The 72,089-nt window shown below is 41.6% G+C and overlaps 1 protein-coding gene and 1 long non-coding RNA gene across 2 annotated transcripts; both read right to left on the reverse strand.

Annotated features, from left to right (window-relative positions):
• Nucleotides 1-23,507: 23,507 nt before the first annotated feature.
• On the reverse strand, nt 23,508-27,758 carry LOC143851898 (uncharacterized). Its single transcript, XR_013236548.1, has 2 exons — nt 27,191-27,758; nt 23,508-24,007 (listed from the first exon to the last, which is right to left on the reverse strand). It is a non-coding gene; the product is annotated as an uncharacterized LOC143851898 (long non-coding RNA).
• Nucleotides 27,759-43,110: 15,352 nt separating this feature from the next.
• LOC143850334 (uncharacterized) lies at nt 43,111-48,639 on the reverse strand. The gene is made up of 3 exons (XM_077359592.1): nt 48,428-48,639; nt 43,453-44,445; nt 43,111-43,118 (listed from the first exon to the last, which is right to left on the reverse strand). Exons 2-3 carry the CDS (start codon nt 44,372-44,374, stop codon nt 43,111-43,113), a joined length of 930 nt encoding a protein of 309 aa, XP_077215707.1. The 5' UTR covers nt 44,375-44,445; nt 48,428-48,639.
• Between the last annotated feature and the right edge of the window lie 23,450 nt (nt 48,640-72,089).

Here is a 72,089-nt window from a genome sequence, read left to right on the forward strand (position 1 = left end):
CTATTTTTAAAACACGATTTTCGAGAAAATTACGATTCCGAAAAACGTCCTCTAACCTTGTTCTGATGTGATGAATACAAGAAAATTTTAAAATTCCAAAAAATAGATCATCCTGAGATGGCTATTTTTTCGAATTTCGTAATTTCTCAGCCAATATTTTAAATAAAATTCTACTCTTCGCTCAAATTCTAAAAAACCGTTGATCCAATGTCCGATCCGATCCAATAGTTATTTTACTCTATTTAAGTAGAACATCGTATTAAATTTTGGGAGGAAACGGATTTCAAACACTCATGCAGATCATGATTTTTAGTTCACACGTTCAATATTGAATTAAATTTAATTAAATGCTAAAAACCATGCAAAATTCATAAAATATACCAAATAATCCTGGAAAAATCCGAAAATCGAGCACCTACCTGTGATCGAAATCTTTGTCGAATTTGAGAGCCGAAAAAAAATCCGAAAATATCCCGCCGATGTGCGATCCGCTCCGCCTTTCTTCCTCTTTATTTTTGTTTTTTCTTCTTTGCTCTCCTCACTGTGAATGGGGAGAAAGAGAGAGACAGAGAGAGAGAGATCGACAGAGAGGGAGTGGGATTGGCAGAGAGAGAGAGAGAGATAGAGATAGAGATGAACAGAACGAGAGGGAGTGGTAGGGTGACCGAAAGAGTGAGAGGGTGGGAGAGTGAGGGAGTGAGACAGAGAGTGGGAGAGTGAGGGAGTGAGACAGAGGGAGAGTGAGAGGGATATAGAGAGAGTGAGAGAATGAGAGAGTGAGAAGCTCGAGAAACCGAATGGGAAAGATGGAGAGATGAGAGGGAGAGTGCAAACAGAAGTTGAGAAGAGATTTGTAAAAAAAACAAGGGGTGGAGTGGGAAGAAAAACAGAGCGTGGAGAGTGTGTGAGAGAGAGAGAGAGAGAGAGAGAGAGAGAGAGAGGGAGAGGGAGAGAGAGAGAGAGAGATAGAGATAGAGAGGAAGAGAGAGACAATAAACGTGGAAACAAAAAAAACAGAGCATGCGATGCTCTGTTTTTTTGTTTCACGTTTTTTTTTTCTTTTTTTTTTAAAAAAAAAACTGCTGTTGGGGAGTCGTAGATGAAGGAGAGTGAGGGAGAAGAGTTAGAGGGGTGGAGAGGTAGAGAGAGATCTGTGGAGAGTGGGAGAAATGGAGGGAGCCGTCCCTCACTCCTTTCTTACCAGAACTGCCGTTCTTGAGAGCAAAAAAAGTCGAGTTTTTTTTCTTTCTTTTTTTTCCCAGCAGAGAGCCTCGAGAGAGAGCTTCGATCGAAAAAGTTTCTAATCCTCTCTGTTTTCTCCTTTTTCTTTCCTCCCATGGGGAGAAAGATCGTTGCTTGCCAAAAGCCTCTCCAGATTCTTTCCTCTTTTTTTTTCTTTAACAGCCAATACATTCTATTGCCAGCTCTTGCCCAAAATTTTACTCTTCTAAAATAAGAACCTTGCTGTTTATTTCCATGCATATACATGCATGTTTTTTTCTTGCTTATTATGCAAAGAGAGAAAAGCAACAAATTTCAGTATATTCACTTTCTAATAATCCAAAGTGGGCTGACCGATTATGCATGGGGCCCATTTGGAATGATCCAAACCATCCATTGCCGGGCCTTCATGCAAGGTGATCTCGATCATCCATTTTACGAGCCACTAAGCGAGTAGGTGGCCCCTCAAGGCCATTTTCATGGGAAGATCTAAACCGTTCAATCTTGTGGGCCAAAAAAATGTAAATTGGTCGCGCTCATTAAATCCATTCCATGGGATGATCCAAATGGTTCATTTGGTGGACCACGATATAAATTGGATGCTGCCCTCCTTAAGTGAGATAATTCGAACGATCCACTTGATGGGCTTTGACATGAATTGGCTGCATCTGGTAAAACATCTCCATAGGCTGATTGAACCCGTTCACTTTGTTAGGCCACTATATAACTGGGTAATCTTATAGATCATTTACAGGATGATCCAAACCATCCATTTCAATGGGCCGCCATATAAAGGATTCACGCTCCTCTAATTCATTGTCATAAGCTGATCTCGGTCGTCCAGTTGATAGGCTGCAATGTGGATATGTTACACCATCTCTTAAATTACTCCCTATGGTTTAATTGGTGGCCCACAAATCTTTTCCGTTAGATTTAAATACGGACCCCGAAGAATAAGATTGAATTGCCTCGAGTGAGCCCCACGCATATTTAGTTGGCCACTCCATTTTAAATCCCTCAACCAAATGCAGCCTACTCCTTGGCTGAATTTTCCATGAACTCCATTCATCAAAAGTAGGCTGGTCCGCTTGTTTCAACCTAGTGAACCCCACTCCATGTTGGGCACACTTATTCCTCTTATAAAATTTGATCGTTAATATCCATGATAAACTCCGCAGATAACTTGAATATTTCTTACATAGGCTAACTTCTCGATCCAAGTTTAATCCAAATGCTCAATGTGGGCCCATCAAACGGGTCCAAATTTCAATAAATGCTCAATGCGGGCTCACCGAATGGGTCCGAATTCTCCCCTAGCTTGGAATCTTCTGCATAACCATTCTCAACACTTAGCGAAGAGAAAAATACGGAACATTGCGGAAATGATCGGAAGATCGAGAAAACATACGAGGCGGACACGGGAATAGAAAACACTGAAAAACCGACAGCGGAACACTAACTTCTTTGTTGATCACAGCAGAGCAAAATGGGGTGTCTACAAGAACCTTGTGAAATCTTCACTGATCATAAGAGTCTGAATTATATCTTTACTCGGAAAGAATTGAACATGAGGCAGAGGCGTTGGCTAGAACTGTTGAAGGACTACGACTTAACCATAAGCTATCACCCCCTGGAAAGGCTAACGTGGTAGTTGATGCTCTAAGTCGGAAGTCGTCTGTGAATTTGGCAACTTTGATTACTTCTCAGAAGTATATTTTAGAAGACCTCCAAAGATCAGAAATAGAAATTTGTGGTCCAGACTTTGGCGTACTGATGGCAGCACTTCAAGTACGGCCTACATTGCAAGAAAGAATAAGAATAGCTCAGGAATCCGACCCAGAACTTTGTAAAATCAGAAATAAGTTAGAATAATGATCTGAATCTGAATTCCGAACTCACAATGACGGTACCTTGATGTTTGGTAACCGAATTTGTGTTCCGAATGACTCTGTTCTGAAAAATGAAATTTTGAAGGAAGCGCACAGTTCGCGTTATTCTGTACACCCTGGGGGTACTAAAATGTATAAGGACTTGAAAGGAAATTTCTGGTAGAATAACATGAAAAGCGAAATAGCTCAGTATGTATCTCAGTGCCTCACTTGTCAGGTGATTAAGGCAGAACATCAGAGACCACCCGGAACAATGCAACCACTTCCTATCTCAGAATGGAAGTGGGAGGAGATTACGATGGACTTTGTATCGGCTCTACCTCGTACTCCTTCAGGCAATGATTCCGCGTGGGTAATTGTGGATAGATTGACTAAGTCAGCTCATTTCATAGCCATTAGAACCGGCTTGACACCTGAAAAGTTGGCCAGATTGTATGTTGACCAGTTAGTTAAGTATCATGGTGTGCCTAAAGTCATTGTATCTGATAGGGACACCTGCTTCATATCCTAGTTTTGGAACAGCTTACATTCAGCAATGGGATCTTCCCTTAAATTCAGTACTACTTTTTCATCCTCAGACAGATGGACAATCTGAAAGGACTATTCAAAATTTTAGAAGATATGCTCAGAGCTTGCGTTATGGATCTGAAAGGATCTTGGGATGACCACCTTCCTTTGATTGAATTCTCCTACAATAACAGTTATCAGGCCAGTATTAAGATGGCACCTTTTTTAAGCTCTTTATGGGAGGAGATGTAGATCACCCATATGCTGGGATGATGTGGGTGAAAGAAAATTCTTAGGCCCGGATTTGGTTCGGCAAGCAGTGGAGAAAATCCATTTGATTAGAGAGCATCTTCGCACGGCACAGAGCCGGCAGAAGAGCTATGCAGATGTCAGACGAAGAGAATTAGAATTTTAGAATGGAGATAAGGTACTTTTGAAGGTATCACCCACCAAGGGAGTATGCGGTTTGAGGTTAGAGGAAAACTCAGCCCAAGATTTGTGGGACCATATGAAATATTAGAAAAGATTGGCAAAATGGCTCATCGATTTGTGGGACCATATGAAATATTAGAAAGAGTTCCAAACCAAACCCTAGATTCTCATTACTCAACACAAGATCGGTAAAAACCCTATATTCTCATAGTTCCATAAAGAAACAACAAAATCTCAGGATTAAATATATATTAAAATCTCAGAAAACAACATCAAGAGTACAAGTTGAAATCAATTTTAGTGCAGGAACAGAAAAATAACAAAAAAAACTAGGAAGGAAGGATCTCGAACTATATGCTAAAACAATGCAGAAATTAAAATTTTAATAAGAAAAAGTTCCAAACCAAACCCTAGATTCTCATTATTCAACATAAAATCGGTAAAAACCCTAGATTCCCATTGCTCCATGTTGAAACAACAAAATCACAGGAAGAAATATAATTAAAATCTCTGAAAACAACATCAAGACTACAAGTTGAAATCAATTGCAGTGCAGTAACAGAAAAATAACAAAAAAAACTTGAAATGAAGGATCTCAAACTATAGGCTAAAACAACGTAGAAATTAAAATTTTAACAACAAAAAGTTTCAAACCAAACCCTAGATTCTCATTATTCAACACAAGATTCTCATTATTCAACACAAGATCGGTAAAAACCCTAGATTCTCATAGTTCCATACAGAAACAACAAAATCATAAGAAGAAATATAATTAAAATCTCATTAAACAACATCAAGACTTCAAGTTGAAATCAATTTCAGTGCAGGAACAGAAAATTAAAAAAACAAAACTTTGAAAGAAGGATCTCGACCTATAGGCTAAAATAATGTAGAAATTAAAATTTCAATAAGAAAAAGTTCGAAACCAAACCCTAGATTCTCATTATTCAACACAAGATCGGTAAAGTTCCATACAGAAACAACAAATCACAGAAAGAAATATAATTAAAATCTGAGAAAACAACATCAAGACTACAAGTTGAAATAAATTTCAGTGAAAGAACAAAAAAATAACAAAAAAAACATAGAAGGAAGGATCTCGAACTATATGCTAAAACAATGCAGAAATTAAAATTTTAACAAGAAGAAGTTCCAAACCAAACCCTAGATTCTCATAGTTTCATACAAAAACAACAAAATCACAAGAATAAATATAATTAAAATTTCAGAAAACAATATCAAGACTGCAAGTTGAAATAAATTTCAGTTAAGGAACAGAAAAGTAGCAAAAAAAACTTAGAATGACAGATCTCGAACTATAATCTAAAACAATGCTGAATTTAAAATTTTAACAAGAAAAAGTTCTAAACTAAACCCTAGATTCACATTATTCAACACATGATCGGTAAAAACCCTAGATTCTTATAGTTCCATACAGAAACAACAAAATCAAAGGAAAAAATATAATTTAAATCTCAGAAAACAACATCAAGAGTACAAGTTAAAATAAATTTCAGTGCAGGAATAGAAAAATAACAAAAAAAACTTGGAATGAAGGATCTCGAACTATAGGCTAAAATAATTCAGAAATTAAAATTTTAACAAGAAAAAGTTCCAAACCAAACCCTAGTTTCTCATTATTCAACTCAAGATCGGTAAAAACCCTAAATTCTCATAGTTCCATACAGAAACAACAAAATCACAGGAACAAATATAATTAAAATCTCAAAAAACAACATCAAGACTACAAGTTGAAATCAATTGCAGTGCAGTAACAGAAAAATAACAAAAAAAACTTGAAATGAAGGATCTCAAACTATAGGCTAAAACAACGTAGAAATTAAAATTTTAACAACAAAAAGTTTCAAACCAAACCCTAGATTCTCATTATTCAACACAAGATTCTCATTATTCAACACAAGATCGGTAAAAACCCTAGATTCTCATAGTTCCATACAGAAACAACAAAATCATAAGAAGAAATATAATTAAAATCTCATTAAACAACATCAAGACTTCAAGTTGAAATCAATTTCAGTGCAGGAACAGAAAAATAAAAAAACAAAACTTTGAAGGAAGGATCTCGACCTATAGGCTAAAATAATGTAGAAATTAAAATTTCAATAAGAAAAAGTTCCAAACCAAACCCTAGAATCTCATTATTCAACACAAGATCGGTAAAGTTCCATACAGAAACAACAAATCACAGAAAGAAATATAATTAAAATCTGAGAAAACAACATCAAGACTACAAGTTGAAATAAATTTCAGTGAAAGAACAGAAAAATAACAAAAAAAACATAGAAGGAAGGATCTCGAACTATATGCTAAAACAATGCAGAAATTAAAATTTTAACAAGAAGAAGTTCCAAACCAAACCCTAGATTCTCATAGTTTCATACAAAAACAACAAAATCACAAGAATAAATATAATTAAAATTTCAGAAAACAATATCAAGACTGCAAGTTGAAATAAATTTCAGTTAAGGAACAGAAAAGTAGCAAAAAAAACTTAGAATGACAGATCTCGAACTATAATCTAAAACAATGCTGAATTTAAAATTTTAACAAGAAAAAGTTCTAAACTAAACCCTAGATTCACATTATTCAACACATGATCGGTAAAAACCCTAGATTCTTATAGTTCCATACAGAAACAACAAAATCAAAGGAAAAAATATAATTTAAATCTCAGAAAACAACATCAAGAGTACAAGTTAAAATAAATTTCAGTGCAGGAATAGAAAAATAACAAAAAAAACTTGGAATGAAGGATCTCGAACTATAGGCTAAAATAATTCAGAAATTAAAATTTTAACAAGAAAAAGTTCCAAACCAAACCCTAGTTTCTCATTATTCAACTCAAGATCGGTAAAAACCCTAAATTCTCATAGTTCCATACAGAAACAACAAAATCACAGGAACAAATATAATTAAAATCTCAAAAAACAACATCAAGACTACAAGTTGAAATCAATTGCAGTGCAGTAACAGAAAAATAACAAAAAAAACTTGAAATGAAGGATCTCAAACTATAGGCTAAAACAACGTAGAAATTAAAATTTTAACAACAAAAAGTTTCAAACCAAACCCTAGATTCTCATTATTCAACACAAGATTCTCATTATTCAACACAAGATCGGTAAAAACCCTAGATTCTCATAGTTCCATACAGAAACAACAAAATCATAAGAAGAAATATAATTAAAATCTCATTAAACAACATCAAGACTTCAAGTTGAAATCAATTTCAGTGCAGGAACAGAAAAATAAAAAAACAAAACTTTGAAGGAAGGATCTCGACCTATAGGCTAAAATAATGTAGAAATTAAAATTTCAATAAGAAAAAGTTCCAAACCAAACCCTAGATTCTCATTATTCAACACAAGATCGGTAAAGTTCCATACAGAAACAACAAATCACAGAAAGAAATATAATTAAAATCTGAGAAAACAACATCAAGACTACAAGTTGAAATAAATTTCAGTGAAAGAACAGAAAAATAACAAAAAAAACATAGAAGGAAGAATCTCGAACTATATGCTAAAACAATGCAGAAATTAAAATTTTAACAAGAAGAAGTTCCAAACCAAACCCTAGATTCTCATAGTTTCATACAAAAACAACAAAATCACAAGAATAAATATAATTAAAATTTCAGAAAACAATATCAAGACTGCAAGTTGAAATAAATTTCAGTTAAGGAACAGAAAAGTAGCAAAAAAAACTTAGAATGACAGATCTCGAACTATAATCTAAAACAATGCTGAATTTAAAATTTTAACAAGAAAAAGTTCTAAACTAAACCCTAGATTCACATTATTCAACACATGATCGGTAAAAACCCTAGATTCTTATAGTTCCATACAGAAACAACAAAATCAAAGGAAAAAATATAATTTAAATCTCAGAAAACAACATCAAGAGTACAAGTTAAAATAAATTTCAGTGCAGGAATAGAAAAATAACAAAAAAAACTTGGAATGAAGGATCTCGAACTATAGGCTAAAATAATTCAGAAATTAAAATTTTAACAAGAAAAAGTTCCAAACCAAACCCTAGTTTCTCATTATTCAACTCAAGATCGGTAAAAACCCTAAATTCTCATAGTTCCATACAGAAACAACAAAATCACAGGAACAAATATAATTAAAATCTCAAAAAACAACATCAAGACTACAAGTTGAAATCAATTGCAGTGCAGTAACAGAAAAATAACAAAAAAAACTTGAAATGAAGGATCTCAAACTATAGGCTAAAACAACGTAGAAATTAAAATTTTAACAACAAAAAGTTTCAAACCAAACCCTAGATTCTCATTATTCAACACAAGATTCTCATTATTCAACACAAGATCGGTAAAAACCCTAGATTCTCATAGTTCCATACAGAAACAACAAAATCATAAGAAGAAATATAATTAAAATCTCATTAAACAACATCAAGACTTCAAGTTGAAATCAATTTCAGTGCAGGAACAGAAAAATAAAAAAACAAAACTTTGAAGGAAGGATCTCGACCTATAGGCTAAAATAATGTAGAAATTAAAATTTCAATAAGAAAAAGTTCCAAACCAAACCCTAGATTCTCATTATTCAACACAAGATCGGTAAAGTTCCATACAGAAACAACAAATCACAGAAAGAAATATAATTAAAATCTGAGAAAACAACATCAAGACTACAAGTTGAAATAAATTTCAGTGAAAGAACAGAAAAATAACAAAAAAAACATAGAAGGAAGGATCTCGAACTATATGCTAAAACAATGCAGAAATTAAAATTTTAACAAGAAGAAGTTCCAAACCAAACCCTAGATTCTCATAGTTTCATACAAAAACAACAAAATCACAAGAATAAATATAATTAAAATTTCAGAAAACAATATCAAGACTGCAAGTTGAAATAAATTTCAGTTAAGGAACAGAAAAGTAGCAAAAAAAACTTAGAATGACAGATCTCGAACTATAATCTAAAACAATGCTGAATTTAAAATTTTAACAAGAAAAAGTTCTAAACTAAACCCTAGATTCACATTATTCAACACATGATCGGTAAAAACCCTAGATTCTTATAGTTCCATACAGAAACAACAAAATCAAAGGAAAAAATATAATTTAAATCTCAGAAAACAACATCAAGAGTACAAGTTAAAATAAATTTCAGTGCAGGAATAGAAAAATAACAAAAAAAACTTGGAATGAAGGATCTCGAACTATAGGCTAAAATAATTCAGAAATTAAAATTTTAACAAGAAAAAGTTCCAAACCAAACCCTAGTTTCTCATTATTCAACTCAAGATCGGTAAAAACCCTAAATTCTCATAGTTCCATACAGAAACAACAAAATCACAGGAACAAATATAATTAAAATCTCAAAAAACAACATCAAGACTACAAGTTGAAATCAATTGCAGTGCAGTAACAGAAAAATAACAAAAAAAACTTGAAATGAAGGATCTCAAACTATAGGCTAAAACAACGTAGAAATTAAAATTTTAACAACAAAAAGTTTCAAACCAAACCCTAGATTCTCATTATTCAACACAAGATTCTCATTATTCAACACAAGATCGGTAAAAACCCTAGATTCTCATAGTTCCATACAGAAACAACAAAATCATAAGAAGAAATATAATTAAAATCTCATTAAACAACATCAAGACTTCAAGTTGAAATCAATTTCAGTGCAGGAACAGAAAAATAAAAAAACAAAACTTTGAAGGAAGGATCTCGACCTATAGGCTAAAATAATGTAGAAATTAAAATTTCAATAAGAAAAAGTTCCAAACCAAACCCTAGATTCTCATTATTCAACACAAGATCGGTAAAGTTCCATACAGAAACAACAAATCACAGAAAGAAATATAATTAAAATCTGAGAAAACAACATCAAGACTACAAGTTGAAATAAATTTCAGTGAAAGAACAGAAAAATAACAAAAAAAACATAGAAGGAAGGATCTCGAACTATATGCTAAAACAATGCAGAAATTAAAATTTTAACAAGAAGAAGTTCCAAACCAAACCCTAGATTCTCATAGTTTCATACAAAAACAACAAAATCACAAGAATAAATATAATTAAAATTTCAGAAAACAATATCAAGACTGCAAGTTGAAATAAATTTCAGCTAAGGAACAGAAAAGTAGCAAAAAAAACTTAGAATGACAGATCTCGAACTATAATCTAAAACAATGCTGAATTTAAAATTTTAACAAGAAAAAGTTCTAAACTAAACCCTAGATTCACATTATTCAACACATGATCGGTAAAAACCCTAGATTCTTATAGTTCCATACAGAAACAACAAAATCAAAGGAAAAAATATAATTTAAATCTCAGAAAACAACATCAAGAGTACAAGTTAAAATAAATTTCAGTGCAGGAATAGAAAAATAACAAAAAAAACTTGGAATGAAGGATCTCGAACTATAGGCTAAAATAATTCAGAAATTAAAATTTTAACAAGAAAAAGTTCCAAACCAAACCCTAGTTTCCCATTATTCAACTCAAGATCGGTAAAAACCCTAAATTCTCATAGTTTCATACAGTAACAACAAAATCACAGGAACAAATATAATTAAAATCTCAAAAAACATCATCAAGACTACAAGTTGAAATCAATTGCAGTGCAGTAACAGAAAAATAACAAAAAAAACTTGAAATGAAGGATCTCAAACTATAGGCTAAAAGAACGTAGAAATTAAAATTTTAACAACAAAAAGTTTCAAACCAAACCCTAGATTCTCATTATTCAACACAAGATTCTCATTATTCAACACAAGATTGGTAAAAACCCTAGATTCTCATAGTTCCATACAGAAACAACAAAATCATAAGAAGAAATATAATTAAAATCTCATTAAACAACATCAAGACTTCAAGTTGAAATCAATTTCAGTGCAGGAACAGAAAAATAAAAAAACAAAACTTTGAAGGAAGGATCTCGACCTATAGGCTAAAATAATGTAGAAATTAAAATTTCAATAAGAAAAAGTTCCAAACCAAACCCTAGATTCTCATTATTCAACACAAGATCGGTAAAGTTCCATACAGAAACAACAAATCACAGAAAGAAATATAATTAAAATCTGAGAAAACAACATCAAGACTACAAGTTGAAATAAATTTCAGTGAAAGAACAGAAAAATAACAAAAAAAACATAGAAGGAAGGATCTCGAACTATATGCTAAAACAATGCAGAAATTAAAATTTTAACAAGAAGAAGTTCCAAACCAAACCCTAGATTCTCATAGTTTCATACAAAAACAACAAAATCACAAGAATAAATATAATTAAAATTTCAGAAAACAATATCAAGACTGCAAGTTGAAATAAATTTCAGTTAAGGAACAGAAAAGTAGCAAAAAAAACTTAGAATGACAGATCTCGAACTATAATCTAAAACAATGTTGAATTTAAAATTTTAACAAGAAAAAGTTCTAAACTAAACCCTAGATTCACATTATTCAACACATGATCGGTAAAAACCCTAGATTCTTATAGTTCCATACAGAAACAACAAAATCAAAGGAAAAAATATAATTTAAATCTCAGAAAACAACATCAAGAGTACAAGTTAAAATAAATTTCAGTGCAGGAATAGAAAAATAACAAAAAAAACTTGGAATGAAGGATCTCGAACTATAGGCTAAAATAATTCAGAAATTAAAATTTTAACAAGAAAAAGTTCCAAACCAAACCCTAGTTTCTCATTATTCAACTCAAGATCGGTAAAAACCCTAAATTCTCATAGTTCCATACAGAAACAACAAAATCACAGGAACAAATATAATTAAAATCTCAAAAAACAACATCAAGACTACAAGTTGAAATCAATTGCAGTGCAGTAACAGAAAAATAACAAAAAAAACTTGAAATGAAGGATCTCAAACTATAGGCTAAAACAACGTAGAAATTAAAATTTTAACAACAAAAAGTTTCAAACCAAACCCTAGATTCTCATTATTCAACACAAGATTCTCATTATTCAACACAAGATCGGTAAAAACCCTAGATTCTCATAGTTCCATACAGAAACAACAAAATCAAAGGAAAAAATATAATTAAAATCTCAGAAAACAACATCAAGAGTACAAGTTAAAATAAATTTCAGTGTAGGAATAGAAAAATAACAAAAAAAACTTGGAATGAAGGATCTCGAACTATAGGCTAAAATAATTCAGAAATTAAAATTTTAACAAGAAAAAGTTCCAAACCAAACCCTAGTTTCTCATTATTCAACTCAAGATCGGTAAAAACCCTAAATTCTCATAGTTCCATACAGAAACAACAAAATCACAGGAACAAATATAATTAAAATCTCAAAAAACAACATCAAGACTACAAGTTCAAATCAATTTCAGTGCAGGAACAAAAAAATAACAAAAAAACTTGAAATGAAGCACCTCGAACTATAGGCTAAAACAATGTAGAAATAAAAATTTTAACGAGAAAAAGTTCCAAACAAAACCCTAGATTCTCAACATTCAACAGAAGATCGGTAAAAACCCTAGATTCTCCTAGTTACATACAGAAACAACAAAATCACGGGAAGAAATATAATTAAAATCTCAGAAAACAACATTAAGACAACAAGTTGAAATAAATTTCACTGTAGGTACAGAAAAATAACAAAAAATTTTGGAAAGAAGGACTCGAACTATAAGCTAAAACAATGCAGAAATTAAAATTTTAACAAGAAAAAGTTCCAAATCAAACCCTAGATTCTCATTTTTCAACACAAGATCGGTAAAACCCTAGATTCTCCTAGTTCCATACAGAAACAACAAAATCATAAGAAGAAATATAATTAAAATCTCAGAAAACAACATCAAGACTACAAGTTGAAATAAATTTCAGTGAAGGAACAGAAAAACAAGAAAAAAAACTTAGAAAGAAGGATCTCGAACTATAGTGTAAAACAATGCAGAAATTAAAATTTTTACAAGAAAAAGTTCCGAACCAAACCCTAGATTCTCATTACTCAACACAAGATCGGTAAAAAACTAAGATTCTCATAGTTCAATACAGAAACAACAAAATCATAGGAAGAAATATAATTAACATCTCAGAAAACAACATCAAGACTAAATGTTAAAATCAATTTCAGTTGAGTAAAAGAAAAATAACAAAAAAAACATGGAAGGAAGGATCTCGAACTATAGGCTAAAATAATGTAGAAATTAAAATTTTAACAACAAAAAGTTTCAAACTAAACACCTGAATCTCATTATTCAACACAAGATCAGTAAAAACCAACGATTCTAATAGTTACATACAAAAAAAATCACAAGAAGAAATATAATTAAAATCAAAGAAAACAACATCAAGACTATAAGTTGAAATACATTTCAGTGAATGAACAGAAAAATAACCAAAAAAACTTCGATGGAAGGATCTCGAACTATAGGCTAAAACAAGGCAGAAATTACAATTTTAACAAGAAAAAAATTCCAAACCAAGATTCAACACAAGATCGGTAAAAACCCAAGATTCTCATAGTTCCATACAGAAACAATAAAATCACAGGAAGAAATATAATTAAAATCACATAAAACAACATCAAGACTTCAAGTTGGAATCAATTTCAGCGCATGAACAGAAAAATAACACAAAAAACTTGGAAGGAAGGATCTCGCACTATAAGCTAAAACAAAGCAGAAATTAAAATTTTAATAAGAAAAAGTTCCAAACCAAACCCAAGATTCTCATTATTCAACACAAGATCGGTAAAGATCAATACAGAAACAACAAAATCACAGAAAGAAATATAATTAAAATCTCAGAAAACAACATCAAGACTAGTAGTTGAAATAAATTTTAGTGCAGGTACAGAAAATAACAAAAAAACTTGGAATGAAGGATCTCGAACTATATGCTAAAACAATGCCGAAATTAAAATTTTAAGAAGAAAAAGTTCCAGACCAAACCATAGACTCTCAATATTCAACACAAGATCGGTAAAAACCCTAGATTCTCATAGTTCCATAAAAAAACAACAAAATCACAGGAAGAAATATAATTAAAATCTCAAAAAACAACATCAAGACTACAAGTTGAAATAATTTTCGATAGAGTAACAGAAAAATAACAAAAAAAACTTGGAAGGAAGGATCTGGAAGTATAGGCTAAAATAATGAAGAAATTCAAATTTTAACAAGAAAAAATTCCAAACCAAACCCTAGATTCTCATTATTCAAACCCTGGTGTCTTGTTGTGGCTCTTAGTCGATCTACTTCTTTCCTTTGCGGTAGGGTTTTTTTTGTATATTTTCCGGTAACATGTCTGGCTCTTCTTCACGGGTTAGGGGCAAGACCTAGTTCCTCCAGGAGTCGTCGAGCGACCCTGACTTGTCCTCCGATCCGGGGGAGGATCTCGTGGCTCGTCGGAAGAAGGCTAAGGGGGGGCCGGGCGCTTCGTCGGGCTTCCCCCCCCCTTCGCCTTTCTTCCCTGCCTAAGAAGGACAGATTGTCCAGGTCCCGCGTTGCCCGAGAGTGGTCGTTTTTCTCTCGAATCTATCGTCAGGGAACGGAACTGCGTGGGCGTGTTTCGAAGATGGGTCGGGAGATCGAGGACTTGAAGCGGGAAAATGAGGTTCTTCAGAAGAAAGTTCATCTTCTCAACGAGCAGCTGTTGGAATATGAGGTGGACCCCTTGCTGGAGATCTCTTGGGAGGAGGAGGGGAGCTCTTCTGGGGAGGAGTCGTTCTCCGAATAAGCTTTGGCTTTCTATGTTTTTGTGGGTGTCTATCCTTCTCTGGCGGGGATCTCTGAGGCCTGCGTACCCTGTGCTGTTTTTTGGTTTCTCTTTATTTTGTAGGCCTATGGGCCAGGAGGATGTTAATGGGTAGCTTATGTGTATTTGGGCCATATCTCTTAATGTTATTGTTGGCTTGTGATGGAGAATCTCTGTATTTGCAAGAATTTGCGGTGCTCCGACCTTTCCGGGCGCTATCTCTATTTTTATTTTTATTTTTATGAAGGTTAGCGACCTTTCCGACCTTTCCGGGCCCGAACCTGCGTGGGGTCGGGATAGCGAGGCGTGTCGAATTCGTGTGATTTAGCCATTTACCCTCTACTCCCTTTATGAAGGTTAGGCTTTATGTAGATCTGGGGGCGCCACGTGGCGTGCTCCAGTGATAGCGCCATCTTTGCATGTTATCGTGATGCGACCTTTAGTCCATGGATTGGCCTCGGGGAGCGGGCCCGTTGGCATAGTTAAAGGATAATGTGGTGAAGGCGTTTATGGGAGCATTGGGGTGCGAGCGGATATTCTGCTCCGTCCGGCGGCTCCTGCCCGAGGCGCCGCTTGGTTGTTCAGTGGGAAACGGACACGCGGGTAGTAAGTGCTTCATTTCTCCTCACCGGGTGTCCTATAAGGGTTCTATAAAGGGGTGAGCTTTCTTGAAGTCAGGAATATCGCCCTTTGTCTCTTGTTTGCCTCTTTGATATCTTCTGGCCTTTCTTTAGGCTTTGTCCGAGATGTCGTCGCCTTTCCAGGGTCCTTTTGTGGGCGGCGATCGCAGGTGTGATCGCGACGGGAGTCGTCCGAATAACCCCGAGGCAAATTCTGGCGGGTTGGGGCCTCAGCGAGGGGTTCCGGAGGGGGACGTGGATCATCCTCCTTCCCTGCACGAGAGGGAGTCTCATGAAGCGTTTATTCACCGCAACCGTTCCTTCTTTTCGTGCGTCCATCGTAGGGGAATGGAGGTTTTTAGCCGGATGAGGGACATGGATCGAGAGATCGCTGCTTTGCACGCGGAGAACGATCTGCTGAGGAACCGGGTGCGTTGGTTAAATGACCAGGCCTGTTTGGCTGGGAATCGGCGTTGGGGAAGCTCTTCGGACGGGGAACAGAGTGGTAGGGAGATTTCTGATGCGGAGAACTCTTTCAGCGGCCAGTCCTTCTGAGCTGATTGCGGTGGGAGTTCGGGATGTTTGGAGGAAGCCTCTTGTCTTTGCGCTTTCTCCTTTTTTATCTTTTTGTCTTAGGGATCTTGGGGGCTTCGGGCCTGCGTGCCTATTGTCCTCACTTCCCTTTTTGTAGGCCTTTGGGCCAGGAGGAAGTGGTTTATGAATGGCGCCTTTCTTTTTCCTGTTTCTTATGTGTGTTTTCTCCTTTCGTGTTCGCTTTTCTTTTACATGCTTGCTTTCTTGTGCATTTCTGAGCCCTTGCCGCTGTGTTCGTCATTTTTGGCCCGGTGGTATTTTGTATGGGATATCTAGTTATACCTTTTTTCATCTTGTGGAAGGGTATGTCGGGCCCTTGTGACGGGGTCCGAGCCCTTTCTTTACGAACGCAGTTGTGTCCATCTGGTGGAGGTGTGTGGGTACCTTTTTTCATCTTGTGGAAGGGTATGTTGGGCCCTTGTGACGGGGTCCGAGCCCGCAGTTTTGTCCAACCGGTGGGGGTGTGTGGATGGCTTGCTGGGGAAGTTATGTCGTGGGTAGGGGTAGAGACGTCCTTTCCGTATGGCGGTTGCCTTGGGTTGCCCAATTGTGGGACATGATCCCGCGAGAGGGGCGTGGGGCGTGAGCCGCCGCGCGCTCTCTCTAGGTCTCTCGTACCCACGCGATTGGCGTGTGCTCTTTTATTATTGATTTTAATTCATCTTTTATGTGAACTTGGGATCACTGAGGCAATCCGAATTCCACACAAAAGAGACTGACAGAGTCGCCACCTAGATGTGGGATCTAGGACCCATAATTAACCAGAAATCTAGACTCGCTACCTGGTTACGAGAATGGAAGGTATGGGGAGTTATCCACCACATGCACCATTCCTGTCCGATAATCGGTCTTCGATTCCAAAAGTTAACTCTTTTGAATTTCTTTTAAATGGCTCATTCAACTCTATGTTAATGTGCAAACTAAGTGACATGCATCCTACGATCTAATTTCAATGTGAATCCTAGATGTGTATCTTGATTTATTAATTTGTCTGGATTCAATCTAAGTGAAAGTTCTCCTAGAATTCTAATTTCATGGAAAGTCCTAAGTGATTTGATTAAGCATTTACAAGAAAATTAATATACAAAACACCACAATTTGTTGTGGTGCCGACTCGCGGGTGGTATGCCATCAGACATCCAAGCTGCCTACGTACCCAAGCCTCACTGGGATCAGAGTCGACGTAGTTCGGTGCACCTAAGCTAAGTTACATATGCCTAACTCAACTAAGACACCGACCTAGACGGGATTGACTGTTTCAACAGTTTTAAGAGAAGTTATTTAATTCAAGTTGAGGATTTTATTATCTTAGGATTTCATCGAAGATGCTATATGATTCTTATCTAAATGCAAGTTGTCCCTTAGACTAATGCAGGTTAGCCTACATCCTAGTTTACTAGGCTTGTCCTATGGAAAAGATCGGGTGACTAGTGTAACTAAACCTATGGCACGGTTGCTATACATAGCAAACGTCCGTGATGAGGCTGGACTCCTGACTCTAGGACTCCCTAAAACCTAAGACTCCCTAAAACTTAGGACACGACACGACACGACACCAGTGTTCCTAAATTGGGCTCTAAGGGTTCCTAAAGGAATTTTGAATCCACCGGCTCTTGGGAATCTCGAATTCTTTTGGGTTTGTGGAAACTTTTAGAGTTTTCTTGAAGCTTTTATTATCTGAAGGTATTTAGTGTGTTTGGTAGCTTTTAAAGTTGTTTATTTAGAAGGTTTTAGTTTCATTTGAAATTTTTAGTGGTCTTTTGGTTAATGGCTTTTAACGGATTTTTATCAGTGGATTTTAAATGGGTGAATTTTAGTTTTGTTAATTTTAGGTTGGATGTACTTTAGATTAATGTCTTTCGATTTTGGTTTGGAAAATGACGTTAACACAACCAAGTTTTGACAATTGCACAAATTCGACAAACCATTGACCATTAAAAGATCTGACAAATGCAGCCCACTAAAACTGTCGTAACTCTTTAACCGCTTGGCCAAATTCAACGTACAAACATGCGTTGGAAAGATCTTTTATAGGGCTACAACTTTGTAGTTCTCCATTGTTTGTAAATCTGTGATTTAGAGGTTCGAGTTTGTGTTGCAAACAAAAGGACAGCAACATTAAACTGGAAATGCCTAAAGGTGTGCCGCAACCATTTTGGACTTAACTTTTTAACCGCTCGCTGTCTGATCTAGCACGAATACTCGTTGGAAACGGCACGAAAATATCTACGACTTTGTAGTTAACCATTTCCCACGATTCTGTTGTTTAGAGGTCGAAAAATCTGTTTAAAGTCTAACAGCTAGCACTATGACGGGAATGATATTGGCACCCCCATGTTTTCTTTTGATAGTTCTTATTTTTTTAGTGATTAAAAGACGGTGAATATGAAAAATGGCTTGAATGGGCCTGAGATTAGATTCGAATGGGATGTTTGAAAAAGGGGTTGTTTTTATCTACTTGGCAAGGTGGGGTATGGATATTGGGTTCTTGAGATTGAGTGGGGGCTGTTGTTATCAAATTGGAGTGGGGGCTGTTGTTATCAATTGAAAGATTGAGGTTTTGTAAGCCAAATTAAATGGGTTTTGATAATTCATGTAAAATTCAAGTTTTCTTTCTTGTAAATGTTCAAAATTTTTAATGAATTGTTTTCCCAAAAGAAATCTAAATTCCCTAACAAGCCAATGATTTCAACATCCCATTGCAAATAGGTTCTAATGACCCTAACACATTAATCATATTTAGCATAAGTGAGAACATGACCAAGGCCAAACTAGTACAAAATTAAACATGACATCAACCAAAATATACGCAAAACAACACTCAATCCTACAAATATAGAAAAGAAAATAAAATTCCAAAAGACATACCTTTTTGTAGACGATATTCCATGCAAACTTATGGAGAAGAGGGATTTGGTCTAGAGAGAGGGCTTGAATTTTCTAAGAGAGGGGTTCTCTCCTCTTTTCTTTTTTTTTCTTTTTTTCTTTGGTGAGATGAGAGGGTATTTATAGGAGAATGGGATAGGAGGTTAGGTGAGGTTAGGTGAGGTTAGGTAAGGTTAGGTGAGGTTAGGTGATGTTAGGTGAGGTTAGGTGAGGTTAGGTGAGGTTTGGATGGTTATGATGGGAGGAGAGGTTAGGTGAGGTTAGGTGAGGTTTGAATGGTTAGGATGAGAGGAGAGGTTAGGTGGTTTTGGATGGTTAGACCTAGGTCATGATCTGCCATTGATCTAACGATTTACGGAAATCGGGTCTCGGAATGGAATCAGGGTCCGGGCTATGAAGTGACCCTAGCTTATTTTGTCCCGATTGATGATCCGTAAAGTCAGATCAAGATATTAATGACCTAAAACATATAAATCAATGATAGAGGGGGTTCTCACATGGATTTAACACACTAATTTATTTGTTGATTAAAACAAAACAAAATGGGGTGTCTACAGATGCCCCTCTTTGGTAGAGATGACGTAGTCATTGAATACCAAAGTTAAAAATGACAGAACCATTTTGCGTAGTTTTAATCGACAAAGGACTCTCTAGACACAACGCACCTTAACATAATGCAAAACCTTAGATGAAACCCTAGAACTTGAATAATAATAAAAAATCCTGATGCGGTGCCGTTCACAAACGGGCAACGAGAGAATGAGATACCAGTTTCGAATGGATTCCGAAGAGAAAGAACAAAGATCGTTCTCAAGCGGTTTTTTAAAGAAAATGAGACATCTTTCACAAGCGGGCTCAAGGAGGATAAGAGACCATTCACAAATGGACTCAGAAAATGAGGTACCGTTTACAAACGGGCTCAAAGAGAACACGGGACCATTCACAAATGGACTCGAGAAACGAGGCACCGTTCACAAACGGGCTCAAGGAGAACATGAGACCATTCACAAATGGACTCAGAAAATGAGGTACCGTTCACAAACGGGCTTAAGGAGAGGACGAGACCATTCACAAATGGACTCGAGAAACGAGGCACTGTTCACAAACGTGCTCAAGGAGAACATGAGACCATTCACAAATAGACTCAGAAAATGAGGTACCGTTCACAAACGGGCTCAAAGAGAAGACGAGACCATTCACAAATGGACTCGAGAAACGAGGCACCGTTCACAAACGGGTTTAAGGAGAAGACGAGACCATTCACAAATGGACTCGAGAAACGAGGCACCGTTCACAAACGGGCTCAAGGAGAATAAGAGACCATTCACAAATGGACTCAGAAAATGAGGTACCGTTCACAAACGGGCTCAAGGAGAAGACGAGACCATTCACAAATGGACTCGAGAAACGAGGCACCGTTCACAAACGGGCTTAAGGAGAAGACGAGACCATTCACAAATGGACTCGAGAAACGAGGCACCGTTCACAAACGGGCTCAAGGAGAACATGAGACCATTCATAAATGGACTCGAGAAATGAGGCACCGTTCACAAACGGGCTCAAAGAAACAAGATAGCTTCAACAACGAAGAATTTAGAGATTTTTCATAAACTTGAATTTGACGTAGGATTGGATTTGATGAATTTTTGATTTTTCAGAAATAAGGCACCGTCCACAAACGGGCTCAAGGAGGACATGAGATCATTCACAAATGGACTCAGAAAAATGAGACACCGTTCACAAACGGGTTCAAGGAGAAGACGGGACCATTCACAAATGGACTCGAGAAACGAGGCACCGTTCACAAACGGGCTCAAAGAAACAAGATAGCTTTGATTGATGAATTCAACAATGAAGAATTTAGAGTTTTTTCATGAACTTGAATTTGACATAGGATTGGATTTGATGAATTTTTGATTTTTCAGAAATAAGGCACCGTCCACAAACGGGCTCAAGGAGGACATGAGACCATAAATGGACTCAGAAAAATGATACACCGTTCACAAACGGGTTCAAGGAGAAGATGAGACCATTTAGAAATGGACTCGAGAAAAGAGGCACCGTTCACAAACAGGCTCAAAGAAACAAGATAGCTTTGATTGATGAATTCAACAACGAAGAATTTAGAGATTTTTCATGAACTTGAATTTGACATAGGATTGGATTTGATGAATTTTTGATTTTTTTGAACTTAATGAAATCGAGGATGTTATAGATCGTGCCTGACAAAGATATCGGAAACTAGGACTTTGACGAATGATGAAACGGCAAACCGAAGAACCATTACTAACAAGAATGGATTAGAAACACTTTTATGAAACTTCAACAAGATTTTTCTCAAAGAGACTGCTGGTCTTGTCTTTGGGGATTTGGATGACTGAAACCTTGAACAAGACACTTGAAATTGGTAATCTAGAACAGCGGCTCTCTTGGATATAATCATGGAAAAGTGGGACTTGCCTCTTGATAGGTGTTTAGATAAACATTTCTTGACCAGGAAAGTATTTAACTAACTGGAAGGAAATTCTGAATTTTAACGGTTCATCTTTCTGAGAAATTGGCTCGACCATCATTGCATCTGAGGCTCTTCCAAGTTTAAGATGCCTTTTTGAGGTATGATCTTTTTACGGAAGCTGGGCTTTCTGATGTTTCCACTTCTGAATTTTTCTGAGCTGATCTTTTTTGAAATGAAGTTGTTTGACTAAATTCTCGAGCTCTTTCAGGTACAATTGAAGGGAGCTGCCTAGGCCGGGCCTCCTTCACCAAGACAGTTACATCATTTGGACATAGGAACGACGATTGACTCTTTCTAAAGAGAAAACTTAGATAAAAGACACTACTCAAAGGATTGAGGAGCTCTGAAGGAATGAACATAGAATAACAACGATTGATTAACTACACTGACAGACACAGTAATGCTTCTAACTTAGTTAACGTTTTATTTGGTAAGTCTATCCTTTCAAAGAATATTTTTTTTTTTTTTAATTGGTAAACACTGGACTTTTTCCTTAAAATAGTAATGCCTCAATGATTTAATTACAACTCCTAGGATTGCTTAGCTCCAATGCCCCCAGTTTTGAGGATGTCACTTGAATTTGCTTGAACTTCAGTTGATCTTCAGTCCTGATACCGGCTGTAGCCTTCTTACAATGATTCTCTTACCATGACCAAGTCACCTCTTCAGGGTTTTTAACTTGGCGGACCGTGGTGGCCTTAACTTTTGCCTGAACCGCCCTTCTAGGTTTTCGATTCAGCAGGCTATCCCCTTAGCTTTTGCCTAAGCCGCCCTTTCGGGTTTTCAACTTAGCAGGGGAACGATCTTAAATTTTGCCTAGACCGCCCTTTCAGGTTTTCAGTCTAGCAGATCTTCAAACTCCGTTCCTTTTTTTTTTTTCACTTTTTGTGTTTTCGGTACCTAGATCAATAATTCTGAACACTGGAAGGACTTTATAGGTAGGATAGGGTTTTTCAAAGAATGGCTTAAGGCTCGACAAAGATTTCGACCGAACCTATGAATAGGTTGCATACATATCCCAAGATAGGAATCAGGTCGTGTGTAGTTCAGGGCGAATGCCCCTAGTTTGAAGATAAATTGTTTGAAGGTTAATTGATTTTTTCCTTTTTTTCTTTCTTTCTGGAATGATTGACCTCTCTTCTTTTGGAACTGGTCCCTCTTTTTTTTTTTTTTTTTTTGGAACGATTACATTTCTTTTCCTTTTTTCTTTTTTTTTGAATCGACCGAACTCGGTTTAACCGAGCTGCCTACGTACCCCAGTGTAGGGATCATGTCTCGCGTAGTTCGGGGCGAATGCCCCAAGTTTGATGGGTTTTCAAGAAAATTTGATTTAGGCTCGAAGGGTTTGCAAATCGGTATTCTTTTGACATTGGGTTTTGATTTTGGGATTTAATCGGCCAAAGGAGGCCTTTCGATGTTCAGATTGGGAATCGATCTAGGTTACTAGAGTCCCTCTGGTACTGATTATTTTTTTTTTCTCTTTTGTTTTTTTTTTTTCGCGGAGTTTGACGGCATTTCCAGGTAAGAGATAATGGATCTTCTTCTTTCAAGATTCTAATACGTGCTTTTGACTTTCATAGAGCGAAACTTGTTCTTTGACATCCTCCATCTATGGATTCGTACTCTCGATATCTGATGATCACTTTTCATTGTTTGCTTTTGAACTTTTCATCTTGAATTTGTTGGCTTTATGAATTTGAGAACCAAGGTCATTGATTGGAAATATGAAAGTTGTTTCCACTCTATGCCCCTTGTATAGCATATATCTTCTCACTTTCTTCATTTTCTTTGAGCTTTCCATCTATGTCTTGCCCCTGGTATCGGTTGTAGCTTTTCTAGACAATCTTCTTATTCTTGAAATAATTTTATCAATTCTTCACACTCTTTAGAGGGTAATGTATTTTCAATCGGCATTCACTGAATCAAAGTTTCAGTGCCAGTGTTTATCATTTCAATTTCATCTTTGAAAGGTTGGGATTGGCGCTCCTCCTCTCGTTCAAGTAATTGCTGTGACTCAAGTGGAGTTTCGTCAATTTTGTCCTCATTTGAGGAGGGAGTCTTATTTTAAGATCAGAAGCACACTTAAGAACAGACACAAGTGAACTTTTTGGAACTGACTGAAATTTTATTTAAAGAAAAGCTATTACATCAGACGACCTATCCTGAACATGCTCACGATTCACAACTCTAAATAAGAAAGGGAAACAGAAGATAACTTGCCTGGACTAGGCATTGACCTTTAACTGTAAGACCGGACTCAACAATTATACTGACCATGATGACTGACTCAACATAAAATAGTAAGTGACTAAAACTTTAACTGCTGCAACTGTTTGGCGTTGAAGGCTCGGCGAAGGCTGGTTCGTTCTGAACATCATCATGGCTGATACTTTCAATTTTGGACAATGATGACTGATTCGCATAGGGAAATGCCCCTAGCTCAAGGATTCTGAGAGTGAACTCTGAAGGACTTAGCAAAATAATCTTGAAAAAGGTAGCCCCTAGAGGAGGAACAGACCAGGGGTACAAGCAAGATTGGATTATCTGGACCAGGCATGATCAGATCATGAGAACGCATAATCGAAAGATTGTGAGATTCTGCATCTGCCAGTTAGGGGATGGCATGAAGATACGATCGAATCGTATGACAGAAGAACGAAAGGCGCACGATCAAAAGATTAGATGAGATAGCATAAGATTGCTTTCAACGGATAGATCATGAATGACTAATCCTATGAGATCTTTGGAAATGATGGGATTTATATCCTAACCCAAAGGGAATTTTTTTTTTCACATTTTATCAGTGTTACCTGAAGGCATCAACCTTAATCCTAATCTATCGGAGTGGAGAGAGAATCTCGACTCATGACTTTGTTCGTGTATATAAGGACCGATCGTGACCATTGGAAGATGGACCACGGCCTAATCTAGACACCAATGGGTAGGATATCCTAAACTAGGCTCACACACGTGATGCACATGTGTTCGTATACTACATGCATGTGTAGGTTAATCTAGGGGTAAGGCCAAGAGTTCCCTTAGCGCGAATCCCTGCTCGATATACTGTACCAGTGTCCGGCGTATCAGTACGTGAACAAGAGATCCGTTTACGTACCATAAAGGTACCAGGCTAAGGGTGGAATGCTTCTCTAGCACAGAGGCACCAGGTGATGAAATCCCAGTCAACCATGCTAGATAACACTCCGGGTTCCTAAAATAGGACGTGTGTGCACGTGAGATGCAAGAGTTTAGATGCAAGTGATGTAAGTGTGTGCAATATGTTTGCGCAATCTACGATGCCTTCAGGTTTTGTTAGATTAAGTTCAAGTAAAATGTGATGAGAAAATAAAACAAGACAAAGTAATCTATCAAGTATAGAGTTTTTATGAGCCAGTTAAATTAAATTCAAATGAATTATCTTTTGAAATTTTAATGAAGTTAGGTGATCCCCAGCAGAGTCGCCAGACTGTGGGACATGATCCCGCGAGAGGGGCGTGGGGCGTGAACCGCCGCGCGCTCTCTCTAGGTCTCTCGTACCCACGCGATTGGCGTGTGCTCTTTTATTATTGATTTTAATTCATCTTTTATGTGAACTTGGGATCACTGAGGCAATCCGAATTCCACACAAAAGAGACTGACAGAGTCGCCACCTAGATGTGGGATCTAGGACCCATAATTAACCAGAAATCTAGACTCGCTACCTGGTTACGAGAATGGAAGGTATGGGGAGTTATCCACCACATGCACCATTCCTGTCCGATAATCGGTCTTCGATTCCAAAAGTTAACTCTTTTGAATTTCTTTTAAATGGCTCATTCAACTCTATGTTAATGTGCAAACTAAGTGACATGCATCCTACGATCTAATTTCAATGTGAATCCTAGATGTGTATCTTGATTTATTAATTTGTCTGGATTCAATCTAAGTGAAAGTTCTCCTAGAATTCTAATTTCATGGAAAGTCCTAAGTGATTTGATTAAGCATTTACAAGAAAATTAATATACAAAACACCACAATTTGTTGTGGTGCCGACTCGCGGGTGGTATGCCATCAGACATCCAAGCTGCCTACGTACCCAAGCCTCACTGGGATCAGAGTCGACGTAGTTCGGTGCACCTAAGCTAAGTTACATATGCCTAACTCAACTAAGACACCGACCTAGACGGGATTGACTGTTTCAACAGTTTTAAGAGAAGTTATTTAATTCAAGTTGAGGATTTTATTATCTTAGGATTTCATCGAAGATGCTATATGATTCTTATCTAAATGCAAGTTGTCCCTTAGACTAATGCAGGTTAGCCTACATCCTAGTTTACTAGGCTTGTCCTATGGAAAAGATCGGGTGACTAGTGTAACTAAACCTATGGCACGGTTGCTATACATAGCAAACGTCCGTGATGAGGCTGGACTCCTGACTCTAGGACTCCCTAAAACCTAAGACTCCCTAAAACTTAGGACACGACACGACACGACACCAGTGTTCCTAAATTGGGCTCTAAGGGTTCCTAAAGGAATTTTGAATCCACCGGCTCTTGGGAATCTCGAATTCTTTTGGGTTTGTGGAAACTTTTAGAGTTTTCTTGAAGCTTTTATTATCTGAAGGTATTTAGTGTGTTTGGTAGCTTTTAAAGTTGTTTATTTAGAAGGTTTTAGTTTCATTTGAAATTTTTAGTGGTCTTTTGGTTAATGGCTTTTAACGGATTTTTATCAGTGGATTTTAAATGGGTGAATTTTAGTTTTGTTAATTTTAGGTTGGATGTACTTTAGATTAATGTCTTTCGATTTTGGTTTGGAAAATGACGTTAACACAACCAAGTTTTGACAATTGCACAAATTCGACAAACCATTGACCATTAAAAGATCTGACAAATGCAGCCCACTAAAACTGTCGTAACTCTTTAACCGCTTGGCCAAATTCAACGTACAAACATGCGTTGGAAAGATCTTTTATAGGGATACAACTTTGTAGTTCTCCATTGTTTGTAAATCTGTGATTTAGAGGTTCGAGTTTGTGTTGCAAACAAAAGGACAGCAACATTAAACTGGAAATGCCTAAAGGTGTGCCGCAACCATTTTGGACTTAACTTTTTAACCGCTCGCTGTCTGATCTAGCACGAATACTCGTTGGAAACGGCACGAAAATATCTACGACTTTGTAGTTAACCATTTCCCACGATTCTGTTGTTTAGAGGTCGAAAAATCTGTTTAAAGTCTAACAGCTAGCACTATGACGGGAATGATATTGGCACCCCCATGTTTTCTTTTGATAGTTCTTATTTTTTTAGTGATTAAAAGACGGTGAATATGAAAAATGGCTTGAATGGGCCTGAGATTAGATTCGAATGGGATGTTTGAAAAAGGGGTTGTTTTTATCTACTTGGCAAGGTGGGGTATGGATATTGGGTTCTTGAGATTGAGTGGGGGCTGTTGTTATCAAATTGGAGTGGGGGCTGTTGTTATCAATTGAAAGATTGAGGTTTTGTAAGCCAAATTAAATGGGTTTTGATAATTCATGTAAAATTCAAGTTTTCTTTCTTGTAAATGTTCAAAATTTTTAATGAATTGTTTTCCCAAAAGAAATCTAAATTCCCTAACAAGCCAATGATTTCAACATCCCATTGCAAATAGGTTCTAATGACCCTAACACATTAATCATATTTAGCATAAGTGAGAACATGACCAAGGCCAAACTAGTACAAAATTAAACATGACATCAACCAAAATATACGCAAAACAACACTCAATCCTACAAATATAGAAAAGAAAATAAAATTCCAAAAGACATACCTTTTTGTAGACGATATTCCATGCAAACTTATGGAGAAGAGGGATTTGGTCTAGAGAGAGGGCTTGAATTTTCTAAGAGAGGGGTTCTCTCCTCTTTTCTTTTTTTTTCTTTTTTTCTTTGGTGAGATGAGAGGGTATTTATAGGAGAATGGGATAGGAGGTTAGGTGAGGTTAGGTGAGGTTAGGTAAGGTTAGGTGAGGTTAGGTGATGTTAGGTGAGGTTAGGTGAGGTTAGGTGAGGTTTGGATGGTTATGATGGGAGGAGAGGTTAGGTGAGGTTAGGTGAGGTTTGAATGGTTAGGATGAGAGGAGAGGTTAGGTGGTTTTGGATGGTTAGACCTAGGTCATGATCTGCCATTGATCTAACGATTTACGGAAATCGGGTCTCGGAATGGAATCAGGGTCCGGGCTATGAAGTGACCCTAGCTTATTTTGTCCCGATTGATGATCCGTAAAGTCAGATCAAGATATTAATGACCTAAAACATATAAATCAATGATAGAGGGGGTTCTCACATGGATTTAACACACTAATTTATTTGTTGATTAAAACAAAACAAAATGGGGTGTCTACACCAATCGGCGCCACGCGTGCGCGTCCCATCGACTTAGAAAGGGCGGGAGTTCGAACGACAGGTGTCAAAACCCTAGCCCTTTTTAAAGCCTTTTTGGGGATTTCATTTTTTACTTTATTCCTTCGTCTTCCTCGATTAGAACGGATTTTTCTCCGCGGCGATTCTTCTACGTGTTGTTTGTCGTCCACGCTTCGCTCGGTGAGTTCTGTGTCTTTGTTTCATAGCTTAAGATGTCTGTTGCGACTGTGCCTCAGAGCCCCTCTTCCGCGTCGGTAGAGGTGGTGGAGAGGGCTCCGGTGAGAAAGAGGAGGCGGTTGTCTGTAGAGGGTGGGAGCGGCGTCGGTGAGGATGTGCGACAGCCGACGGAGTTGAGGGATAGTTCCGGGACCTCCGGGTCATCGGTGGGGGCCACTACTTCGGAATCTCCATCTCGAGTTTCTTATGCTCGTGGGGCGGAGATTGGAGACATTCGGCCCGGCGCCGTTATTCGTCCCGGCCGGGTGGCGTGTTTCAGGAATACTTTGGAAAAAGGGGCGGCGGAGAAAATTAGGAGGGAGTTCCATATCCCTAACGATTATGGGATTAGAGTCCCCTCCTTTGTAGAAGGGGTGTGCGGGGGTACCACGGAGGAAGAGCTAGCTTTCTACGTGGAAGCTTTCCGGGCGGGGGTTAGGTTTCCGCTCTTGGATATTATAATAGAGGCCCTCGAGTTCTACCAGGTGGCTCCTTCCCAACTGGCGCCTAATAGTTGGCGCACACTCCTGGCCTTTGTGGCCAAGGCGGGGCTTCATAAGGTTCAGCCCACCCTTCCGTTGCTCCGGGCCTGTGTGGCTCTTAGTCCGTTGGTGAAGGGGGAGGACAGCTGGCTTTATCTGACCCAGCGTCCTCAGGTGAAGATTGCAGCGAACTTGCCTTCGTCCATCAAGAAGTGGAAGGAGGAGTATGTGTTTGTTACCCCTCCATCGGACGCTGGCTGGGATTTTCCTCGTTCTTGGACGCGCTCTGTTGAGTGGCGGAGGAAGTCCCTTCCCGACGAGTCTGACTATAGCAAGTTTGACTTGGGGAAGCTCACTTCTGGGGAGGCTATTGACGTCTCCGAGTTTAGATGGGAGAGGAGCCTGAAGAGGTTTGGCTTGGTGGGAGCTATGGAGAGGAGGGTCCGTTGTACGGGCGAGGGAACGGGGGAGAGTTCAGCCAGCTATCGTGGTGAGCCCCTCCCCTCTTCCTCTCTCTTTTTTTTTTCTTTTCTTTTTGGTTTTCCTTTGTTTTGAGCGATTGTTATTCTCTTGTTTGCGGCAGGAGAGATGTCTTCTTCTGGTGACGTTGGTAAGGGGAAGGAGGTTGCGGCGGTGACAACGGGCTTGTCGAGCCGGAAGAAAATTCCTTCTGACTTTATGGCCGCGGCCAGGCTGGGTTGGTCGCAAGGGAGGCTCGCAACATCTATGCCTTCCAGCCCCTCTGGTCGAGCGGTTGGAGAAAAGGGGCCGGTTAGTTCCTCACCCCCGGGGTCTGAGCATCCTGCCCGGAGGGTCGCCAGCCGCGTGGCGCGTCCTTCAATCTTTACGGAGGACGTGCCAAGTCGGATGGAAGGGGCAGTAATGACCAAGCTTCTCCTGGAGCGGGCGGAGCTTCCCCCGCAGAGTTTCCAGATGCGAGGGGAACTGTTTAAGCCTGGCTGGAGGATTGGTGTTGAGGACAGCGTTCTTGCGAATCCCCGGGTTGGGGTGGAGCTAGGGGTGACAACTGCCCTTCCTTGTGACGAGGCTGAGCTGAAAGGCTACGATCGTAGGGCCCTGGGGGCTCAGTATTTTCAATCAACTTCCTGCGTAAGTATTCTGATGGTGTTTTTCTCTCCTCGCTGTTTTCGAGATTGCATGTTGGAAGTTTTCTGATAACTTGCCTTTTGCAGTCCCAAAGTTATGCCAGGAGGATGGTGCAGTGCCTTCTTGAGGATGAGGCTGAGATAAGTGCTGCGGGGGAGTTAAACCGGCAGTTACGCGAGGAATTGGACAGAGCCCGGGCGGAGAGAGCAACCTTTGATGACACTGTTGCTCAACTCCGGGAAGATCTCCGGGTAACTGTGGAGGGGAGGAGCCGTGCGTCGGACAAATTGGCGCTGGCTCGGCGAACTCATGCCCGGGAATTGGCGAAGGCACGGGAGGAATGGCGCGACTCTGCGGAGTTTTTTAAGGTTGCGGCTGCGTTCAGCGTGGATATTGAGATTGATGCGTTTGCTGAATGCCGGCGGCGCGTTCAAGAGGTCGATCCCTCCTTCCCTCTTGATAAACTGATGCATGAGTCTGAGGTTGATCCTTTGCCGGCACCGGCGGAAGTGGTGGAGCCGGTAGGAGAGGAGGTGGCCGCCCCGGTGGATCGCGTAGTTGCCGAGACTTCTGAGGGGGGCCCAGTGATGTTGTGAATGCCTCGGGGGCTTGCTCTTTTTTTTTTTCAATGTTCCTGGTTATTTGGTTTGTAATAACTTTTGAACTACCTATTTTTTGTTGTTTGTTGTGTAACCGTATTGATATCTCTGCATATACACGATGTGCCGCGAGGTTTTCGAGGTCCTCAGGCCTTTGCGAATTGTGTTGGTGAGAGTATTCTTAGTGCGCCCCGTAGGGCGTCTGTTTATGGGAGGACTATCTTCCCCTCGAATGATCAGTTCGGGGTTAATGGGTCCCGCCTGCCCTTAAAGGGGGAGGTCGTTTTTTTCATGGGGAGCGTTTTAGGGTATTCTCGGGGGGATCGGCCCCGATGTTACCTCTGTCTCACTCCCTGTTTTCTTTCGGGTCCCTCACTTATCGTGGGCCGGAAAGTGGAGATGTACGCTGCTTTTGTAGAAGTGCTTTTTGTGGTACCTAGCCCGTGAGGGAGTGTGGGGCGCGAGCCGCCACGCGCTCTCTCTTGGTCTCTCGTATCCACGCGATTGGCGTGTGTTTTTAATTGTTGATTGTAATTCGTCTTTTATGTGAACTTGGGATCACTAAGGCAATCCGAATTCCACACGAAAGAGACTGACAGAGTCGCCACCTAGATGTGGGATCTAGGACCCGAAATTAACCAGAAATCTAGACTCGCTACCTGGTTACGAGAATGGAAGGTATGGGGAGTTATCCGCCACATGCACCATTCCTGCCCGATAATCGGCCTTCGATTCCAAAAGCTAACTTTTTTAAATTTATTTTAAATGGCTCATTCAACTCTATGTTAATGTGCGAACTAAGTGACATGCATCCTATGATCTAATTTCAATGTGAATCCTAGATGTGTATCTTGATTTATTAATTTGTCTGGATTCATTCTAAGTGAAAGTTCTCCTAGAATTCTAATTTCATGGAAAGCCCTAACTGATTTGATTAAGTATTTACAAGAAAATTAATATACAAAACACCACAATTTGTTGTGGTGCCGACTCGCGGGTGGTATGCCATCAGACATCCAAGCTGCCTACGTACCCAAGCCTCACTGGGATCAGAGTCGACGTAGTTCGGTGCACCTAAGCTAAGCTACATATGCCTAACTCAACTAGGACACCGACTTAGACGGATTTGACTGTTTCAACAGTTTTAAAAGAAGTTATTTAATTCAAGTTGAGGATTTTATTATCTTAGGATTTCATCTAAGATGCTATATGATTCTTATCTGAATGCAAGTTGTCCCTTAGACTAATGCAGGTTTGCCTACATCCTAGTTTACTAGGCTTGTCCTAGGGAAAGATCGGGTGACTAGTGTAACTAGACCTATGGCACGGTTGCTATACATAGCAAGCGTCCGTGATGAGGCTGGACTCCTAACTCTAGGACTCTCTAAAACTTAGGACACGACACGACACCGGTGTTCCTAAATTGGGCTCTAAGGGTCCTTACGACGGAAACCGTGATCCAACGGTTCCGAAAGACACAAGACAAATCGATTTAAATTCTCGAGGTTAGTGAAAAAAAAAATGGAAGAGATGATGAAATAGTGTGAGGGAATGAGAAAGATAGAGAAAGGTGCGACTGAACTTGGGAGTGCCAAATTGCCTACGTACCCCGCGATGGGGATCAAGCCACACGTAGTTCCGCTGGGGAGGTTGCTTGGATTTTGGAAAACAGGATTGGTATTTGGATCAGGAATCGGGTTTGTATTTGAGCATTGGACTTGAGATTCAGAAACATTGATTTAGCAATGGGATTTTGGAATTGGGAATTTGCATCAAAGAATTGAGCATATAGGAATCATCAAGGGTTTGAATTTTGGGAATTCAAAATGGGAGGGCTTATGAGATTCGGTCAAATGGATTCAGACATGCGACTCAGATTGTGTTGGGATATGACTTGGTTAGGCAAAAGGGAGGAAGTTCTATTAGGTGTAAAAGGGCATTAGTAGAATAGGGGAATGACTCGGTTGTGACATGGAAGGCCGCAACTTGGTCGAATGCGACTCGGTTGCATTGGGATGGGTTGATTAAGGAATTGGATTGAGTCAACTAAGGGGAGAGTCCAATCGGTTAAAGAGGTTGAGCATACTCGACTAGAGAGTTGGGTCAACTCGACTAGGGAGGTTGGCTAGAGTTGACTCAGTTGAGCTGGGTTGGGATCCCACTTGGATGGATTGTATTGGGGCGATTTGACTTAAGCTGCAGGTGGCCTGGCTGGGTTAGATTTAATGTAACCAGATTTATGGATAAATGGTGTGCCTCAGTGAGTGGACAAAGGTATGGCTTGGGTTGATGTGACTCGGTTGAGTTGTGCTAGGGTCAGGTTAGGTGGGGTTAATGGTTGAGTTGGATTGGATTGGGTTAATGGTCAAGGTCAAGTGCGGGTTGACTTGGCTTAGACTGGATTGGAACTGGTTGAGCGTGGATTGGGGTGCGGCTTGAGGTTTGGGTGGTTGGAGTATCTTAGGAACCAATAGGGCAAAGTGGCTCTTAAGGGGAATGAATTAATTGGGCCGAATGGGCCCGATGGCCGGGTTAACTGGGTTGGCCGGGTCTATTGTAGGGGTGTATGAGGGTACTGTTGGGTGGATGAATGAAAGGCATGTGGTGTATGATGTGTGGCTATGGTTATAGGGTTTAAGGCTTATGGGTATGGGTTTAGGTGTGGTTAATGGTTAGGTTGGATTGGGTTAATGGTTAGGGTCAAGTGAGTCGGGTCTAAGTTAGGAGCAAACCCGAGACTAGCCATGGTCTAACTAGGAGGAAGCAGGGTACAAACCAGGGTGCGGACCAGGGTGCACCAGGGTGCGAACCAGCAGGGAACCAGGGTGCGAACCAGCAGGGGAACCAGGGTGCAACCAGCAGGGAACCTGGGTGCAACCAGCAGCGAACCTGGGTGCAACCAGGGTCTAACCAGAGTGCGAACCAGCAGGGAACCAGGGTGCGAACCAGCAGGGGAACCAGGGTGCAACCAGCAGGGAAACCAGGGTGCAACCAGCAGGGAACCTGGGTGCAACCCGCAGCGAACCTGGGTGCAACCAGGGTCTAACCAGAGTGTGAACCAGCAGGGAACCAGGGTGCGAACCAGCAGGGGAACCATGGTGCAACCAGCAGGGAACCTGGGTGCAACCAGCAGCGAACCTGGGTGCAACCAGGGTCTAACCAGAGTGCGAACCAGCAGGGAACCAGGGTGTGAACCAGTATCGAACCTGGGTGCAACCAGCAACGAACCTGGGTGCAACCAGGGTCTAACCAGAGTGCGAACCAGTATCGAACCTGGGTGCAACCAGCAACGAACCTGGGTGCAACCAGGGTCTAACCAGAGGCTAACCAGGGGGAACCAGGGTGTGAACCATTAGGGAAAAATAAAAATGAAGATAAGATGGGTTAAGAGAAGAGGGAAACATGTATAACTTCAAAGTCTACCATCAAGAAGAATGAGTAAAGATTGATCCTAGATGCTTTCTAACATGGTTTTTCTTTTAAAGTAAAAGATATGCATGAAAACAGACCCTACATAGAATTGAAATAAATGCCTACCTCTTTGAAAACCCACTTTGTGTTTGATTTTTCTTTGATGTTAATTCCTTGAAGATGATTCCTTGCTTGATAATGACTGCTTTTGATATATATCACCCAACGTATCACCCGATCCGGCAAGGATGGCCGAACCCTTGAAGAGATGAGGGAGAGGGATGAATTTTCTAAGAGAGGGATTCTTTTTCTTCTTTTTCTTGGATGGTGGGATGAGAGGGTATTTATAGGAGAATGGGATAGGAGGTTAGGTGAGGTTAGGTGAGGTTAGGTAAGGTTAGGTGAGGTTAGGTGAGGTTAGGTGAGGTTTGGGTGGTTAGGATGAGAGGAGAGGTTAGGTGAGGTTAGGTGAGGTTTGGATGGTTAGGATGAGAGGAGAGGTTAGGTGGTTTTGGATGGTGAGACCCAGGTCAAGATCTGTCATTGATCTAACGATTTACGGAAATCGGGTCTCGGAATGGAATCAGGGTCCGGGCTATGAAGTGACCCTAGCTTATTTTGTCCCGATTGATGATCCGTAAAGTCAGATCAAGATATTAATGACCTAAAACATATAAATCAATGATAGAGGGGGTTCTCACATGGATTTAACACACTAAATTCACTAATCAGGGTATTTTTCAATTTTTCGGATCTAATCATCTCACCAGGTACATCTCTTTATCATTTTGTTTTTTTCAAAAAATTTGAGGATGGATCAATATATTAGGTTATTGTTGGTTAAAGTAAAGCAAAATGTGGGTGTCTACAGATGCCCCTCTTTGGTAGAGACGACGTAGTCATCGAATACCAAAGTCAAAATGACAGAACCATTTTGCGTAGCTTTAATCGACAAAGGACCCCCTAAACACAATGCATCCTAATATAATGCAAGACCTTAGATGAAATCCTAGAATTGGAATGCAATAAAACAAACCTGCTGCGGTGCCGCTGGCAACGAGAGAAATGGGATATCATTTTCAAATGGATTTTCGGAGGGAAAGGAATATCGCTTTTGAACAGCTTCAGAGGAAATGAGACGTCATTTTCAAATGGTCTCAGAGAATAATGGATGACTTTTGAAAGATTCTTAATGAAAATGCAGCATCATTTTTGAATGGGCTTGGGCAAGATGAAATACCGTATTTATACGGATTCCAAGGAAATGAGACATCATAGTTGTATGATGTTCAAAGGGTATAAGAGACCATAGTTGTATGGATTCGAAGAGAATGAAATACCGTATTTGTACGGATTCCAAGGAAATGAGACATCATAGTTGTATGATGTTCAAAGGGGATAAGAGACCATAGTTGTATGAACTCGAAGAGAATGAAATACCGTATTTGTACGGATTCCAAGGAAATGAGACATCATAGTTGTATGATGTTCAAAGGGGATAAGAGACCATAGTCGTATGGACTCGGAGAGTGAAATACCGTATTTGTACGGACTCCAAGGAAGCGAGATATCATATTTGTGTGATGTTCAGAGAGAAAATATCTTTTTCCAAATGGATTCAGAGAGATATGATGATTTGAGCTTTGAGAGAAATCGAAATTTCCAATTAACAACTTTAGAAGCAAAGGATTTAATAACACTATGCAGCAAAAGAACTTCAGGGCTTAAATATGGGATGCCACTTCATTAGCAATCTGCCTCAGTTTGAGGCATTCTAACCTTCTTCTATTCGTTGACCAGAGATTATTCTTTCAAAGATCTTCGTCATTCGTGACAGCGTCACATTTTTCCAAGTTCCTCAGAACCTGTTAATGAACCTGCCTTCAGAGTGATTGCACCCTACAACAATTCTAAAAATAAATTTTTTTTTTTTAAATAGAACTACAGACACTTGTAATAAAAACACAAAATAAGAAAGATTACTCCAGTAATCTCGTGATGCTTCTGACTTATCAGTATTTTCTTTTGGGTTAGACTAGCCTCTTTTAAAGAACGTTTCTCCATTGATAAACATCTTCACTTATTTTTAATACAGTGATACCTCATATATCTTTCTATCAACTTTCAGATTGCTTCAAAATTAATGCCCCTAGTTTCGAGAATCATTGTGTATTAGCTTCGCCTGACCTACCGCGAGTTCAGAGACCGATGTAATTCTTTTGGCGTGAATCCAATCTTACCACGACCAAGTCTTCCTTTTTTGGATTTTCAACTTGGTGGACCGCTCGGCCTTAACTTTTGCCTGAATCGCCTTTTCAGGTTTTCGACTCAGCGGGCCACCCCCTTACCTTTTGCCTAAGCCGCCCTTTCAGGTTTTCAACTTAGCAGGGGAATGATCCTAAATTTTGCCTAGATCGCCTTTTCAGGTTTTTCAATCTAGCGGATCTTCAAGCTCCATTTCTTTTCTTTTTTATTATTTTTTTTTTATCTTCTTTTCTTTTTACTTGAACACCAAAAGGACTTTATAGGTGAGGTAGGGCTTTTCAAAGAATGGCTTAAGGTTTTGCAAGGGTCTCGACCGAACCTATGAACAGGTTGCCTACGTATCCCAGTGTAGGAATCAGATCATGCGTAGTTCAGGGCGAATGCCCCTAGTATATTGGGATTTGAAGGAAAATTTTATTTAGGCTCAAAAGGGTTTGCAAAAGGTTATAAATTTTTTGATTTTTGGTTATGAATTTGGGATTTATTCGGCCAAAGGACGGCCTTCTGATGTTCAAGCATAGAACCTCTTGAGTTGATCAAGATTTGTTGGTTCTGGCAATATTTCTCCATTTAAATTACGGAGCTTGACGGCTTTTCCGGGTAAGATTTGGTCCACAATGTATGGTCCTGACCAATTTGGTTTGAACTTGCCCCTTGGGTCAAACATTGGTGCTCGATTCTCTTTTAGAACAAGATTGCCTTCTTCTAAATCTCTGACCTTAACCTTTTTATTAAAAGCACGGGCTATTCTGCGCTGATAACCTTGCACATGGTAAAGCGCCTTTAATCTCTTCTCGTCTAGCATGTTCAACTCTTTATACCTGGCATCTGCCCATTCATTTTCTGGTAACTTGACTTCAGTCAATACTCGGAGCGAAGGTACACGGATCTCAACAGGTAGCACTGCTTCCATCCCGTAAACAAGAGAGTAAGGGGTTGCCCCAGTTGAAGCCCTAATTGATGTTCTGTAAGCCCACAAGGCGTATGGTAACTTATTCGACCAATCTTTATAAGTTTCTGACATTTTGCTAATGATAGTCTTCACATTTTTGTTTGCAGCTTCTACCGCTCCATTTGTCTGCGGACGATAAGGCGAGGATTTATGATGCTTAATCTTGAACTCTTCGCAAAGAGAGATTACTTCCTTCTTGAAATGAGATCCATTATCTGAGATAAGTTCATGGGGAATTCCATATCTGCAAATTATGTTGGTGCGTATGAATTTAGCAACTGATGAGGATGTAAGCTTTGCATAAGAAGCGGCCTCAACCCACTTGGTGAAGTAATCAATAGCAACGAGTATGTACTCGTGACCATTAGACGACTTGGGAGAAATCTTGCCAATGATGTCAATTCCCCATACCGAAAACGGCCAAGGAGAGGTAAGAGAATGCAATTCGGTGGGTGGTACATGGATGAGATTCGCATGTATCTGACATTTATAGCATCTCTTCACAAATGTGTGACAATCTGCTTCTAATGTCGGCCAATAATACCCCAGACGTAGGATCTTCCTTGCCAACATCTTCCCATTCATATGAGGCCCACACACCCCTTCATGAATATCTGCGAGAATTTCTTCTGCCTGATCTTCAGTGACACATAAGAGTTGAATTCCATCGAAAGACCGTCGATACAACTCTCCTCCACAAATGACGAAATTAGCTGCCAATCTCTGCAAAGTCCTTATTTCTTTACTCGACGCCTCATTGGGATGCCCCTGGCCTGAGATGTAGTTCTTTATGTCTGTATACCATGGCTTTCCATCGGGACATCTTGCAGCTATTTCTATAGCATCAACATATGCAGGAGCCCATTGCTCTTGAACCGTGATGGGCCTCATCTTCATATTGTGAGGTATGTCAATCATGGAAGCTAACGTTGCTAAGGCATCGGCGAATCTATTCTTCAACCTTGGCAAATAACTGAAAGTGACGCGTTGAAATTGCTTAGCGAGAATATCCAAGTATTCATGATATGGCAATAGCTTTTCTTCTTTGGTTCTCCACTCTCCTTGAGTTTGGCAAATGATTAGCTTCGAATCTCCATATACGTCAAGATTCTCTATGCCTAAGGCCAATGCAGCCTCAAGCCCAACAATGCATGCTTCATATTCTGCCATATTGTTGGTGCAATTGAATTGTAACTTAACGGCAACGGGGACATGCTCATTTCGAGGCGACACAAGCAATGCCCCTACTCCTTGTCCTGTTTGGTTTGCTGCTCCATCAAAATAGAGGGTCCAACCAGTTTCTGGATACTCATCTTCAACCATCATGATCTCTTCATCTGGGAACATCGGCTTGAAATGCTGACTTTCTTCTCGGGGTGCTTCCGCCAATTGTTCAGCAATGGCTCGGCCCTTTACTGATTTTTGGGTTACATGAGTGATGTCAAATTCAGACAACAATAATTACCATCTGGCAGTCCTGCCTGTCAGGGCTGGTTTTTCAAAGAGATACTTCAGAGGATCCATCCTCGACAAAAGCAGGACCTTATGTGATAAAAGGTAATGCCTGAGTCGCTGAGTGGCCCAAACCAAGGCTAAGCAGGTTTTTTCTAGGACAGTATACTTTTGTTCATACTCCAACATCTTCTTGCTAAGATAATACACAGCCTTTTCATGCTTGGTTTCTGGATCTTGCTGTGCTAACATACAACCCATTGTGGTTTCTGTTACTGACAAGTAAAGCAGCAATGGATGCCCCGGTATCACTGGTGCTACTATCGGTGGCTCAGACAAACTTTGCTTTATCTTTTCAAAGGCCTGCTGACATTCCTCTGTCCATTCTTTGGAAGAGTTCTTCTTTAAGAGCTTAAAGATAGGTTCACAAGTTGATGTCAGATGAGCGATGAATCGCCTTAGGAACTGTATCCTTCCTAGGAATCCCCGAATTTCCTTCTCGGTTCTAGGCGGTGGCATCTCCTGGATAGCCTTAATCTTCTGAGGATCTACCTCTATACCCCTTTGACTCACCATAAATCCAAGCAACTTACCGGAGGTAACCCCGAACACACACTTGCTAGGATTCAGGCGAAGCTGGTATTTGAGAATTCTTTCAAAGAACTTCTTAAGGTTCGGGATATGATCTTTCCTTTCCTTGGCTTTTACAATCATATCATCGACATAAACTTCGACTTCTCTATGTATCATGTCATGGAGCAAGGCTGTAGCTGCTCTTTGGTATGTCGCACCGGCATTCTTAAGACCAAATGGCATTACCCGATAGCAATATGTCCCCCATTGTGTAATGAACGAGGTCTTAGCCATGTCCTCGGGTGCCATCTTAATTTGATTGTAGCCCGAGAAACCATCCATAAAAGATAGTAATCCATGCCCGGCCGTATTGTCCACCAAGATATCGATATGTGGTAGAGGGAAATCATCTTTTGGACTTGCCTTGTTCAAATCCCTGAAATCTACACACATTCTCACCTTTCCATCTTTCTTCGGTACAGGTACTATATTTGCGAGCCATTCTGGATATTCCACCACTTGCAGAAATCCAGCATTCAACTGCTTAGTAACCTCTTCTTCTACTTTCAGGACCCACTCAGGCTTCATTCTCCTTAGCTTCTGCTTTTTAGGTTTAATCCCAGGCAATAAAGGTAGCTTGTGCTGAACAATGTCTTCGCTCAACCCGGGCATATCTTTGTAGGACCAGGCAAAAACTTCTTTATATTCCTTAAGTAGGTTTATTAATTCATCGCGCTCTTCAGAGGATAGAGTATTTCCAATTCGTATTTCCTGTATTAAATCTTCTGTTCCGATGTTTATAATTTCGATTTCATCTTTAAGAGGCTGGGCTCGGCGCTCCTCCTCTTGTTTGAGCATATGCTGCAATTCAAGGGGAGTTTCGTCGATCCCCCCTTCCTCATCTGAGGAGGGAGTGTTATCATTATTATTAAAGTCAGAAGCAAACACAGAGACATACTGAGAATCAGATTTCATTGAATTGAAAGAAGTTACATCATTATCATTGGACTCATCCTGAACAGGTTCAGGATTCACATAGTAAATAAACTCAGAAAATGACTCGCCTGGACTAGGCACTGACACTGATTCACTCGACTTGACTAGACTTGACTTAGCAATAAAATAAGATGGAAAAACATCAGAACTCCAGTTTGAAAGATTTTCTGTTGCAGGTGCAATCTTACTCTGAGGTTCAGTAAAGGTATCATTACTCTGAATAACTGCCACTAGCATATCTTCACAATCTGTCTCTTCTTGTTCTTCAGAATAGTAATCAACATCAGGCACATTTTCTTCAAACAAAGATTCCAGCACATCTGGCTCAAGGTAGACTAACCAGTCCTCAACAGTTTTCTCAACATAATATATCGGCGGTTCTGTTTCTGGGAGAGCAAGGCCACTGAATATTTCAAAACCGGGTATCATGATCCCTGTCACTGAGTCATACCATGGTTCAGAAAACCCATAGTATGGAAACGTCTCACCTTCTTTGATAAAATGACCATTCATTGATAAGGGATATGGAGCCATTAGGAGTACCCTTCCGGTGCGGCGGATTTCTTCCTTCAATTTCAACAATTTTTCCATGGCTTCCTCCTCCTCTTCAGTAGGTACATATCCAAGACCGAAAATTCCATGGTTTGCTTTGATTGGGCGCCAGTGAGATGCCTTGCTTGGATCACGGCCCAAATTCATACCAGGGAAGTAGTTCATTTTTCTCATCATCTTGGCCACCACAGAACTGATGGCGAACGGCAAACACAACTCCTCCCGAGAGGCATCCTTGTAAGAGATAACAGCAACCTCGAATGCGAAACCATTCAAGTTGTAGTCATCTGCTTTTGCAACTGGAAGGATCAAAGTTTCTCCTGTTATTTGCCCTATTTCTGGCTCTTCATCACCTCTGACAGTGAACAACTTCCCATCTTTAATGAACTTCAATTTTTGGTGAAGGGTTGAAGCGACAGCACCTTCCTTATGCAACCAGGGACGTCCTAGAAGCATATTGAACGAGGCTTTGATATCAATAACTTGAAACTCAACCTCAAATTCTTGACCGCCCATAACGATCTTGGTGGTGAGGACTCCGACCACATTTCTTCGGGTATTGTCATATGCGAGGATACCAAGGGTTGATTCGGCAAAATCAGTGGGACCGAAACCCAAGGTAATGGCAGTTCTTAATGGACACACATTCAACGCGGATCCGTTATCTACCAACACAGATGGTACTTTCTTGCCTCCACAAACAATAGTGACATGAAGAGCTCTAGCATGATTCCGACCTTGAGGAGGCAGCTCTTGATCTGAGAAACTAATGGCCCTGGTGGCCTGGGTTAGAGCAACAACTTCAGCCAGTTGCTCCGGAGATATCTCTGAGGATACCTGTGTTGTATTCAATTCTTTTAACACAGCCTCTCTGTGTTTCTTTGATGCTATCAATAATCCCCATACAGATATAACAGCCTGAGTTTTCTTTAACTGCTGCACAACTTCATCATCTGGATCTTTCACATATTGCGGCTCCTCTCCTCGAGCCAATGCCCCTGGATTTTCGACTCTCAATTCAACAGGTTTGAAAATTCTTCCGCCCCTTGTCACATGTCTGACTTCATCCAATTCAGGCTCATCATAAGTGATAATTTGAGGGACTTGTGGCTCATAGGTGATTACCAAGGGAGGTACAGACTCTCTTAGGTGTGATTCATCACAGAATATGATTTGGGGTTCAGAGATGGGTTCTAAGGCACATATGAGGGTAAGAGGGTCAAACTCAGGATCTCCTATGGTTATGGCATTAACGGCAGCAGGAGGATTTGCATGACCAGGTAATGGGTTTTGGGTGACATTGGGTCTTGGCTGGAATGCAATGACTTTCTCATCAATGAGTTTCTGGATTCTAAATTTCAAGGCAATGCAGTTGTCAGTAAGATGACCAGGACCTCTGTGGTACTCACAGTGTAGGTCAGCTCGCCAACTTGCAGGTAGAGGATTGGGGGGAGGCCGGATGGCAGGTAAGGTTATGCGACCTGAAGCAAGACACTGCTTAAGCACCTCTGAAGATGGAATGGGAAGAGGGGTAAATTCTACCCGGGTTTGTTGCCGAGGTGCGGTTGCGGTTTGAGCATAGTCCATTACTAAAGGTTCTTGGGACCTAGAGGATTGAGCATTGGAACGGGAAATACTATTGACTTGGGCTGGAGGGGACTTTTTGAAATCTCTGGGGTTTGGGTTGCTACGGTTGAATACACCTTGAGCCATAGCCTCCTCTATCTGGGTGCCAGCCACGATGAAGTGTTTGAAGTCTGGATAGTATTGCAAAGACATGTGATACTGGAGCTGGGGGGAAATATTTTTCATGATTATCTGGACTTGTTCTTCCTCAGACGGGCGCTCCATCATCTGAGCTGCTATTCTCCTCCATCTTTTCACAAAAATCAAAAAGGATTCCCTCAAGTCTTGCTTTGTTCTCTCTAAATCCTTTCTGGTGATTTCTGTCCCATCATCATATTTGAATTGCCTGATGAACTGCTCGCCGATATCCTTCCATGTCCTGTAACGAGTCTTGTCCAAGACCATGAACCATCTCCTCGCAACCTTGGTTAGGGAAACTGGGAACAATTGAGCCATTTGCTCAGAAGATAACCCTTGAGGCTGACACATGATGGTGAACATTTGCAAATGTGTGATTGGACAACCCACACCATCATATTTGTCGAAATCGGGCATTTGAAAATTGGCAGGAAGGCGAATTTCGGGAAATAAAGTAAGATCACTGGGATTGAAACCACCCTGGTCTTGAAACTGAATGTCTTGAACTTTCCTGGTAAGAGTCTCTAATTTCTCCATAACAGACTTATCAACCATGGACTGAGAAGGCCTACTGTGATTCTCGCTGTACTGCTCTTTTTCTAAGTCTTCTTCGACTTTATCAGGGATATTGATGAACACTGTTTGGGCAGGTGCTACTGGAGTAGCTGCTTGGCGCATAGGCCCTTTATCCTTGGACAACGACGGTCCCAACTTTTCAGAAAGCTGAGCCTTGATAACTCGGTTTTCTTCTTTGAGTTCTTGAAGCTGTTGGAGAATCAAGGTAAGAGTATCGGTAATAGCAGCGGGTGGAAGACCATCTTGGTTGTCTGCCATTGGTGAGGATGAGGACGGGAAAGAAGGAGATGCTGGGGTTCTTAGAGAAGGTGGCGGAGAAACAGATTTCCTCTCTAACCGCGAAGAGACCCGAACCCAAGGAGTATTAGGGTTAGCTATGATGTTTATTGCCCTGTAATATCCGAAAGACATATTTTAAAATCAGAGAGAAGAATAGACGATGATGCACACATAGACAAAGATAATGAAAGAGAAGGATGGACTTTATTGATCAATCATTAAAATTTGAGTACATGGTTCAATCTTTCAAAGATAAACATGGAACTAAGCATTCTTTTTAGACTTCTTCTTCGGACGACAATCTTCCTCAACTGACTCCTTTAAAGGTTTGATGATTCTTGCATCCCAAGCAGATGAAACAGCTTTGACAATCTTGGGCTTGAGACCCTCAGGCGGATAGAAATGATGAAGGGGAGGCACAATGGATTGCTCCCTTCCATACTGACGCTGAATCCTGGCAGGAACATAAAAGGAAGTCTTTTTGAGACCAAGAAGGCGAACGTAGTTAGCTTCTCCGGTGTTGAAGACAGCTTCTTGGATTCCGGGAATTTGCCAATAAATCTGATCTTCTTGGCGAGAATTTAACCATTCAACCCAATCGCTTTTATGATCGAAAGAAACATCATGACGCCATTCACTGAAGGTGTATAACGTATGATCAAAATGGACAGGAGCTGCAATTTTTAGCTTGTGGCATAACCACACTTGAAGTAATGCAGGACATCCTGAGAAAGACCCAACGAAAGAGCGAATATAAGAGCTTGGACCTGAACTGGCACGAAGGTGAGCCATATCATCCAATCCATTGAAAGTTTCTGCAAGCATAGTAGGAATTGGATTGGCGCCACGATCCATTTGATCAACGAGGTCCAGAAGAACAGCTGACGCAAAGCGAGAAGGCTGGACAGTGAGGAACCTAGCAAAGGAGCAGAATCTCAAAGCGCGCCGTCGAGCTTTTTGAATATCAACAGCACCAATGTATCCAACAGGAGGGTAAATGTCAATCAGTCGCTGCATGGACACTTCTTGGCCTTTCATGAAAGAGTTCATGGATTCATCTGGATTATCCATCAAGCAAAGGAACAAAGGACGATAATCTAGAACACAGGATGGCTTCACTAGAGGGCCATCCACAGGATATTCCAATAAGGCACACCATTCTTCAAAGGTGGGACACATTTCTTGGTTGCCAAAACGGAAGACATGATGATCGGGATCCCAACACTCTGATGCGGCATAGAGCAATCCCCAATCGAGCTTGATGGTTGCCACGTAGCCGAAGAGATTTTTCTCTTGTTCACTTATGGCGTAGATATGGGATTCTCTTAATGTACCACGGATCCAATCAAGAATTGTACGAGTAGACATAGTGCCCGTAAGCCAAGAGAAGGGATATAAGAATGATCAGGATTACATGAACACGAGATTAGGATAAGTTCCTGCCAGTACAAGGAAAGTATGAATACATGATCGAATCACACGATAGAAGAATGAAAGGCATACGATCGAAAGATTAGATGAGATAGCATAAGATTGCTTTCAACGGATAGATCAAGAATGACTAATCCTATGAGATCTTTGGAAATGATAGGATTTATATCCTAACCCCTAAAGGAAATTTTTTTTTTTTTAATCTCGCACATTTTAACAGTGTGACCTGAAGGCATCAACCCTAATCCTAATCAAGCGGAGTGGAGAGAGGATCTCGACTCATGACTTTGTTCGTGTACCTAGGACCGATCGTAGCCATTGGAAGATGGTCTACGGCCTAATCTAGACACAAATAGGCAGGATATCCTAAACTAGGCTCACACACGTGATGCACATGTGTTCGTATACTACATGCATGTGTGGGTTAATCTAGGGGTAAGGCCAAGAGTTCCCTTAGCGCGAATCCCTGTTCGATATACTGTACCAGTGTCCGGCGTATCAGTACGTGAACAAGAGATCCGTTTACGTACCATAATGGTACTAGGCTAAGGGTGGAATGCTTCTCTAGCACAGAGGCACCAGGTGATGAAATCCCAGTCAACCATGCTAGATAACACTCCGGGTTCCTAAAATAGGACGTGTGTGCACGTGAGATGCAGAGTTTAGATGCAAGTGATGTAAGTGTGTGCAATATGTTTGCGCAATCTATGATGCCTTCAGGTTTTGTTAGATTAAGTTTGAGTAAAGTGTGATGAGAAAATAAAACAAGACAAACTAATCTAACAAGTATAGAGTTTTTATGAGCCAATTAAATTAAATTCAAATGAATTATCTTTTGAAATTTTAATGAAGTTAGGTGGTCCCCAGCAGAGTCGCCAAACTGTGGTACCTAGCCCGTGAGGGAGTGTGGGGCGCGAGCCGCCACGCGCTCTCTCTTGGTCTCTCGTATCCACGCGATTGGCGTGTGTTTTTAATTGTTGATTGTAATTCGTCTTTTATGTGAACTTGGGATCACTAAGGCAATCCGAATTCCACACGAAAGAGACTGACAGAGTCGCCACCTAGATGTGGGATCTAGGACCCGAAATTAACCAGAAATCTAGACTCGCTACCTGGTTACGAGAATGGAAGGTATGGGGAGTTATCCGCCACATGCACCATTCCTGCCCGATAATCGGCCTTCGATTCCAAAAGCTAACTTTTTTAAATTTATTTTAAATGGCTCATTCAACTCTATGTTAATGTGCGAACTAAGTGACATGCATCCTATGATCTAATTTCAATGTGAATCCTAGATGTGTATCTTGATTTATTAATTTGTCTGGATTCATTCTAAGTGAAAGTTCTCCTAGAATTCTAATTTCATGGAAAGCCCTAACTGATTTGATTAAGTATTTACAAGAAAATTAATATACAAAACACCACAATTTGTTGTGGTGCCGACTCGCGGGTGGTATGCCATCAGACATCCAAGCTGCCTACGTACCCAAGCCTCACTGGGATCAGAGTCGACGTAGTTCGGTGCACCTAAGCTAAGCTACATATGCCTAACTCAACTAGGACACCGACTTAGACGGATTTGACTGTTTCAACAGTTTTAAAAGAAGTTATTTAATTCAAGTTGAGGATTTTATTATCTTAGGATTTCATCTAAGATGCTATATGATTCTTATCTGAATGCAAGTTGTCCCTTAGACTAATGCAGGTTTGCCTACATCCTAGTTTACTAGGCTTGTCCTAGGGAAAGATCGGGTGACTAGTGTAACTAGACCTATGGCACGGTTGCTATACATAGCAAGCGTCCGTGATGAGGCTGGACTCCTAACTCTAGGACTCTCTAAAACTTAGGACACGACACGACACCGGTGTTCCTAAATTGGGCTCTAAGGGTCCTTACGACGGAAACCGTGATCCAACGGTTCCGAAAGACACAAGACAAATCGATTTAAATTCTCGAGGTTAGTGAAAAAAAAAATGGAAGAGATGATGAAATAGTGTGAGGGAATGAGAAAGATAGAGAAAGGTGCGACTGAACTTGGGAGTGCCAAATTGCCTACGTACCCCGCGATGGGGATCAAGCCACACGTAGTTCCGCTGGGGAGGTTGCTTGGATTTTGGAAAACAGGATTGGTATTTGGATCAGGAATCGGGTTTGTATTTGAGCATTGGACTTGAGATTCAGAAACATTGATTTAGCAATGGGATTTTGGAATTGGGAATTTGCATCAAAGAATTGAGCATATAGGAATCATCAAGGGTTTGAATTTTGGGAATTCAAAATGGGAGGGCTTATGAGATTCGGTCAAATGGATTCAGACATGCGACTCAGATTGTGTTGGGATATGACTTGGTTAGGCAAAAGGGAGGAAGTTCTATTAGGTGTAAAAGGGCATTAGTAGAATAGGGGAATGACTCGGTTGTGACATGGAAGGCCGCAACTTGGTCGAATGCGACTCGGTTGCATTGGGATGGGTTGATTAAGGAATTGGATTGAGTCAACTAAGGGGAGAGTCCAATCGGTTAAAGAGGTTGAGCATACTCGACTAGAGAGTTGGGTCAACTCGACTAGGGAGGTTGGCTAGAGTTGACTCAGTTGAGCTGGGTTGGGATCCCACTTGGATGGATTGTATTGGGGCGATTTGACTTAAGCTGCAGGTGGCCTGGCTGGGTTAGATTTAATGTAACCAGATTTATGGATAAATGGTGTGCCTCAGTGAGTGGACAAAGGTATGGCTTGGGTTGATGTGACTCGGTTGAGTTGTGCTAGGGTCAGGTTAGGTGGGGTTAATGGTTGAGTTGGATTGGATTGGGTTAATGGTCAAGGTCAAGTGCGGGTTGACTTGGCTTAGACTGGATTGGAACTGGTTGAGCGTGGATTGGGGTGCGGCTTGAGGTTTGGGTGGTTGGAGTATCTTAGGAACCAATAGGGCAAAGTGGCTCTTAAGGGGAATGAATTAATTGGGCCGAATGGGCCCGATGGCCGGGTTAACTGGGTTGGCCGGGTCTATTGTAGGGGTGTATGAGGGTACTGTTGGGTGGATGAATGAAAGGCATGTGGTGTATGATGTGTGGCTATGGTTATAGGGTTTAAGGCTTATGGGTATGGGTTTAGGTGTGGTTAATGGTTAGGTTGGATTGGGTTAATGGTTAGGGTCAAGTGAGTCGGGTCTAAGTTAGGAGCAAACCCGAGACTAGCCATGGTCTAACTAGGAGGAAGCAGGGTACAAACCAGGGTGCGGACCAGGGTGCACCAGGGTGCGAACCAGCAGGGAACCAGGGTGCGAACCAGCAGGGGAACCAGGGTGCAACCAGCAGGGAACCTGGGTGCAACCAGCAGCGAACCTGGGTGCAACCAGGGTCTAACCAGAGTGCGAACCAGCAGGGAACCAGGGTGCGAACCAGCAGGGGAACCAGGGTGCAACCAGCAGGGAAACCAGGGTGCAACCAGCAGGGAACCTGGGTGCAACCCGCAGCGAACCTGGGTGCAACCAGGGTCTAACCAGAGTGCGAACCAGCAGGGAACCAGGGTGCGAACCAGCAGGGGAACCATGGTGCAACCAGCAGGGAACCTGGGTGCAACCAGCAGCGAACCTGGGTGCAACCAGGGTCTAACCAGAGTGCGAACCAGCAGGGAACCAGGGTGTGAACCAGTATCGAACCTGGGTGCAACCAGCAACGAACCTGGGTGCAACCAGGGTCTAACCAGAGTGCGAACCAGTATCGAACCTGGGTGCAACCAGCAACGAACCTGGGTGCAACCAGGGTCTAACCAGAGGCTAACCAGGGGGAACCAGGGTGTGAACCATTAGGGAAAAATAAAAATGAAGATAAGATGGGTTAAGAGAAGAGGGAAACATGTATAACTTCAAAGTCTACCATCAAGAAGAATGAGTAAAGATTGATCCTAGATGCTTTCTAACATGGTTTTTCTTTTAAAGTAAAAGATATGCATGAAAACAGACCCTACATAGAATTGAAATAAATGCCTACCTCTTTGAAAACCCACTTTGTGTTTGATTTTTCTTTGATGTTAATTCCTTGAAGATGATTCCTTGCTTGATAATGACTGCTTTTGATATATATCACCCAACGTATCACCCGATCCGGCAAGGATGGCCGAACCCTTGAAGAGATGAGGGAGAGGGATGAATTTTCTAAGAGAGGGATTCTTTTTCTTCTTTTTCTTGGATGGTGGGATGAGAGGGTATTTATAGGAGAATGGGATAGGAGGTTAGGTGAGGTTAGGTGAGGTTAGGTAAGGTTAGGTGAGGTTAGGTGAGGTTAGGTGAGGTTTGGGTGGTTAGGATGAGAGGAGAGGTTAGGTGAGGTTAGGTGAGGTTTGGATGGTTAGGATGAGAGGAGAGGTTAGGTGGTTTTGGATGGTGAGACCCAGGTCAAGATCTGTCATTGATCTAACGATTTACGGAAATCGGGTCTCGGAATGGAATCAGGGTCCGGGCTATGAAGTGACCCTAGCTTATTTTGTCCCGATTGATGATCCGTAAAGTCAGATCAAGATATTAATGACCTAAAACATATAAATCAATGATAGAGGGGGTTCTCACATGGATTTAACACACTAAATTCACTAATCAGGGTATTTTTCAATTTTTCGGATCTAATCATCTCACCAGGTACATCTCTTTATCATTTTGTTTTTTTCAAAAAATTTGAGGATGGATCAATATATTAGGTTATTGTTGGTTAAAGTAAAGCAAAATGTGGGTGTCTACACTTTTCCATTAATTTGTTGACAAGAATACATCTCTGCTTCTAGAACACAAAAAGGAAACCAAAACACTCGTCATATTTTAAAAGAAGAGCACGGAACTTACCCTGTCGTTTTACTGATAGAACTTTTGGAGGTTGTCCATGCTCCAACTGCGAGGGACCGGGGTCCCATCGAGGCGTTCTAGTTGGTAGGCCCCGGGTCGAAGTGCTCGAACGACTTTGTATGGTCCTTCCCATTTGGGTGCGAGCTTACCCGTGTTGCGGGGGTCTGATACCTCTGCACGCCGTAGCATCAGATCTCCGGGCTTTACCGAACGCTTTTTTACCCGGGCATTGTAGTATCGTGCCACCTTTTGCTAGTAGGAGGCGGTTCGGAGGAGGGCTTGCTCTCTTTTCTCGAGCACGAGATCGAGGTTGTTCCGGAGGAGTTCGGAATTTCCCTGCTCATCGTAATTCGCGGTGCGGAAGCTGGGGAGGCCAATTTCTAGCGGAATGACCGCTTCGGTCCCAAAGGTCAAGCTAAAAGGGGACTCCCCAGTTGCGGTCCGTGGTGTTGTTCGATAGGCCCAGAGGACGCTAGGGAGTGCGTCCAGCCAGTTTTTTCCGGCTTCTCCCAATCTCTTCTTGAGACTTTGTAGCAGAATCCTGTTGGTTACCTTGACCTGCCCGTTGGCCTGCGGGTGTGCTACGGAGGCGAAACGGTGCTCAATGCTTAGGCTATCGCAGAATCTGCTAAATTCGGCGCTTTCGAACTGGGGACCGTTGTCTGTTACAAGGGTCTTTGGAATGCCGAAACGGCAAACGACGTCGTGATAGAAGAACTTCTCCGTCGCTTTGGAATTGGGTTTGACCACGGCTTTGACCTCAACCCATTTGGTGAAGTAATCGATGGCGACGTATAACATCGTATGCCCCCCGGGGGCCTTGGGGAATGGTCCGAGTAGATCCATGCCCCACATGGCGAAAGGCAGGGGTCCTGCTATCGCGGTGTACGGTGTAGCCGGTTGGTGGGGGGTGGTTGCGTTCCTTTGGCATGGGCTGCATTTTTTGATGAATTCCTTGGAGTCCCTAAGGACCGTGGGCCAGAAGTAGCCGTGCCTTACGATTTTCTGGGCTAGGGTCCTGCCACCTCCATGATCTCCGCAGATCCCTTCATGTACTTCTCGTAGCGCGTAGTCTGATTCGGAGGGCACCAGGCACCGGAGGTACGGCCATGTGTATGACCGTTTGTAGAGCCTGTGTCCGTGGACCACGTAATGGGCGGCTCTTGCGGTTAGGCGCCGGGCTTCCAGCTTATCTGCGGGTAGTATACCATTTTTTAGGTATTGTATGATGGGGTCCATCCAGTTTGGCCCCGGTGGAATCTCCAGAACTTGCATCTCGTCGATGCTGGGGTGGGGCAGGATTTCTGTGAGCACGGTGCCGAAGCCATGGGTTTCTTCGGCGGCCATTCTTGATAATGCATCCGCTCGGTTGTTCATGTCTCGCGGCACCTGGAGGACCTCTACCTCTCCCATCCCCTGCAGTTTTTCCTTTACCTTGTGGAGGTATCTTTTCATTCTGGAGCCCTTGGCTTCGTATGTTCCGTTTACCTGGTTAACGACGAGCTGTGAGTCGCTATAGACTTTCAACTTGTCTGCGCCGAGCTCCGCGGCTAGACTTAGTCCTGCTAGTAAGGCTACGTATTCGGCCTCGTTATTGGAGGCTTTGAAATCCAACCTGAGGGCATATTCCAGTGTGAACTCTTCCGGGCCGTGGAGGACCACTCCTGCTCCGTGTCCTTTATTGCCGGCGGAGCCATCAACGTGCAGGATCCAAGGGGTTTCGCTGTTCTGTGCCGAGGGATCTTGCTTCCCGTCGTCGCAAACCGTGTGTGCAGTGAGGCCCTCGCTGCTGTCCATTGTGGCTGGCTCTTCGGCCGGGGCCGTGAATTCCACTATGAAGTCAGCGAGGGCTTGAGATTTGATAGCCGGCCTTGGGCGGACTTGTATGTCGAACTCGCCTAGCTCGACGGCCCAACTTACCATCCTACCCGAGGTCTCTGATTTCTGAAGAATCTTCCTGAGGGGCTGATCGGTTAGCAGGACTATGGGGTGGGCCTGGAAGTAGGGGCGGAGCTTTCGAGCGGCACTGACGACTGCGAGGGCGAATTTTTCTATGTTCGAATATCGGACTTCCGCACCGTGGAGAGTCTTGCTCACGTAGTACACAGGGTGTTCCTTTTTGTCTCTTTGTTTGGCCAATACCGCGCTTACTGCCGTGGGGCTGACGGCCAGATATAAAAATAGCTCTTCCCCCGGCTCGGGTTTGGCGAGTACGGGCGGTGTCTGGAGGTATTGCTTCAGAGAGTCGAAGGCCTCTTGGCAGGCCGGGGTCCATTCGAATTCCCGTATGTTTTTTAATTGTTTGAAGAAGGGTTGGCACTTCTCTGCTGATTTGGGCATGAATCGGCCGAGGGCCGTGATTCGCCCTGCGAGCCTCTGTACTTCTACTGCTGTCGTCGGGGGTTCCATGTCTAGGATGGCCTGGATTTTTTCTGGGTTGGCCTCGATCCCTCTTTGGCTGACCATGAACCCCAAGAACTTTCCGGAAGTTACCCCAAAGGGGCATTTCGCGGGGTTCAGCTTCATTTGAGCTCGTCGTAGGGTGTCGAAAGTTTCCTGAAGGTCGGAGACGTGTCTGGCGGCTTCCAGGCTTTTTACCAGCATATCGTCGACATATACCTCCACGTTCCTTCCAATCTGCGTTTGGAATAGCTTATTCACGAGCCGCTGGTAGGTGGCACCTGCGTTTTTTAACCCGAAGGGCATGACAGTGTAGCAGTAGATGCCCTGGTCGGTGATAAACGCTGTTTTCGGGATGTCTGGCTCGTGCATTTTGATCTGATTGTAACCTGAGAATGCGTCTAAAAAGGTGAGGAGTTCGTGTCCGGAGGTGGCGTCGATGAGTTGGTCTATCCGCGGAAGGGGATAGGGGTCTTTTGGGCAGGCCCGGTTGAGGTCGGTGAAGTCTATGCAGGCCCGCCATCCTCCGCTAGCTTTCTTGACCATCACGACGTTTGACAGCCACTCGGGATACCGGATTTCCCTGACGAATCCGGCTTGTAGCAGTTTTTCCACTTCGGCCTTTATGTGAGTTTGGCGCTCTACTGCGAAGTTCCTCTTTTTCTGCCGGACGGGTTTAAGGGCGGGGTTCACATTCAACTTGTGGACGGCCATTTCCTTGGGTATCCCGGGCATGTCCTTGGCGGACCATGCGAACATGTCTTTGTTTATTCTGAGGAAGTTGATCATCCGGTCTCGCAGAGGGCCTGTTAACATGGAACTTACCCGGACTTGTCTCTCCGGCTGATCTTGGGTCAGGGAGATGGAGTCTAGCTCCTCGGCGGGCTCTCCTCTAATTGCGCGAGCCCGCTGCCGAGGGTCTTCACTGCCGATTGTGAAGTTTTCGGCTGGGGCGTTGGTTCCTCTTAGGCTTGCCGCGTAGCACTGGCGTGCTATCATTTGCTGTCCCTTGACCTCTCCTACTCCGTCCGGAGTGGGGAATTTCATCTTGAGATGGAGGGTGGAGACTACGGCTCCCAAGTCTCTGAGAGCAGGGCGCCCAATGATGGCGCTGTAGGTGAACGGTATGTCTACGACCATGAAGGTGGTCAGGATGGTTTTCTGCAAGGGGTACGCCCCGAAAGTCACGGGCAAGTCGATCTTGCCGTCTACCCGTACGGATGCCCCGGAGAAACCGTAGATGGAGTATTCCGCGGGTCCCAGCCTTTCCCTGCCCAATTTCATTTCTTCGAAAGTTCCGAGGTGTAGCACATTGACGGAGCTTCCTGTGTCCACCAAGATTTTTCCTATGTCGAAGTTGGCGACGACTAGCCTGATGACCAGTGCATCGTCATGCGGGACTTGTAGCCCGTCGAGGTCTTTGTTGGAAAAAGTGATGATCTGGTTTTCATGGGGCGGATTTGTTCGGGCCTTCTTGGAAGGTATGTCCATGGAGAATACCCGTTCCGCGTATGCCCGCCGACCGGCTGTTGTCAGCCCTCCAGCTGCGGGTCCGCCTGCGATGATATTGATTTTTCCTATGATGGTAGGCGGTTGCTCGCGACCCTGTGGCTGTTCCGGGGGCTCGCCTTTTCGGGGGCGCTGGTGGCGGCTCGTGTCGTGTTTGCTGCGGGATCGACGTCAGCTTCGAGGGTGATGCCTATCGGGGGATCGGTGTCAGCTTGTGGACCGGCGGCGGTTCGGTGACCGGTGCCTACCTCTGGGTTCGTCGAGCGGGCGCTGGGCCTCGCATGGGCTTTTGTTAGGACTTCTGAGGTACTGGTTTAGGTGTCCTTCTTCGGCCAGTCTTTCCAGCTGGAGGCGGAGGTGGAAGCAGTGGTCAGTTTCGTGGCCGTGGTCCCCCTGGAAGTCGCAGAATTTCCTGGCGGACCTCTTCTTTGGGTCTGTGGCCATTTTCCTGGGGGGGGTCAGGAGACCCTGATCCCTAATAGCTGATAGAACGTGGGAGAGGGGGAACTTTAGCGGGGCGGTTCCCAGCCTTTCGAAGACGGGGATAGGGTTACGGCCCGTTTGTCTTTCGTCGGTTCGTGGCCTTATGGCCCTTCGGCCGTCGTTTTTTCTCTCATCGGGGCCGGGCCGATTCTGTTCTCGAGCGCAGGCTTCTTCTGCTCGGACGAACTTATCAGCCTTTGATTCAAGCTCCTGTAGGTCCCGTGGGGGCTTGAGGGTGAGGTGCAGCTTAAGATTCGGATCGGTGGTGGCATGCTTTAGTGTGGCGACCGCTATCTGGACGTCCATGTTGGAGAGTTGGGCCAATTCGGCGTTGAACTTCAACATGAAGTCTCTTAGGGTCTCGTTTCTACCTTGGCGGAGGGCTAGGAGGGCGTCCGCAGGATCATGGCGGAGGCGGTTGTTCGCGAACCTGGTGCTGAACTTTCGTCCGAATTCGTGGAAGGATGCGATGGAGTCGGGCTCCAATCTCATGTAACAGTCGTTGGCGGTTTTTCTTAGTAGGGATGCAAAGGCTCTGCACATGAATCCATCCGACGCGCCTCGAAGCGTCATTACTCTCTTGAAAGTCTGGAGGAACTCGAGGGGGTCCGTGCTCCCGTCGTATAGACCGAAACAGGAGAGGTCTATGCCTGCTTCTGCGGGGGTCTTTAGGACCTCTGAGGTGAACGGGGACGCCGTTTCTCTTTCCCACTCATCGAGGATGCCGTGGGCGTAAGGTTTTTTCATTTCTAGTTTTACCTCTCGGATCTGCCTTTGTAGGTCCGCTATTGGATCCAAGCTGGGCGGTTGTGCCGAGGTTGCAACTTCTTCTGCCCGAGCCAAGGGCGGTTCCCGGAGATGGGTATCTTGGACAGGGGGGGCGCGGCTGTTAGTAACCTGTCGTCGGCTGCCTCGTTGATGTCCCCCGGCGGTGTGGGGCAAGGGGCTATTTGTTGATGGGGACGGCGTTCTGCGAGTCGGTGCTCGCTTTCGACGGGGATGTCGTTCCCCTGACTGTTCCTCGTTGCCTTCGTCGTAGGCTTCTGTCCGGTCCTGTGTTGTCCCGGGCTTTTTCGAAGCCGGGAGAGGCAAACGTTGGAGTAGTTCGTTGCGAAGTTCGTTGAACATCTCCATGGTGGGGACCATCTGCAGCATGCTAGAGGAGGGTCGGGGTCGGTCCGAAAGCGGTGAGTTTCGCTCTTGGGAGCTTGAGGAGCTGGCTTGCGCGCGCTGGGCCTGACTCCTGGTTATTACCCCTGTTTCCGGCTGTTGGGTGTGGTTTCTCATCGCCATAAAGCGTTCAGTTACTCGACGAGTCCCACGGATGGCGCCAATATGGTGGCGTCTGGATCCGGGTCTGCGATCGCGCGGTCGGTAGAGGGCCTCCGCGGGGCCTGCAATCACAAACAAAAGGGGGTCAGGGGGTCCGGGATGGGTCCCGGACGACCACTTCGACATCCAAGTCAGATCCTTCGACCAGTCAATATAAAGAACAGCTAGAGAGGGAGGGGGTTTGACCAGGATTACCAGGGCCGGTGCGTGAGGACATTTCTGGGTGCATGAATGAGTGAGTCGGAGGGGACTAGCAGGGAGGGCAGGATGGGTTTCCTGGCCTCCTCTGTTGTTGCCTCGCCTCTTTTTCCGGTATTGCGGGGTGGAGGATGGGTGAATTTCCGGCTTTCTGGGGTCTCAAGGCAAAGAAAAAAAAGGTCCTCTCTTCTTCCTTTCCCTCCCCTTTTAAAGGGGGGGGTACGGCCCTTTTCATCATTATGGAGGGAAAAACTTCCTTTGCAGGATTGGACCGTCCCTCTGCCTCGCCGGCGCGCGTGGCTTTGGTGGCCCTTTCCTTCCCTAATTTGTGATGATGAGGCCTGGGTGGTGAGGGTGCCCTTTTCATCATTATGGAGGGAAAAACTTCCTTTGCAGGATTGGGCCGTCCCTCTGCCTCGCCGGCGCGCGTGGCTTTGGCGGCCATTTCCTTCCCTACTTTGTGATGATGAGGCTTGGGTGGTGAGAGGGCGACACGTGGCATGAATGTGTGGTCTTTGCCCTTTTCCAACGCCCTTCTTCATGATGGTTGGTCTCTGCTCGTGCATGGATGACACGTGGCGATATCTTGCTCGTGCAGCCGTATTCGTGCCCCATCATTACTGATCTATGATCTATGGCTTTCTAGAAAACCCATTTTTGGTGCAAACGAAATCAAACGATATGTTCAGATTTATCAAAAGAAAATAGAACATTTTAATGATTTTTAGTCACATGTTATGATGTTGATTGTAGATCCATTTATGTCTGCTCTTTAAAAACATGAACAGTTCCATAATTTATTTTAAATATAGTTTTGAAATTTCACATCCTTGGTTGAAATTCATATGATGCTGTTTTCATCCGTTGGTTAAAACTCTTTTGATGTTTTGAACTAAAATTAATGGATCACATGGATTGGGTTTGTGAAACACTTTGTTTTTAAATTAGTATAAAATCCCATCTCTTATTTGGTTGGGCAAATTAAGAGGTTGAGTACCTTAGGACCCAATATTGCTATTGGCACCCAAAACAGTAGATTATACTTGTTTGGCTTTGATGATGGATTTTCTTATTGTATCTTTATACAATTGCCTGAACATGTTAAATTTCTGTTTTTAAGAAATTTTGATAGTTTGTTGATAAAAGAAAAGGAAATTTATAGTTGATCATCATAGGAGCTTGATATTTGAACCGTTTGTGGTGGCTTATAAAATCAGTAGCCTATGTTTTGATTTCAACACCCATTTATCTAGTTAAATGTTTTGACACTTAATTGTTTTGATAATGCTACATGGGTAAAAATGATGCTTCTCAAGTGTTTGCTAAAATGCCTTTAAGAGATAAGCATGTCTTGTTGAATGCTTGCAAATGAATCTAATGGCAATATGAGTAAAGATTTATTTTCAATGAGAAAAAAATCTGCATTACTTGAATGGGAATGATACATAGCTCATTTGCAATCAAAGTTCAAAGTTCTTGTTCTTGTTATGGAACTTGGTGTATTGCCATCATGTATTGAAAATAATGTTTTATATGTACCATGGCATGGGAACTCTAATAGGCATGTTGGGTTTGGCATTACCCAAACTAGTCATTCCATCTAAAAATAATTGATGAATTAACATATATTGCATGTTAAAATGTCATTCTAATTTTCTGTATTTTTTGGAAAATAAGTATAATTGGTATATTGGAACACAATTTGAACATTATACGCATATGTGCCTATTATATGCATCTTCTGCATGTTGTAGAAAGTAAGTCCATAAAAATACTTATATAAAGATTGGACTACTGAATGTAATTGCATGTGTAATTATGTATGTATTGTATGTACATGACTCTAAATTCTTGGCTGGGAGGCTAACCATAATTTTTTAGAGTATGGAGGCTTAAAATGTAAATGTCATGTACTCACTTATAGTTTGTTGCTTGATAGGTACATGAGTACATTAGATTGGGATGGATAGTACCTGGTAACTCAGAATTGAGAGGTAATTGTTCAAATTGTGGGGGTCCTGCTTTTCAAGAAGGCTAGGTTGTGCTAATTGGATCTCTAATTGAGAGAATCCAGGTATACCAATGGGTACTTATTCACCTTAAGTGGTGGAGCGATTTCATGCGAATCGGTTAAACAAATGTATTATAAAGTCCCACTGATAGCAAGATTATAGCCTTATCCTTAGCATGATGTGGAGCCAAATGGCTCAAGTTATGTTTTTATGGCAGATGGGATGTTATGGCCAAGACCGGTTCCCTCAGTAATTTTATATAGTGTCTGCCAAAAAATGCTTTAGCCAAAGCCAAATGTAAGACCTTAAATGGCAAAAGGGGCATGTTTGCCTCAGGCATAACTTGGTAAAGCAGATGAGGGACAATAACACTCGACTTTGTAAAGTCGAAGAGGAGTCTGTAGATCCTCTGCCAAAGCCACATAAAGTGGTGTATAAGGCATCGGAAAGGAATGGTGTTAAAGCCCAAGGCATTAACCATTAGTGATGGACACCCAACCTATGTGAAAGGAGATCCCTGGAATTAGGTTCAATGGGTACAAACAAGTCACTGTAGACACCCCATTTTGACCGAACCCTAAACCCTCATTTTGAATAAAAACCTTTTAAATAAATGAATTAGAGTCCCAAAATAAACCCTAGGCCAGCTTAAGGTCCCACCGAGGTCCCTGTAAAATTTTGCCAAGATTCGTGCACGTCTGCCTAGCGAACGAGTTAGGACGGTGTCGTGGTGCAACTTCAGAAAATGGGGGTGAAATACGTCATTTCCCATGTAAAAGAGGGCATTCTTGGCAATTTTATATTGCTTCCTTCACAAGCAATCCCTAGTGGCCGTTTGATCAAATCAGAGGGTTAAGAATCATGTGGAGAGAAAGAAATTTCTTGCCCCGTTTTCTACTTGGACCCCCCTGTTGGTTAGATATTTTCGAAAATCACACATTAGGGGGTTGTCCAAGGAGGGAGGGGGGGTACGAATATCTCACTTCTCTTAAAAAAAAACCCATCGAACTGAGGGAAAGGGGTCTCTCATTTTTCGCCCAAATTGCAGAGAGAGAGAGAGAGAGGGGGGGGAAGGATTTCGGCCTTCTTCTCCGGCGATTCCACCGGAGATCTGACGAGCTCGGCCACCACCATTTCTTTCCCCACCTCCATTTCCACCGCCACCATCAACCTCCCCTGTTTTATCCTTTTTCCGCCTTCTTCTTCGCCCCACTACCGGGTATCATCACCATTCCTTCATCTTCTCTGGTGGTCATCACCGGAATCCGGCCACGCATCCACCGTCGCCTCCAAATTCCAGCCACTACTCCCACCATCAACCACCATTCTCAACCCTTTTTTTTTAAATCTCATTTCTAAACACCATTGATTCCGGCAATCTTGCCTGAATCCGGCCAACCTCCACTCTCACCATTTTCGCCCCTAACCACCATCTTTATTAAACCCATTTCGTTTCTTTTCTCAGCCACTATTGATCCCATCTTGATCACCAAACCCATTTCCATTTCCATTTTCGCCCAAATCAGCCACCATCCACCACCATCTCGTCTTATCTGTTCTATCCCATCTTCCACCTCCATTGCCTCTTCTTCACCACCACCAACCTCCATCTTCATTTTACTACCTCTAAACCCTCTATTTACCACCATCATTAAATCCAAGATCTACAATCCTCTTTCCACCATCTTCTACACCCAAAAAAAAAAAAAAAACTACGGCAAACCTACGACCATTGAATCCCGTCATCTTTGACACCATATTCTCCGGCGATATCCCTGCGATCCATCCACCATCCGATCACCATTTCTCAACAGATCTTTGTTCTAATTTCTCAAACCCACTTCAAAATCCACATTTAGCCCCAATTCCATCATCTCTTTCCCATTGCCACCATATTTACCTCTCTAACACCTTGATCTCAACCCATCTCCACCGTCGGCCATCTCTACAAATCCAACTCCATCATCTCTACAACCCCTTCTCTCAAGATCCCAAAATTTATTTTAATCCCACCCTCATCTCCCATTCAATTCACCACCATCACTTGACCCATCTCTAGCAAGCTCTCCAACCTGTTGGATTCAGCTCCAACTCTGAATTCCGACGTCCGCGTCCTAACTCGGTAATACACCCAGCATCATGGTTCCAATTTCTTATTTGTAAGAGCGAAAAGGGTTTGCAACAGTCTAAGAAGGAGAAACAAGGTAATCTTCATTTTTTTTATTATTATTCCATCTCTTAGATTCCATTTCTTGTTTGACTTGCAAGGTCTATTGATCGATTTTTTTTTTTGGGCATCTGGTCTATTTCTCATCACCCTTGATTTTAATTTCACTTTGGGTTCCATTCTAGTTTTGATTTCTGATGAGTATGCTTGGGTGGAATAAATATAGCTCTTATTTTTGGATAAATGTTTAATGCCCTATTTACGGGTCAAATGTTTTGTTCCTTAGAATTGTTTTATTTCCTGATGTTCTCCATCTTGCAAATTTTCAATGGCCTAACCTGATCCTTATTTCTTTGAACTGGAAGAATGTTGCTCACGAGTAAAAGCTTATAAGTTCTTCATTCCATAACTCTGTAGATTAGGTCAAGTATGTGTGAAGGCTTTCAAATTTCTAAATGTGTAGCATCTTGTTTTCCCGATTATTTTCCTTCATTATAACTTGCGGCGGTCTGTGTGAAATAGGGTCCTTGTAATCGTCATTGTAGAGGTGAATTTTTGCCCTTCATGTCAGTGGAACCTTAAGTTCTCACGAGCTTTTAACGTGTATTCATGTGTCTGAATTGGCTTATTTGATATTAAATGTAGAACTCTTATTTTCTTGTTAGTTTTGGGTTATGAGCATTTGAAGCTTTGACTGTGAAATCAACAAACCCTTAAGCAACTGTCTTGTTAGGAATGCCACCTCAAAAGTTTGATTCTTTTCTTGAGCCCATTCCAATATGAAGTTATTTGCCGATGTTGATCGAAATGGTTGGATACGGTTGGATTCGGGCTGGTGTTGAACCTCACATTTTGTCTTGACTGGGTTTGTATGTTGGAGTGGCGTGAAGAGGGGACATGATGTGTAGGTCTCACCCTTTTGGATTTATTTTCCCAAAACTGAGATCTCGGGTCGCCTTTGAAGTTCATTTCGAATACCTTTTCCCCCTCTTAGATTTTAAGCAATCGGCTTCTTTTCAGTGGAATCGCAGGATTTATCCTCTCTGCCTTGCCATGATCCACATCATTTGCTCTTTATGATTGATAGGAAAGTAGAGAATGGCCTTATTCTTTCCTAATCCCAACAGCATTCTACTGCGGTGGGTTTGTGTCAAAAAGAAGGGTGTAAAGGGAATTTAGATGCGGCTTCTTGATTTAGCTTTTCATCATGGTTTGGGTTCCTTAATGCGAATATTTGAATTACACGTACTTTTGGGTTTGATCGTATAGATTCTTGGCTCGCATAATTTTTTGTTCTTATCAAGGTAAGAAGATAAAAAGCGGGATTTCAACCAACCGACGTTTTGAGGTCAATGATGAGGCTACTCGGAGCCCCTCCTTTTTCTTTTTATCTTTTCCACTTCGAGTTTTGGTATCGATATTCGGGTTTATTTGGGATTTCTTGAGCAAACCCTAGTCATCATGATTTTCTATTAAAGCTAAAGTTTTTCACAAGTGTTTGACATTTCCATCAATATTTGGGAATTTTCCTCTTGGGTTCTAGCGATGACAGAATGTTTCTGGAGCCAATCTCTTCCCTTCCTGCCTTAGAGTTTTCGCAGGTTAAGGGATTTCCTCCTCTTAGAGTGTTTAACTAGTTAGGACCCTTCCTTAGTGACTGATTTTTTAGTAGTTCTTCTTATAGGGTTTTTATCTGTCCTTTTCTGTTTAGAAGTCTGCCCTTAGGGTTAGAAGCTTTTCATCTGTCATTTGTTTAGGGGTTTTACTCCATAGGTTAGATATCCTCTCTTTTGGAGACTGGCTAAATCTCGTCAGCTTTCGGTCATCTCTTTGAGATTGTTTACTCGTATCAGAATTTTAGTTCCCTCGTTTGTTTTCTTTCCCCCTAGGCTTTAGGGATCCTGTTTCCCTCTTTAATACCCTACCATGATATGGTGGGTATAGAGGCTCTTCTATCGGATCCCCTTTAGCTGAAAGGGTGTTAACACGCTTTTTAAACGCCTAAAATGTAAAAACTCTTGAAAATTTCAAAACACCAAAAACATAAGAAATTTTGAAAACTCAAAAAACATCAGATTTTTAAAACATTTTAAAACATAAAAAACCTCTAAAAATCTAGAGTGTTGAGTTTTCAGAGCGTAGTTAAGAAAGTTCATTTCGAACTACGTTGGCTTGATCCTCCTCCACGAGGTACGTAGTGCAGCTTGGGATCCTTATCCCAAGTCCAGCCAAACATTGTAAATAAATCATTTGAATTCTTTAAAAAAGAGCAAAAATCTTCTTATAAATTATTTTCAAAAGGCTGTTCCTTTAGAGTTAGGAGTTTGCTATAGATAGAGAGTTTTAGAGGTAGGAGTTTATCCTTGATTTGTTGTGTACTTGTTGTATGTTTGTGTTAGAGTTAGGAGTTGTCCTAGCTAGGAGCGCCTCCATCCGGTCAATTGGCGATTCACATCGCCGACTGATGACTAGGTCTAGGATGCGTTAGTAATCCCACCGTTTTTCTTAGGACACACAGCCTAGTTACACTTAGGTTGTAGGAACCACCTGCATTAGCTTAGGGCTAACCTGCATTTAGTTATGACATATAGAGGGTCCCAAAATCCACAATCCACTAGAATTTAAATAATCACACAAGAAGCTTTAATAACTAGTCCGGTCTTTTAGGTCGAGTCTAGGATAGAGGTCTAGATGTCTTAGGCATCATAGTTTAGAATAGGCGCGAAGAACTATGTTGTGTTGATTCTCGTGGAGGCGGGGATACGTAGGCTTCTTTGGATGAATATCAGATCATTTAAAGACTCGGGCTTAGGCATTAAAGTCTTAGGGTCTGCTGTTAGCATTTTAGGGCTTGTGTTTGTATATTGATGATGATTTTTGCATAGGATCATGATAGTGTGTGTTCATTCCTTTGCTTACTCGCATGCTTAGCTATAGCATTATCCTGCTTACTTGTTTTACTTGCATGCTTAACTGTGGTTGCTTGTTTTGATTGTCAATTAGCTGCAGCGCTTTATTGCTTTATTGATTATCATATCTGTTATTTATTGTACAGACCTTATACTTTTAGCTGTAGTATGCATGTGCTTGTCCACCAGAACTTAGACACCTATTAGGCATGTCACTCATAACCTAGCTATTCTTAGGGGACATTTCTTTCATTTCTCTTGTGTGTGCTCGTTATTCATCTCTGAGACATGCATGATTAGATAGACGTCTTCTCGGAGATATAGGTTCCCATTTCACATGACTTTCGCCCAAAACTCTTTAAAATCAATAAATAAATGGCATAACAGACCAGGTGCTTGCACTTGGGCTGATGAGGTGCTCTTCGGACCTTCCAAATTCGTAACCAGGCACAAACCTTTTTATATCTATGGTTATCCGTTGCAACAGAGCATAGTATGGGATCCAGAGCCGACTTTCTTGGATGACGACTCTTCTTTGTTTAAGGTACGTCTCGAATCTGGGCTAGTCCCCGAATCGAGAGGTATCTCATCTTACATCGCCACTCATGCTGTGAGGGGCACTCTTTCGAGAGTTCCTTGGTGGAGCTCTCCTTCACGTGGATGATCTTGAGACTTTTAGGGGGCTCGTCCCTCGCCTCTCTCAGGATCGGGGTCCACAGAGGGGCACTCTTTCGAGAGTTCCTTGGTGGAGTTCCTTCACGTGGATGATCCAGAGCGACTTTTCCGGGGGCTCGTTCCCCGCCTCTCTCTCGGATCAGGGTCCACAGTCACCGGATGGTTTGTTAACACTATCATCCCCTACTCCTAGATGCAAAATGTTGAGGGATAGTGTTCACTGCAAATGAGGTAGGATGAGTTTGAGACTCTTAATCAGTTCATAACCTGAATTGGGTGGTATGTTACTTGTAGTGCATACTTGATGACTGACCTAAGTGAATGTGGAGGTGAGGCCGCCTCCTATGAGAATGTAACGGGTAATTCTCTAGAACATTCATGAGAACCAAGAGGGGAACAAGGCCAAAATGTTCCAATACTGTGAATGAATCACTAAGGAATTGAAGGTAGGGTGTGGGTAACAGGTTAGCCAGTTACACCTACGAGGAAAGGTTGAAGGAGTCTAACTCTACCCGTACTCGGTAACGTAATCTGTTTATCCTAATATCGGTTGAAGTCCAAACGACACCGGCATGAATCCACTCTACTTTTCTAATGTGCTCAGGTGCTTCTGTTTTCAAATTGTAACCGTATTTTGAATCTTGTGGGGGATTGTTGGAAAATTTAAAGAATTTGAAAAGTCAGAAGTGATTTTTGCCTTGTCTTTAAAATTTAGAAGGAAAGATTCAAAATTTGGTTTCCCTCTTGTTTCAAAAGCTAGTGACTTTTGAGTGCTATATTAGGTTTAAATAAAGAGATCTTTTTAGTGCCCAAACGGTTTATATTTCACCCCAGGTTTTTGTTATGGACACCCCCATTAATTGCTAAACGGTTTTATTGACATCCCAAACGATTGTGATCATAACACCCATTAAAGTTGAAAAACAGTTTCATCTTCAACGGTCACAAATGTGAATGTTGGAAGAGAAACGTTCAAGGCTCTTAATGGTGGCTTTTCTCAACATTAATACTCATAAATGGTGGCTCTTTCTAACAGACACTTTGGTGTCTATAAAAAGGAGAAGAGAATACGGTTTGGGTAAGGCTAAGAGTTTTTGGGGTCTACGTTTAGGGTGGCTTTTGCCAACAGAAAAAGAAAGAGATTTACACAGAAAAAAGGTTATGTTTTCTGGTTTTGCTTCATCTCGTTCCTTTCGTTCCTTCCATGTCTGAGCACAGTTCTAAGGTGGTTCTGGGTGGACCAGTCAGCGAGTCCACATGGATTGGAGCCATATTTGGCTGTTTTATCTTGGACCGTCGGTTCGCAAATCCCGGTTGCACCGCCGGTTGCACCGGTAGGGGGCTGATACGATTCTTAAGGAGAGTGACCAGTGGTACGACTCAGCCTTCTCTCTTTAAATCTGATTTTTCCAAACAGTTTTCATCAAAAGAGATAAGTGCAATCTGTTTTTTCCATGTTTTATTTCAATTATGGTTTGATTTACAAAACATGGATTTTTGCCTTCGAGACTGTTTTGAGGGCGAGTAATATGTTTTCGGTTCAAGTTATCTGTTTTAGGTTCAAAAAACTTGTTTTGACTTTGACTTTCTGTTTTGGGTTCGATTAAGCCATATATAATTTCTTCATCATTTGTTTATAAGAAATGTAGAAATCTGATCCGTCCATTTTATCCAACAATCTTAAGAACTATAATATTTGGGTTTCTTACGATATGGATTTTTCCAACAGTCTTAAGAATCGTAATATTTGGGCTTCTTAAGATATGGATATTTTCCAACAGTTATTCTTCTAAATAGTCCAGAGTTAGAGACTAGTCTGCAAGAGAAGTTAAAAGCAGATGTTCTAAGTGGAGATGGTGTCGAATCGATGAAACCTCAGAAGAAGGTGGTGCCTAGACAAGAGAGTCCTAAAAGTCCAAAGCAACAAAGTCTATGAAAAACCGGTGTTCATGAGACAAGAACAGCTGAAGAGATGAGGCCGTCTCAACTAGAGGAATCTGATGTTGAAGTGATCAAGCCAAGAAGGTCCTCACGAATACGGAAGCCAAATCCAAAGTTTGCAGATGCGGCATATGCAGAAATATTAGGTAGAGATGTCGGTATTGCAGAACAGACAACTTTGAAGAAGTTTGCAAAGGAACTTAGCGTGACCTGTAAAGAGTCAGCACTGAGGGGGAGTGTTGAGGGTCATCATCGACTCTCTACATATTGTGCCGGTGGGGACGGGTCGGCGTGGCACGACGTGGGCGGCTTGGTGTGGCATGGTGCGGGCCGGTGCGGGCCCACATGGGTGTATCGTAATTAAACTAGAAGGTTTAGTTGAATAAGAGTTCGACTTTAATCCGGTATTTCAGTTTGTGGTTAGAGTTGTTATTAGATTAGGATTCTAATGGCTTAGTTTCAATATAGTCCAAGTCCGTTTAGAATTGTTTCTATAGAGAGTTTGAATAGGATGTCTTTTATTTGTTTATAAAAGCATAGAGAAGAGTTAACGTGAGTTTGAGTTGGAGGTGAATACGTTGCACGCACAGAGGTGAAAATTGCAAAAATGTAAATAGTGAGTGAAGAAGTGGTGTATGGTTTCAGTTTTTGAAATAATATATTCATGGTAAAATTTCTCTCTTGCTCTCTCTCTCTCTCTCTCCATCTCTCTCTTCTGATCTGTGATTTATCCTTTGGTCTTTTTGTGGGTATTGCTTCTTGCTTAAATTCTCTTTGTTTAACAAGTAGATCAAAAGCTAGTTGCCTTTGATCCTTGGTTTTCTACAGAGGGCGCCCTTGCAAAAAAAAGAAAAAAGAAAAAACAATTACCAGGGTGCTTCTATTGGTCCTTAGAAGCAAAGTGCATTTATGGTCATGGTTGTCAACTTCATTTCAATATTATTCTTTTATGCCTTAATTTGTGTACTTTCTTGCTATGGACTAGGGCTGCAACTTGAGCCGGGTAAAACCCAACCCACATCGACCCGACCCGAAAGTAGGAGGGGTCGTGTTGAGGTTTCTCGAGTTTCGGGTCGGGTCGTGTTTAGGTTCCCAATACCTGGATGAATCTCGGGTCGAGCAGCGTTTGAAGGGGCCCGGCCCGACCCGACTTGTTTAAGTCAGCGTAGTATTTTTTTCCCTCTGTTTGGTTGCTTGTTTTGGGGGGATTCTAGGAGTTTCAAATGCATGAGATCTCCCAGAGATCTCCCCAAAGCATGTTTGGCTGTCATTTACACCTTTGACCACTAGACAACTTCTAGACATCATTATTGGTTTTTATCCTAGGTGGCGCCTACGTGGCAGAGATGGATCCCCCCATAATCTTCTCCCCTTTTTTCAGCAAAATGGAGAAATTTGTTGGGGGAATTAGGAGAAATTCTTGTCTTATTCTTTTCCTTTCTTTCTCTCTCTTCCACCTATATTTTGATAATGACACCCTATATCTTCCGTTAATTTCCTCGCGCAACCAAACACTACTTGCAAATCTCCCTCCTAATATTCTCCCCATCTTCCATTCTCTTCCATTCTTGTCTAATTCTCTTTGACTTATTTTTCTCCAATTCTCCCAGCCATCTACAAGCAACCAAACAGAGCATTAAAGTTAAAACTTCAAGTGTTAAAAAATAGAAATAAAGTAATAAATGACCCGAGTTGCTCGAGTCACGCACACGCCTCTGTCCCTCTTCTCTTCATTCCGCCTTTAGCCCTTGGGTTTCAAGAAGAGAGAAAAGAGTAAAAGCCCATTACAGAGAAAGAGAGAGGAGTTGAAACCCACGACCAAATAATCGATTAGGGTTTGTTGATCACCGCGGTGGAGATGATGGCGGCTGTGGATTTTGGGCCTGCAAGAGCCTTCTTTGTTTTCTTCTTCCTCTATAAATCTCCTCCTCTATAAATCCAACCGTTGGTGTGTTTGTGAAGATCACCATTTCCTTCTACAAGGAGTTCTCTAGGGTAGTTCTCTACTTCTCTTTTTTTGGTTTTTTATTTTGTTTAGGTTTGTTTTTCTTTTCCTTCTAGAGTTTTTCTTTTCTTTTCTTCCATTTTATTTGGTTTTGAGATGATTTTACCCCTCGCCTGAAATGTCAATTTTCATTTTCTTTTTGGTCATTTAGAAGCAATCCGATACACAATTTTTCTTTTACTCGAAGAGATCATGAAAGTAGTGCAGTTGTGCAGCCGTGCAGGTACCCAAATGTATATTCTCTCTTGGCTTAGTGACTTACTCCTTTTTCGTTCTTGTGTTTTGAGTCGATTTGGCCTATGAAGAGTGACTGCTAGGTGTTTGTTGTTTTTTCTATAAAGTCTGCAATTGTAATCATCCATGTGTGCTTGCTGTTGTGTGTGTAGATTTTAAACTGTGCTTCTCTTATCAACTTAGGTAATCTGCATTCGTTTAAAGTAACACATATGTATGCATTTGTGTAATAATATAGAATAAGGTAGATGTTCTTTCTGAGTAATCTGGGTTTTTAGACTTTCTTTTCTGGGTGAGAACTTCTTTAGATTGTCTAAATTAGATTGGATGTAAAAGTTTTAGCTCTTCATTGTGTTATTATCAAATGGATTGTGAATTGAAAGGTTGTAGCTCTTCATTGGTGGGTTGCTTAAAATTAAACAAGAGTTTTCCTTAATAAATTGCATCAACGTGAAAAAACCCGACCCGACCCGACTCGACCCGACCTGAGATTTATCATGGGTAGGGCCGGGTTTGGGAATCGTGGGTTTTCTGGAAAAAAAACCCGATCTGACCTGACCCGAGATATTTCTCGGGTAGGGTTGGGTTCTTCAAAACCCGACCTGCCTGACCCGAGTTGCAGCCCTACTATGGACCAATAAGGGCATCCATGAAATTGGTTTTTGCAAGGGCATGTCTATCATTCCTCTATATCTAATTTAATGAAATTATAAGAGTAGTTTTGATTTTAAAACTCATTATTTATAAATCCAAATCACAGACGTAATTTTTTGTTCCTCGAATCATCGACTGAGTGATCTCCCCTTTTCATCGTCGTTGCGAACGTCTCTCCTGTCCTCGGGTTCACTCTCCTCCTAGGTAAAAGTTGTTCTCACTTAGCATTTCCTTACTTTTTTGCTATCTCTAGTTGCAGCGAAAGTTATTTTTTTTAAGGTTATGTTAGAACCAATTTTCCTTATTTAGAATTTGTTTCTATATTGCAATAAGTTTCCTTCTCAATATTTCCTATTATGTTCTAGATGTGGTATGACTATTGAGGAAGGAAATAACCATGTAGAGTGCTATTAGCACATTGGAGGCCTTTATTTTCTTGAATTAACTCATCGTTTTCTCAATTCTCCTCCTATTCTTCTCTATTTTCTTTTAGATAGAATAATGTTCTATCATCTTCTTCCCTTTTTTCTGTGTTGATGCAACAATGTTCTATCAAGTTGATATCATAGCACTTTCCTGGTGGATGCCTTTCACGCGCTTCCAATAGAACAAGCTTGGTATCAAATATCAAAAGGCTTATTCTATGATTACATGAAATAAGAATGGGTCATCCTCAAAAGAACCGGCCTTGGAAGCAAAAGATGTGATTATTGAATCATGAATTGAAGCAAGAATCCAAATGTAAGATCCCACATCGAAAAGGGAGAGAAATTCTCAAGGGCTATATAGGAGGGCAACTCGGGTCAGGTTCAGCACAAAAACCATCGAGTTCAACCTGAAAAAAAAAAAGTTGGGTCGGTTTGGGTTCGAGTTGACGGTTTGGGCAACCCGACCCGAGTGAAACCCGACATTTTTTATGATTTTGTTTTGTAAGCTTAAAAACTCGGGATGGGTTAGTTTGAACTCGGGTCAGGTCGGGCTTGGGTTGGAAAAAAGGGTTCTTTGGGGTCGGGAAAAATGGGTTCCTTGGGTCGGGTAAGGTTGGCCACAACCTGACCCAGTTGCACCCGTACCTCAGAAACCTTTTCCTTGTGTGTGTGTGTGTGTGTGTGTGAACTCTCCTTCTGCCCTAGTAGACGGGTTTCAGCATCTTCAAGGAAAGCCTCTCGAGCCGCATGACACTACCCCCGAAGCAGATCTCGCCTCCGTTGTACAAAGATTCTACACATGCCAGCCGCCATTCTGTCACCACCTGGAAGGATAGACCTCCTATCCTATCACATTGCTCTCCAGGAACGTACACGCATGACCTGCCATGCCGGCATCTCCAGCGATATATGCGATCCACATCACCCCAACATTGCGCCTAGGAAATTAGAACTCCCACCTACAAAGGGGGAGCCCCCCACTCAAAGATCAGGACTTTTGAGGGACGCAAAGCTATCTCTAACTCTACTTAACTCTCCCTGGATAGAACACCATCACATACACCAGGCATCCAGAGGAAACAAACTCATTTTCCTTCGGTAAAAGTACTCTCAGGTGCACGTATTTGCCCTCAGCTAACAGTAGTTTCCTTGCCTCTTCTCTTCTCAGCTCTCCTTCTCTTGGTGCCTCGGTCTGACTTGAATGTCAAAGGGTTCCCCTGGAGTTCCGACTCCAGGTGGTCCTTAATCTTTTGTCTGTGGACGCAGGTTGCTGGTCGAACCAACCCATCGTGCTGGACCCGACAGGAGACAGGACCCCCACATCCGGACTGTTTGCACTCACGTACACATTCAAGCAGGAAGCGCAAAATATCAAGAGTCAAGATTCCAAGGGGATTGATCTAGACGGGTTCTCCCTATTCCTAGATGTTTTGTACCTCCAAATTTCAAAGTTCCAGAGTTCGAAAAATTCGATGGGACAGGATGCATCAAACTAGTTTGGCAAAAAATACTTATTTTGTTCATAGTAAAATGACACTTTGGAATGCCATAATAATAATAAAAAATACTCATTATTTAATCTTCACCATCAATGCCAATTTTGAGATCTTGAATTTATAACATTGCTCCATTTTGTTCTGAATTTCCCATTTCAACCGATCCAATCCAACGGATATCAAATATCGGATTTGGGTGATTTTGGGGCTATGGATCTCCATGATGGGCCATTGGATCATCAAATTATTTGGGTCCCTTCACTGCACATTTATGTGATGAGCTATACACAAAATACATTGCATGCATAATCTGATGGTGGAGAATATCGGGCACGGCCCACCAATGGCGGGTCCAAGCAGATGAACGGCTTGGATCATTGGACGAGTGGTCCCACTTTATTAGAACCGTTAAGAGTCTTAGGATAGAGAAACTGAGTATTTGAAACCAAAACCAGGAGAACTCTACACAAAATTCTTCTTTTTGCTATAGTAAAGTAGCTAAATGAATGGCTTGTATGGTAGTGCCCCCTTCCCTTCTATTTTTCACGCACAGAATTTCACTAAATTTGTCTTTTTTGGTCTGTAAAGAAGCTTCAATCAAATATCTAAACATACCCCTTGACTTATAATCTGAAAAAAAAACACATCTTTGAGGAAAATATAACAAAGATTAGGGGGTTGTTATCATCGATCCCTTTAATTTCTTTAATCACAGCCCACCTAAAGGGGGTCCCACAAATAAAAAAAATTCAAATCACGGCTTTAGAGTGAGTAACAAGAAGTTCTCTTGTTGGCCAAGCATACATAACAGATTTATATATATATATATATATATATATATATATATATATATATATATATATATATATATATATTTAAAATGAGTTTTTATATGGTGTAAGCCCCTTATAGTCCTGTATATTTTCAAAAGTACTGTTTTGACCACATCATAGGATGATCCAAACCGTACGTGTAATGGAATACAACGTAAATAGGTTGTTCCCCCAAAACCATTTCCATTAGATGATCCTAGCCCTCCGATCTATAGAGGTTTCCATAATATGCAGTTCCTCTATAGGTCGGAGGGTTGGGATCATCCTATGGAAATGGCTTTTGGGGAACAACCTATTTACGTTGTGTTCATGGACAGTTTGGATCATCCATGTGGTCCGTAGAGTACTTTTTGAAAAATACGGGACTATAAGGGGATACACCATGTAAAATCTCGAATAAAATTGAGTGGCATGTATGGTAGTTCTATACAAACTCAAGGCTGTTTAATTAACCCCTAAGCCCTTACCCAAATTGCTAGGGTCTAAGCATGGTTTTAAATTTCGACCGAAATCCGAAATTTCGTTTTTGGGATATTTTTTTTTTTTAAAAAAAATTGTTACAAAATTTCGGCCAAAATTTCGGAATTTCGGTCCGAAATTTTGAAATTAATTAAATACTCTTTTTAATTTCTTACCAAATTTCGACCGAAATTTTTGAATTTCGGTTTTCCCAAGGACCGAAACCAGTATTTTAAACCATGGGTTTAAGTAGGGTTTAAGCGTCTAGGTGAGGGATTTTAGGAAATAGAAAGAAAAAAAGAGTCCACCTGTAGAGCAATAACAAATAAAACGACCTCTTTAGAGAAGGGTTTTTCTTTTTCTTCCATGTTTCCTATTTGAAAGAGAAGACTGACAGGGAAGGGCTACTCTGATCGAAATTATTTTGTTCGTAGTAAAATGACACTTTGGAACAGGATGCATCAAACTAGTTTGGCATAAACAACTTATTTGTTCTTAGTAAAATGACACTTTGGAATGCCATAATAAAAAAAATCACTCATTATTTAATCTTCACCATCAATACCAATTTCGAGATCTTGAATTTACAACATTGCTCCCTTTTTGTTCTAAATTTCCCATTTCAACTGATCCAATCCAACGGATACCAGATATCGGATTTGGGTGATTTGGGGCTATGGATCTCCATGATGGGCCATTGGATCACCAAATTTTATGGGCCCCTTCACTGCATATTTATGTGATGAGCTATACACAAAAATACATTGCATCCATCATCTAATGGTGTGCACCGCCCACCAATGGGCGGTCCAAGCAGATGAGCGACTTGGATCTTTGGATGAGTGGTCCCACCTGAGTATTTGAAACCAATTTGAGATCAAAGCAACAGAACTTCAGAATTTCATAAAATCTGTCCTTTTCGGGTGCTAAAGAAGCTTGAATCAAATTGCAAAACATAACCCTTGGATTTCACCCATGTAATAATTACTTGTGTGATGATGTGGATTCCTTGTCCCCTCTAAAAGCAAATCCTTCCAAGACTAAAAAAATTTGGTTGAATTTTCTAGGGAATGATGCTCTCT

This window comes from Tasmannia lanceolata, unplaced genomic scaffold (genome assembly GCF_043159265.1).
Source record: "Tasmannia lanceolata isolate RefF3 unplaced genomic scaffold, GAP_Taslan_0.1 ptg000018l, whole genome shotgun sequence".
Taxonomy (NCBI): Eukaryota; Viridiplantae; Streptophyta; class Magnoliopsida; order Canellales; family Winteraceae; genus Tasmannia; species Tasmannia lanceolata.

Excerpts from the sequence above, each read along its gene's own strand:
- LOC143850334 (XM_077359592.1), bottom strand. The coding sequence starts at position 44,374 with ATGTCTACTCGTACAATTCTTGATTGGATCCGTGGTACATTAAGAGAA.